Below are 72,089 nucleotides of genomic sequence, written 5' to 3'. Positions count from 1 at the left end.
CCTTATACAGGCAAAGAAAAAAGGAAGAGAGGAATAAGCCATTCTAGTTCCTGTTTTTTCCTGGTGACACAAAGTATAAGTCTATTTCTGACAGCAAAGGAAAATAGTAGGCTTAGGCCCAAAAAAGAGATGGCTCTTAGGATGGCAAGAAAGGGGAGAGCTGCTGTAAATCCAAGGTCTGGAATTAAGACCTTTACAAATAAAATAAAAGCTTATTTGCTGTGTTTATTTCTTTTGTTAGTAAATACAGAACACAGACTATGTTAAAAAAAAAAATACATATATGACCAGGTCTAATGACTTCCAAATTAGACACCGAGGTGCCTCACGTCACAGAGGCTGCACAATAGAGCAAACTGAAGGTGCTCCTTCAACTGGGAAGATCTGGGTCGTAGTCCTTTCTTCAGCACTTATAAAGTGGATAATAATAGCAGATTCCTTTGACACCTCACCTTACCTCTAGCCTTTATACATATGATAAACTACAAGCAAGTTCCTTCCATCTGAACCTTATTCTCTTATCTGTAAAGTGACTATGCAGTACCTGCCCTTGCTGTTCTCCTTTAGGGTTGTCGTGAGTAGAAGTCAATCACAAAATATAAGCAGTGTAAGACTGAAAAATACAGAATGATCTGCTCGCAGGATGCTAATCTGCGTATGAATCTTGCCCATTCCTTTCTGGTCTCTCCACTCTTGGTATGTAAGGAGACTGAGACTGATGCAAACAGACGTGCTAATTACCCTACAGAAGCATTGGCCTTTAAAATTAAAATTCCATCATACCATATAACAACAAAGAAGCCCTTCCCCTACTCAAAGAATTCATAGTTTATTCTCATTATGTCAAAGGTGGACATATAACTCCCTTAAAATAGGGCCCCCTTTGTCTTGCCACAACTGGAATTTACTAATCATCTGTTCGACCAATATCACAGCATAAACAAATAACCTAGTCAGCAAACAGTGGAGCAGATTAGATCTATACATAGGATGTATCATTTTCTGTATTTTCAAGGCAAATGAAATCCCTCATGCTTTATTTTCAATGACTAAGACAAGAAGCTGGCCTGGTGGATAGAGGTCAATTGCAACTGGATAAGGACCTTGGTCTCAAAATACATTAAAGATGGAAGCAGCATAAAAAATAATAGGATGAAGTTTCTTGAGCTTTATAAAAACTTGAGAATGTCAAGTTTCAAGGGACCTTAAACATCAGTTAATCAAACTTTTTCATTTTATGGATGGGAAACTAGAGCAGAATATTGATTAGCTTAAGATGATATGGGTACAATGAGGGGTAAAATCAGGACAAGAGTAAGTGTCAATATGACTGGATTGTTATGATTTTATACAGCATTTAAGTTTCCTTTTACCTTTAGTTACAAACACTGCTCAGTGTACTTAGGGCTCTCCCTAAAGTACCTTTCCCATCTCCTCAGGACACAGAGCTTGCTCTGCGTGTGGGTGATATGTGACGTGCACAAAGCAGGTCCCACCATCTGTCCTACCCATAGGCAGAGAGACAGGAAAGCTGCAATTCTACTTTTATTCATTGTCACTTTCCTCCTCTTATTATTTATTTAATATGAATGGTGTTTGTGCAGCTACAGCCAAGATATCCAGGGCAATATGCAGTAATGTGAAGCTCCCCAGACTTGCCACGCCAATCACTCCTTCCTCTGTTCTTAATCTCTCTGTGCCTCATTTTTTAATTTTGTACAAGACTTGACAAAAGTACCTACCCTATCCAATCCCATGAGGATCACATGAGACGACATATATAAAGCACTGTGAACATGCTGCTGGATGCTAATTATGCTGATGCATAGTAAGTGCTGATAATATAAGCTATTATTACCATTGTAACCCTCATCATTTTCTAAAACCTGTCCTCAGACGGTGCCAGTGAGATGCCAGTTAAGTTATCAAGGCTAGTAGCAGGGAACATGTAAAAATCTGGCCAAATGCCTCAATATAATCATGGAGATTATTCAAAAAATCAGTTTCAGAGCCCATGGAAGATTATTCTTTATAATAAGAAAGGATGGTGTAGAATATAGTAAGTATATGGACAGAACAATATTTTTTTAAGATACAGAATTTAAAATTGGTTGCCAAAAGACAAAGCTGACCAGGAATGTGCCAAAATAATTCCATAAATATGTGAATCTTTCCTATGAGTCTTATTGCACAAGAAGATGAAGTTTGTTATCTTAATTCTATAAGTTTTCAAAGGACTGTCTACTTTTCTGATGATTGCTGGACCCTCTTTCTCATTAATTAGGCTCTCTAGAGGCTACCTTCTTAAATATTAGTTTACATTTAAAGTAGGAATTCAAACTGAGCTTATTTATCCTATAACGGCCTGTGTAATGTTTAAGTGGTTTTACTAAAAACCAACATTCTATCAAATATTATGCTTTAAAATACATACCGAAATTTTAAAAAGGAAACATAGGAGAACCACTGAAATAAATGGAAATACAAAAACAAAAGAAATAGCTTTTTCAACCAATTATTCTGTGAGAAACCAGTGGTTCTCTATTTGTAGTATTTGACAGCGCATCCCCGTAAATAAGAGTACAGGTTATTAGAAAATATTGTTATTAGAAAGATCTTTTCATTTAAATATTTATTAACACTGATGATTACCTTGATCTTCCTTGAAAATAAAGAATTTTTCTTCCACTTTCTATAGAACATGTGGGGCTTCTCATGGATCTTTGGGATTTACTCAGAACCCAATTTCCTTTGAAGCCAGATCACTTTAAGACCATCGGAGCATGTTTCAAAAGGTCCTTAAGGACCCAAGTAACAGCAGTTGAAGGCCATATGTCCACGTTTTCTAGGGAGCCGAACATTATGGAGGAACAGTAGCTTCCTGAAGAAGCTCTGTGTCTTGATTTGAAACAGAGAACATATTGGGAGAATGTTAATAGTCACTCACAGCCTTCGTGAGGTCTTTGGTTTGGCGTAAATATTGTTTTTTGTTCCATAGCCGGCTCTATTGCCTTATTAATTAGATGCCAGCTCCTAAGTATAATAATCATTTGCTGGAAGGAAAATGGTTATCAGAAGTCAGTGTTGCCATGTATCGAGGGAAAAATGTTCTGAGTACTATTTAGAAGCATATAATTTTCTCTGGAATGATATGAGACCCTTGCATGTGTAAGGAGCAGATGTGGCCAAACTGCATGGAGCTCTTCAAGAACTGCTGAAGAGCATCTTCCACTCCGAAAGGGAGATTGCTTTATAATTAGACTTTTTAGATTGTCTGTGCAAGTCATAGTAATTCATTTCATCAACAATATAATTATCTTAAATATTTTAGAATCTCCAGCTGGATTTAATTAACCAAGAGGGTACCCCCATGTTTATACTCACCAAATGATTGCTGATTCCATGTAAATTTTACAAATTACGACATGTTGTGTGTTCTTCTAACGCCCTGAATTAATTTTATTACAAATTATGGTACTATTAAACAAACAAACAAAAAGGCTTCTCTAAAAAGAGAAAAGCAGCAGGAGGTGCTGGGAAAATGAAGACATGAGCTGCGGAGTCAGATAGACTTGGCTTTGAATTTTGACTCTACTTCTTGCTAAATGGAAAACCCTGGATAGGTCTTTTCATCTCTCTGGGATGCAGTTTTCCCCAATAAGATGACATGTGCCACTCAGGGTTGTTGTATAAATTAAAGAGAATGATTCCTGTCCATACCAGGACTCGGACAATTTTGAGTTCCCTTCTGTTGTAGGCACAAAGCTTACTCTGCTGGGATCGTAGTAAGAGGATTGAGCATTATCCAGCCTACCCACCAGCTACAGCTGGAGGGGCTGCTGGTAAAGGAAACTGGATTTTAGCGGGGGCTTTGCTCCTAAAAAAAAAAAAAAGTTTTTCATTTTGTTTTGGTTCACTTTCATTTTGTCCTATGTACTAGAAGGTCCAAAAGGACTTCTGCTTATTTATAAGATTTGCGATTAGGATGCCTTTAGTTAGGGAGTTAGCCTTAAAGTCCAATCTTCTCCTTCCCAAATTATATTTTTCTCATACTTCAATCTCAGAGTTGCCAGCAACAGAGAAGAGATTTGGACAATCTCTGGGTTCCCCCTCTGCAGCGCTTTCATCTGAGCCAACATGGCACCACTGTGTCTTGCTCTGCCCAGAGTTAAGAGAGGATAGTGTAAACTCCACCTGGCATTAGAAGAGTGTCTGCCTCGCAGTGTCACCAACCACATGAGATGAGATAGAGTACCTAGTTTATTTCACTTTAGCCAAGGAATAAGAAATAGAAACCCAAATTCTCAATTTTTAGTGCAACTCTATAGAAATTACTCCTCTGGAATCAAGGAGACATTGCTGCATAGTCACGAACAATAAGATCTTAGAGACCTGGTATTAAATCCCAAATCTGCCACTTTCTCACTTGCAAATCTTCTTTTTTCTTAAGATTGTTGAAAGAGTTAATTTAGGTAATAAAAGAAACTGCCTTAAACACCACTCCAGGCAGGCAGCTGTTATCTCAACAAATAGGCCCCTACAAAGGGCCATTGGCCAGGAGCCTTAGTACTACCAGTAATGCCTTTGACTAAAGCACATTGAGTTTGGTTTTGGTAAAATATCTGGTGTATACATTGGGATGCTCTTGTGTTGATATTTGTGAAGTCTTACTTCGACACTTATTTTTCTTTGGCTATATACCAAAGGGCAGTACCGGTCTTAGTCATATTTAGTATATGTGTTTTCATAAGATTATCTGGGGGCATCCAATGACAGCATAGATAGTTACGTAGGCTCTTGTAACTTAAGCAGGGACTCTACATTTGGGGAGTATTAGTGAAAATTGAGAAAAGATTACATTTGTCATCTTGGTCTATGTGAACAATTAAAAGGAAATGAAGACTCATCAGCCTGATTCTGGTTCTGCACATGGGGTAGGAAAAGGTTTCTTTTATTTCTTCTGCTTTTTTTCCCATTTTCCTTTCCATGGGACTGACTCTACTTCCAACCTGTCTCCAGAGTTCCAACACTGCAGCCCTGTTTTTTTCTGAGAATTGTCATGCTAAAATAAAATGCCATAGCAAGATAGAACAAGGATGTAATTTACATAAAGTTCCCCATCTGGCATCTTCCATCAAAACTATCCCAAGTCCAGCCTAGCACCTGACACAGAGTAGATGTTTTGGAATGTTTGCGGAGCTTATTCTCATTGTTTGATATTGTTTCTATAACTACAAACAGCCCCCAGGAATTTCTCAGCTAATAAAAATTACATTACCAATTTATTTTAAAGGAATTTACCTGGTGTGATTTAGTGAGACTTTAGTATAAACTTTTGAAGGAAACTTTTAAATTTAAGTGAGCTGGACCCGATATTAATGTGAAATTAAATGATTTTATTTGTAGTGCAGGAATAACATACGTATAGGTATGTAGTTGAAAATTGATCTGCTGAGCCAGCAACACAAGTTTCTTATACCTGCTAAAGGAACTCTTTTTTCCTTTGGGCAAAGAAAATCTATTTGGGAATCCAGTTTCAATTTATTTTATACAACAAAATCCTACTCTCATATATTTTCATAAGGGAAGAGTGATGTGCGTCCACATCTTTCAATCTTTTGAAATATTAAAAAATAGTTACTTTATCCAATTAAAGGTTTTTTAGAACTCTCTTTCAAACTAACCAGAGAGCTGTTTAATTTGTTAAATATTTGGATCAAGTAAGACCATAACTGTTGGCACTCAAATTGTATTTTTAAAAATAGACTGAAAATTTTAATATACATATTTTAAAGAATTCAATATAAACTTTTTTTTTTTGCAGTTTTGGCTGGAGTCGGGCTCAAACCCACCACTCCCAGTATATGGGGCCGGCGCCCTACTCCTTGAGCCACAGGTGCCACCCTTTAATGTATATACTTTAAAATAACTTATCTTGGAAACAAGAGTTGATTTTGTTGGACACAAAGGGAAAGGACAATCCTATAATTAGGTTGGAAAACACTGAAATGAGCTCTTAGAGATTCAGTATTCAATGATGGAAATCCTTATATGAGATCATTTGCATTCAGAGATGCTCCAGCAATCTATTGATACTGAGAAACTCAGACCAACAGATTGAGAATTAGGGGACAACTTATGAGTAAAATTTAGAGAAGGTGATAGTTTATGTGTTTCTTAATGTCTTTTCAAATATTAGTGCTATCAGGAAAGCTCTTAGGAAAAAAAGTGAATTATGGAAAATTCAACACTAAGAAAGGTGGGAGGTGTCATACCAAATGTTCATTACCTTTCCCAGTCCAAAATATATTTTTATTGCTTAGAACACTCAGTTAATAATGTGAACAGTGTGCTTGATTCAACTAGTTACTCATGTAAAAGTAACCCAAAACTACTTTAAAATAGTAAAATGCCTTATATAGAGAAGGAACGGCATAAAGAATTGTGTGCATATGATTTTACTTCTTTGGGGGGGCGAGAATTAGGTCCCTCGTTATCCCATTTTATAGACATGGTTTATCTATGTAGCTCTTGGTTTAGACTTTATAATGGATCATAATAGAGATAAGAAGTGGGGCAAAGTTCCTAAAGGAGGGAGGGCAGGAAAACAGCAGAGAAGGACCAGATGAAATGTCCAAAGGCCATCCAGAACATAGGCCTCATTCCTACTGCTGTGTATGCACTTTCTGATTTTGTATAATTTTTTTTTCTTTTCTGTGGTCTCTTCATTTTTAAAATAAAGTTTTCAGATTAGACATCACTAATGTCCAATTATCTGACTCAATCATCTTCCAGGTCTGACCTTTCCTGAACTATCACTACTTCACATCCTTCTAAATGTCCAAAATTAAAGTGAAGCTGTTTTCATAACCAATGTCACACCAAACTCTTCCTCCTTTGAGTAAAACATACATAACCGGGTATACCAACCAAGTCATTAAAAAGGAAAATCAAACCATTGTGAAAGAGTTATGCAAAGAACCTTGTGGTGGCTGAGTTTTCCACTTGGGTATATCTGGTTTCATCTAGACACTATTGAAAAGATGCCAGAAACGCAGACGTTTTCCAGATTCCCTTAAAATCGAACCTGTACCTTCCTTGACATTTCCCTTTATTACATAGTGTGGGTGGTGGAACTGTGTCAGGCAGAGAGCAATTTCCAGAGGGGTCCAGCTGCTTAAACTGTAATAGCTCTTCTCGCGGCAGCACCTTCAGTGGGGAGGTGAGAAACCACTTGGGAATAGTGCTGCATAACGAGGACTCCTACTTACATATTGTATGACCTTCTCCGCTTTCGGTGGAACTTGGAGATGTTAGCTACGGTTATTACCAGAATGGATAGACAACACTAACTCAGTCTTCCTAACAGAATAGCAGGGAAGAATAATTGGATGACTTTTCCTTTATTTGTATGGTGAAAAGTTATTTTACTTCAGGAAACTTCAATTCTTTGTTGTATTAAATTGCAATAGAGTATAGTTTTGTCTAGGGTGAAAAAGAAGAAAGGGAATGGAGCATTTGAGTACCTTGACTCTAGGTCTTAAAACCTAAGGATTGTGGTAGACAAATGAGCCCATCTTACTTACAAGTACTATCTGAGTACCTTGGATCTACCATCCAAGATGGCAGATCACAGATTTTACATACAGTGGGAGAAAGAAAAAGACATTGTGAAACAAAGCAAATAATACACAGTTAAAGAAGCCTCATGGCAATGTTTGAGCATCAAATATTGCTGAGGTTAGATATTGCAACTTTCTTGTAGTCTGTTATTTTACAGTCAGGGGTTTCTTTATTTTGCAGATATTGCAAACTGTAACTATTTTGAGCCACGTTTAAATAATATTACAATGACAATACACATTAAGGAAGGCAAATGCAAAAAGTAAGATAGAATTTGTTATTCTTTTTCCCTGTCAGGGGGAATTTCCAAAGAAGCATACCAGTGATAAGAATTTAAAATGGGAAACTTGAACAGTTTTCTAGAATATCACTGAATGTGTTCTGCCTTTGTTTGTGTTTTGTTGAAAGTTGTTTTTATGAGTGTGTTATGACTATTATTCAATGGCCACTGAGATTCATTTCCCTTTATAGTTTTGTAATTACATTTGTGAAATACATTTTTAACACCTAATCACCATCAGGGCACTCTTAAGAGATGTAATTAGAAAGCCCATCAGACATTCTGTCTTAAATGTATTGCTAATTAGTACTGACTCATTTTTTTTACTGCAACTTGCTATCGGTATCATGAATGAAGCTTTAATTATAGAGAATGGTTCTCACTGAAATGCTATTCCCATTGGAATAAGTGTCTTCTTTTAATTTGTGGGTTATTCCTTGTTGGCAATTGTTGTCAAACTTTAAAAAAAAAGTAGAGTTTCAGTTATGGAAGATTGAAAGCAGGGCCAAGCAGTTAAGGTGAGACAGCGTCTCTTTCCTTCCTCTCTTCTACAGCTTGTCCATTCCATACACAAATCTACCCACAGGGAACATTCTTATCAGTCACCGTCAATAAAACACAGAACAAGAGCAAGGTAGTTCATTTTGTCTCTTTCTTTTTTTCCTCTTCTTTTCCTTTTAGCAAAAGCAATTCCTGTGCATTGAAAAATGCAGACAAGCAAAAAATAAAATAAAATCACTTTTAATCCTACAACCTGGAGAGGTTCCAGTACCATTAGTGTCACTCTGCTTTGGAAATTTGCGTAGTTTTCGTCTGTAAATGTGTGTGTGTTTGTGTGAGTGTGTGTCTGCAATTACTTTCTCCTTCCTGGGAAAACACTTATATATTCCTGATATATTGACTTTAACCTTGACACTGTGACTTGCTTAGGTCAAGGGGGTGTGAGTTGTTGTGTCTTACCGCATCTGAGTAAAGCTTTGCTCCTCTGACATGAAAAACACATGCTCCAAATCAGTGCTGCTCCCTCAGCCATGATCTTGGGAGAAAATCATGCAGGATACCCAGAGAGGGAGCTTCAGCTGCCCCACAGCTACCATGTAACCTGAGCAAAACATCAGTTCTTGTAAACCACTGAGATTCTGAAGCTATTTGTTACACAGCATATCTAACCATAACAGCATTTAGCCTAGCTTCTCTAAGGTTCAGTTTGCATTGCTGTAAAATTACATTAACAGTAACAGTATCTTCGTGGAAAGGCTTAAGTGAGGTAATATGCTAATAATGCCTGCTTCATAGTAAGTACTCAAAATTAATTTTATTACATTCTTCAAGCCTTTTCTCTATGAACATACAAATATACATTTTTAAAATGAGATTATGTTATATATCCCAGTTTTTAGTCCCTTTTAAAAGATATAACATGAACATCTATCCAGGAAATTAAATGTTCCCATACACAATTTTTAATGACTGCAGAGTATTCTACAGTATGGGTATACCAAAGTTAATTTAACTAATCTGTGATTTGGAATATATAGGTTATTCAAATTCTACTACAGTAAAGTTATAATGAATATTTTTCATAATCAAATCTGAGCCAATTTATAATTATATCCAGAGAGAAAAAGAAAATTTTAGTCAAAGGGTCTAGGTGTTTTAAGAATTTTTGCAAAAACCAGAAAATTACTAACAGTTGATAAATTTATGTAGTTAATAAAGCAAAACTTAGCCAGAAGATAGCTACATCTCTCCATTATCATAAGGCCTATATTTAAAATTTCCTATTGCAAAACCCCATCAAGAAATTGTCGTGCACATTGTTGTGCTATCAAATATTGTTCATTCCATCTATCTAGCTATATTTTTGTACCCATTAGCCATCCTCCCTTTACCCTGCTCCTCCCCTGCTACCCTTCCCTGCCTCTGGTAACCACCATTCTACTCTCAAAATACACAGTCCTTTGTGTTGCAGTATTTTTTCTACCTTCATTAAATTATTTTAGCCAAAAAGATATATTCTGACTTGTTCTCAAAACATCTAATGTTTATGTAGATGTGAGGCACAATGTCTTGTGTGAGGAAGATGTTCTCATCCATCTTAAATGGGATGCTGTAGTATGTTGTATCTTTATAGTAATGCACAAGAACAGCTGGTCACATCCTGCCATAAGCTTCAAATACATGACAGTCAAACTCTTTTTATTGCTTCCTATCAAAAAAAAAGCCTTGCATTATTTTATTTTTCAAGAAATACTTTTAATTTTAAAAAAACTTTGAAGACATTTCTGTATGACCGTGACAAATACCTGAGTCTAAAATATAAATCAAGGACATGATTTCTAGGCTGAGTTTCCAAATGTGCTATTAATTGTTTCTTGTTCTAGTAAATATCACCATCACACGGAATCATGTGGCTTCCCTTTCTGTCAAGTGGGTGTATGGGTGTATTGGCAGGTGGCGTGGGTGGCATAATATACTTTACAAGGATATTCATTGCCCTTTTAAAATACTGAATTTGTTGTGTACACACAGCTGCATAAAAACATCTCTGTTTTACAAAGAGAAAGTATAAGAGAACTGCAATTACCATGAACTATGAACCTCAATAGCATTAACAAAGTATTAACTGATGGCAATACAAGGAAATTACTCATGAAAAGAGTTGCCTTTGATATTTGAAAATCTCTTTAAGTTATTTGTTTTAATGGGCTTCTCTCTTTACACCTTTCTAAATTATTTTAACATTTCTCTTGTCAACATGTAATTAATCTGACTCTAAAACAGTAGTTGGGGTAGGTGCGGTGGCTCATACCTGCGATCCCAGCACTTTGGGTGGCCAGAACAAGAAGTTAGCTTGAGGCCAGGAGTTCAGGTCCAGCCAGACCTCCATCTCTACAATTCTTTTTTTAATTATCCAGTATGATAGTGTGTACCTGAGGTCCTAACTACTCACTTTGGAGGCTGAAGTGAGATCACTTGAGCTCAGGAAATGAAGATTACCAGAAACTATGACTGCACCACTGTACTCTAGCCTGTGTGACAGAATGGAACCTCTCTAAATAGTTGATATGGACCAGATGGAAGCATTGTTCTGGCTCTATTTCTCACACTGATTTAGTTCTGATTAAGGTCAGTGTCTAAAAGCATTAGCCTTACCACTTACATGGGAGTGGTTAATAAAATCCTTGATGAACTGTGTTTTCTGGTTTAGATATTCATTATCCTTGGTCTTATTGACTCTGTATTGATTCTGATAAAAGGAGGATAATATAATATTGCATTTTAAAATTAAATATCATGTTGGAATATCAAGGCAATTAGATTAAGCAGAGTTAGTTGTAATCTAGCCCAATGTCCCTTGCTGGCCAATGGTAGAATTGGCCCAATTCCATAGAGAGTAGCTTTAAAACTAACATTGACACATTTGTGAGTAATTGCTTTCAAGAGTTGAGTTAGAAAAAAGTCTAAATAATTTACATCTGTCTAAGCAATAGTTATTCCAAAGTATGATTATCAGTTTATATGCATCTAAATAAAAGTCAATAGGCAATGCAGTTGATTTGGAAAATTAGATTGCCTAATGTTTTTAAAATAAATAGCCATAAATCTCTTAATGCCTTTTAGATTAAATCCTTATTGGAGGTTTTTACCAGTTATAATGGGTTATTAATGAGAGCTAATAATACCCATTGACCCATAATATTTCAACAAAAAATGTTCATGAAGCGACTTTAAAGGAAAGTATTATGTTGTTATTTATTGTAAAAAAAAAAATTGTACAGAAAGGTGAAATTATTATATAAAAATATCAAGTAAAAAATATCTCTTATCAAGTGAAAGGATGAAATACACTCTAACCTATTTAACAGCCTTCAAATAGACATTGTCAATTGAAGTAACAATAAATCTGAAAAAATTTCTGTATTTTTTCCAGAAGAAAAACTTTGCATTATCTTTAGGAAGTAGATAAGTTAAGAAAAATTAGTGACAACTTATTTTCAAATTATTGTTACCTAGTATTTACTTTAAATATGCACATTTGTAGAGTCGGTATGAAATATGGAACGAGAGTAGATTGTAAAGTAGCAATATTTGCAGATTCTATCTCTGACACTTACTGACTTGAGATGTTGGTCACATTACTTCTGTGACCCTTTGTTTCCTTACATAAATATCGAGATAAAGCACATCTGCCTTTAATATGAGGACAATGTAATGTATACACTGCCTGGCTCTTAGGGTGTGTTCAGCCCATTTTAGCACCTCCCTTCCTTCCCACTAGAGCCTCCCTTTCCCATCTGCCCCCAAATGAGTCCATTTTAATATGTTTTAATTTGGCCAAAGACTACCATATATTCTTATGTATCAGTCAATCAGAATAAAGGGTAAAATTCTTGGATAAAAAAAAGAGGTTCCAATTATATCTTTGCATAGTATGTCAGAACTTACCTGGGCTTAAAAGAAACGAAGGGAAGAGCCCTGTTGCTTGTCACCTACCTGGCAGCAGTTAGTTCAGGTCCCAGAAAGACCTGCCAATTAGCAACAGCAAAGACTCTGTGAACTTATGTTAGAGTCAGATTGTACTTGAAGCAGCTATTGCTCCCGTTAGAAAAAGCTGAAGATCCTGTTTAGGCTAACTCTTAGTCACCTCAACTATCCCATTTCAGCTCAGTGACTGTGTAAATTCTAGCTCTTATTTCAACCTTGTCTTTTTTAACTCCTATCAGTGAATGCACAGCACCACTAGCGGGCAGTGAGGAAATACAAGGAAATGTCCTAGGACTATGGATCAGACATTGGAAAAATATGAATGTGATGACCCATGGACCTAAGTTACCTAGATACTCCCAGACACATCCTGAAATAGCCCGAATTTTGACAGTGTATGCTACTTAATTATTATCCCATCAATAGCCCCAACCAAATCACAAAAACATTATTTCTTTACTATTCCACATTAACTCTGTGGTTACTTAAACCTTGATTTTATGGTGAGGCGCAGTGACTCAGGCCTTTAATCTCAGCACTCTTGGGAGGTGGAGGCAGGAAAATCACCTTAGCTCAGGAGTTTAAGACCAGCCTGAGCACATCAAAAGCCCCATCTCTACTAAAAATAGAAAAACTAGCCCAGTATTTCAGTGGGTAAGCACCTGTAGTTCCAGTTACTTAGGAGGCTGAGGAGGGAGGATGGCTTGAGCCCAAGAATCTGAGGGTGCTGTGAGCTATGATGCTACGGCAATCTAGCCTGGGGACACAGAGTGAGACTCTGTCTCAAAAAATAAATAAACAAGTAAACACTGATTTATGCACTATATCATTTTTATATACATAATTTCAAAAAAGGAACTGGCAATTTGATTATTATACACATACACATATATATGCTGTATAATCAAATAATCACATATGTGCAATTACAATGAATCAACTGAAAAAAAGTGAATTGGCAAGGAGAATCCAGCCTATTTGAAATCTTTCGTTTGAACTAGATTCTACCCTACAATCTAGTCATCATTTCCTTCTGTTTTTTAATCAACTCTTCAACTAACACGTCGGCCTCTCTTAATTCATTCTGGATTTTCTCATGAACTCTCTTTTCTCATTCTTTTTCCTCCTTCCTTTTAATAATCTTATGAAAGGTGACTTATTCTCCATTCTGATTCTACTCCTTTTTGCCTTTTTATTTCTCTCTCAAATTGACAGAGCCCCTTCATTCTTCACAGTCTACCTATATTTCCCTCCCCCATTAGGAATTACCATAAAGTGCTTTGTCCAAAGAGTCATGCCTATGAGACACTGATTCACCCAGAGCATTTGCAGGTCAAATTTTCTGACTAGAGGCAGGCTCAGTGCAGCAGAGACCTACTCCAAATTTGGACAGGAGGCATTTGTTAAGTTTAAAAATAACATAAGTCTCTAAAATTATATACTTTCTCAATTCATAGGCAAAAAGAAAGGACTTTGTTTCTTGTCTAAACCCTCTCTGTCATTTCCAGATGTTCACTCTCAGATTCGCCTTCACACTCTTTTTATTCATTTTGGTGGTGGTGCCATTGTAAAAGCAACATCTGAGGCTTTGAAACTGTGGGGCTCTCCCTCTCCTACAGCAAGATGACTGTGCAGCTCCATTCACCTTAAAGGGGACAAACCTCCCCATGCTCTTCATTTCAATGATGCTATTTAGTCAAACTGAGTGGCTTCTACATTTTGAAGTATCAACTGACATCAACTATGACATAGGTAGTACAAGCCAATTAACTGCCTAATGACCACACACTCCCTTCCTAAAGAAGCTGCCTTCTTGCCAGGCTGAAGTCTTGCATGTAGAATTAATGAGCAGGACTTTCATGTTAAGAAGAGAGCTGGCTGCTAATACTGACACCTGCAGTGTTCAATGCATCCTACTTCTCTCAGAGGCTAAAGTGCAGAACTATCATGAGCAGCAGACCTTGAAGGATTTAATGTATGTCTATGATTTCCTTTTAAAAGAGCAGATGTAAAGAAAACTGTGTCAGTTTCACAACTGTGCGTACATTTCAAAAGCTCTGCCTTTCATACCAAGAAATAAGGCTTACCCAGGATACTCAGGAGGTAATATTCTCAATATAAAGGGGGGGGGGGAGCACAAATTAGAAGTCCTGCCTCTACCCACTTTCCTTTCCTCAATTTCTTCCATATCTGTTATTAACCAAGCAAGAAATCTAAGAGGCAGCTTTAATTTCTCCTTTTTTATTTCTCTTCATGATTATATTGGTACTTGTTTCTATAGGAGGGCTTGCATTATATTCCTTGCCAATGGTTTTATACATTTCCTTAAAGTTTGCAGGGAATTGCTGAAGGAGAAGGACAGTCTACTCACTTTCCTATAGCAAATGAGTTAGCGGGATCAAGACATGAGACAGAGAAACTGGTCTAGTTTCCACTTAGAACACCAGGCCTGTTGCCAGGACCCTGGTTAGAAAGATGGTAACCAAACTGCACCAAGTTGAGAAGGGGGTGGACATGTTTAAAAAAACACCAAAATGCAGATGAAATCACAGCATCCTGGAGACTAGATGTGGGAGCTAAAGAAGTGCCTGGGATCAAAGAATGATCCCTAGACTCTCAATAGGACAATTCATGGGTAATTGTGTGAGTCACTGATATGGAAAATGAAAGAAATTGAAGAGGGAAAATAATGCATTCAGATTCGCTAATGTGGTGGCATGGAGAGGATATAGTTGTAAAAAATCATAGAGTTCTGTTCCATTTCATTCATAAATCACAAACCACTATCACTATCAATAGTAATAAGCATGTGTAAGTAATTGTGTGATGTACCAAAGGTATACAGATATTTAAAAAATAATTCCTATCTGAAAAGAGTTTAGCATCAGAGAAGCTTGTTAGGATACACACATATGTAGTTGGAAATACATGAAGGATCTACAAAGTGCCAAAAGGGTAGTTGGGTAATAAATTTCAGAAGCGCCAAAAATATACTTTTCCAGCCTTATTTCTGCTTTTAAAGAGTCTCTATGCTCCAGCTAAATTATTGTGTTCATTATTGTTTAGTTACCCTAAATTTTCTTATCTCCATACCTTGTTTTAATCTGGTTTCTCTGCCTACTAGTCTTTGCTTTGTAAAATCCTCCTCCATTTTCAAATGATATCTGAAAATATAAATCCTTCCTGTCCTATTAATCAAAAAATTATATGGCTCTCTATGAAGTCCTGTATTTTCACAGTTCTATTGAAATTTTTACCCAGTCTGCATTTTACTTATTTTGGCATATCTTGTATCATTCATACCTACTCCCCACACCTAGAGGCTTGGTTTCATATAATGGAGCTTATCTAGTCCAGTTCACCCAAATTTCCATCACTTGCAATGCCACAGTGCTTAATATATGCATGTGCGTGTGTTTAATGTACTGAGTGGACCTGAAGAAAATCTGAAACAGCGAATAGGACAATTCATGGGTAGGATCAATAGGATTAATTAATTAATACAGTAGGATCAATTCAATGATCAGCATATAAGAAAACATTTCAAAATTATACTGTACAATCTCAATTTCCCATAATACCTATCTGTAGATTGATTAGAACTTACTCTTTTGGGAGCAAACATATTAGGCATACATGGCAGGTTGTAATTTATATCTGGCAGAATATGTAAAATCTGTACATGATACAATGCATATGCAGTGTTAAGAGCCAATCATTACCCATTCAGTTACAATCATAACCGCTCACCCCTGGTTAAAATGTAATTTTCACACAGAACCCATGGATGAAAAGAAACACATATGCATTCACATGTTCATCCCTTTATTATCTTTCCTCATCTAAAATTATCTACAGAGCCATGAAAGCCGTTTGTTATTTTCAACACAGCAGCCTGTTCTGACTCTTCCTCTTATGACTGAGAATAGTGCACTGTTAGATGATGTACTCACTCATTGCTGTGGAAGAATTTTATTCTTACTAGCAACTCGAAGCTTGAAGAAATATTTATAGGAAAGGAAAATACTCAAAGCTCCAAATAAGAATGCTCTTAGAGCTGGCTTTAGATTACCTAGAGGGCATAACTGTTAATCTTTCACATATTATAGATGTTATTTGTTCATGTCTAGGAAGTGTCTTGGTAGACATGTCCATTGCAATTTTTAGGAGTTCTGTTGATGACACAAGTTAATTGAAGCCAATGTGGATTTTTCTTGATTCCTTGGGATTTATTTATCTTAGTCCTGATATGCAAAGGTAGCTCTAGAGTTTCTTAGTGTGAGGAACTTAGGAACAACAATATGGGTGACAGCAGGTGCAGTGGAACATGCAGCTGCGTTTGCATCGGAAGCTTCCTCTTCTTACTTACATGTATTTTATCCAGGTTGTCCTGGGATATTGATCCCCTTCCAGTCAAATAGAAATGGAAAGCCTATAGTCTATATTAGCAATATATTAATTGAAGTATGTTACTTTTATATTTTTCTAGGACAAAGATAGATCTTCAAAAATCAAAATGGGGTTCAGATTCACACGTCGACTCCTTACACTGTTCATTCTTCTAAATGTAAGTAACACAAAATTGTTCTAAGCCATGCTAATTAAGAATGCTGAATAAGGAGGAATGTTCTGAGTGTGCTTGAACTGGCATTTTTGCAAGGGCAGGCATGGTGCTCCAGAAGCCAAAACTAAGTTCCTCAAGACCTTTCTTTTTTTTTTAATATTTTGTTGACAAAGCTTAATAATTTCAATAATTTAGTGTTATGGTTTATCCAAAAATGTGAGCTTTGTTTCTTGACAAAGTTTTAGCATGAACTAGAGATATCTTCATATTATCTTAGAAATTAACATAATAGGTTAATAACATTCTCAGATAAAATGGATTTCATGTTTGACATGTATATTTGAATCATATTTTCTGGGCTGTTTAATGGTTTTAAAACATCAAAACTCTTTCCATCAGCCTTGTTATTGATTTCAAATGTATTTTTCATCACAAACTAAGAATCTCGAAGTCTTATATACCGCTGTCACGTTCAAAACTTTCCAGCCTTTCAGATCATGTTCAATTTATGTATTTTATATTGTTTTATTTATTTTATATTGTTTTATTCCTAAAGAAATTAACAAGTATCTGGTAATGTAATCATCTTAGAAAACACTATTCATGCCTATTTATTTATGTCAACATTCTTAACCCACCATCGCATCAGCTTCAACAGCACATGAAAGGGAGAGGAGAAAACTTCACATAAATCATTTTGAAGTTGTCTTGCTCCTTTTCTTACCACACCAGAATTACATTCACCAATGAATCCCAGCTGGCTATAAACATCATACAGTATCTCATACTGTCACACTGACCCCAAGCAAAGCTTATACAGGGTTCCAAGATTTCCATTGATCATGAATATCCAGAGAGAGGCCTACAAGTCTGCCTACACTGTTTCTCTTTACATTATTCAAGAAAATAAGCAAAGCTTATACAGGGTTCCAAGATTTCCATTGATCGTGAATATCCAGAGAGAGGCCTACAAGTCTGCCTACACTGTTTCTCTTTACATTATTCAAGAAAATATAGACTAGTGTTCCATACATGTCATTTAATTTATAAGAACATTTTTATTTTGTAAAGTTACACATCAAAGAAATGATTTTATGGGAATGATTGTCAATGCAACTCTTTCGCACTTATTTAAATAATGAGAATAGTTTATTTTATTATGTCAGACTGTTATGTATTATTTTAACCTGTTAAATATTTCTGTGGATAAATAGTAGTATAATTTTCAAAAAGCAATCTACTATTTTCAAATGTGAGTTACTTCATGCCACTGGAAATATAATAAAAACACACACAAGAAAATTGCAGAATCTTATGGAACATTTTAATTTGTCTGCAAATGACCAGGCTTAATAAGGTCTTTTATAGATGCAGAAATGTTGTCATATATTATTCATGAATTGATATTGTTAATTTTCATAGCTCAAATTAAATCCTACATGACTAGTTCCAAGTAATTTTGTTTCATAAAGCATGTAATTATATTAGACATACTAGAAGAAAACTAGAGGAACCACTAAACACTAACAAAATAGTTTGAATCTATCTAATTACCTTTTTTACTATAAAGACTACAGATAATTTTTGGTATATTGAAGTAGGCCACTTTATTCAAAACATTTATCTAATATATTCTTCAATTTAAATATTGAAAAATTGCATATTTTGCAGGAGCCATCCACAGAAATATTTTACAGTCTATGGGCATCTCTTTATCAGCAAACATAACTAAACAAAGCACTTAAACAGCTTTATGCTCTCTTTTCTATGACAAAAAGAAATATGCTTTTCTGTCTGTATGATATATATTTGATTTGAAGAATTTGTCCATGAAACGAAATTTGATCTATCAATTTCCTTCAAAACATTCACTATGTTCCACATTGATACTCCTCTGTGAAAAAGTAATTTTTTTAATGATACTTTCTTAATTGATCCAAAACATCACTTTTTAGGTGAGACATTACTGTGAAAAAGAAACTCTTTATGGGATTCTACCAACTTGATTTCCACATGGTCTTTAAAGTATCAATTTGGGCCACCATCTTCCATCAGCTTCTTTCCACTAACCAAAATCACCCATTTACTTCCTTGCCTTTCCCAGAAGCAATACATTTGACCTTAGAATAGTGGCTGGTACACAGTAGGCTCTCAGAAATGATAGGAGGAGGGCAATAACAGCAGCAACAACAACAAAGATCAACAGAAAAACTGGGCTCTTCTGAGAGAACCTGTTTACTTAGCTATGATTACTTATTTGCCTTAAATGTGTGATATATGTAGACATTTTATTGTTTATTTATTGCATAAGTAGACAGTGCAAAGAACACCAACCAAGCATCTGATCCTACCTGTAATAACCAGTTCTAATATTTTACTGAAAAACACAAATAATTTTAACACATATATTGTCAATATTAAGGATGGTGGCATGGAAATCATGTTGGTTACATTGAGGGATTCTGGATTCATATTCTTGGTTCTGCCTTTGGCAATCAAGTAAGCTCTCCCTTGAGCCCAATCGCATGGATCCATACATTCAGTGGACTTGAACTATTGCAGAGAGGGCCCATCTCTCAAAGATACAGACAGAACAGCTCCATAACTATTCTATCTCTGTACTTCTAGAAACTACCTGTAACCTCCAAATAAGTTGATTTTCTTACTTCAAAGTAGGAATTGCCTAAACATATGGCCATTTCAAATTGTTCTCTCTGCACTTCATGGTTATTATAGATAAAATCTTCCAGAATGTAAGCTCTATTAGGGCAGGGTTATTGCCAGTCCTATTTACTGATATTTGCCTAGAACCTAGAACATAGCCTTCCATGTGGAAGACACTCAAAGTACATAGTGGCTGAAAGAACCAGAGATGTTTGGCTGCTGACAACTGCTGTTGGTGGCAGCTTGGTAGCCGTATGTGTGGCGCCATTTACTTGAATCTTTAGAAGTGACATCACATGTACGGCAGCTAATCTGCTACACAGAACAACGAAACGGTTATTTGTTTGCTTGTTTTTTGGTTTTTGTTTTTAAGAAATGCCCCAATGTGTATGTTATTTTTAGGAAGAAAGTAATTGAGATATGCATCTACCACTGGGAAAATTTCATCTTGCTTGAATACGAACCTGACCAGGAACTGTTTGGGGATTATTGCAGCACATCTAACAACAGAAGTTCTAATTTCTCATTCCTTCAGTGTTGAAACAATCTCTACTGAACAAGGCTTCAAAGTAATTCACTGGAGTTTGTTTCAATATTGCAGGACTGGTAAGATGAAGCTACAGTCATCGGCATGAACTGTACCTACTGTTACTCAGATAGTCCTGTCTCCATGGTTATTCCTGTTTGAACTGCATTAAACAAAATGAGGATGTAATTTAAAATACAAATGTAAGATTTTCCACTTGATATTGTTGGACCTACCATTTCCCCATGGCCTCCATGAATTTCCAAATACTGCGGGAATATTCATTAGTTGGTTGTCATCCATACAAAAACAGAATTCAGAATGTTACTTGTGGAAAGAAAGTCAACCTTAAGCAAAATAGTTCCTAACATCTAAAATATTTAGTATTATATAAGATAAGATAATATCAGATAAGATTTGTATATGACATCATACTCCATCTTCTAATTAGATTTGAAGATGGTGAGAAAATAGCCTACAAATTAATATGTCAAATGATAATTCTCATGTCTACCGAAGATTGTAAGAACAGAGACACAGATGAAGAATCTAAAATAAATGCACGAACTGAACAATATCTATTGTGAGGGCACCATGACCCTTCCTTGCTTTAATGATTACATGATAATCAGCTGAATTTACAAAACACAAACACACATTCATACAAATGCAGGGTAATGAAATACAAAAAGGAGCTTCAATGTGGACTTTCTTCAAAATCCTTTTTTTTATTAAGTTTCACTAACTATGTTCCAATTTTTAATAAAATACCTGAGAATTTTATGATTGATAATTCTTTATTGTTCACAATTTCTGGTGTCAAGAAAATATTATTTTATAGCATTGGTGTTTCTTGCTAGACTGTAAGCTCCATGAGAGCAGGCTTCACACTTATTTTATTCCGTACTGTAGCCTCAGCATCTTATACAATAGCTCTTTGAGTTTAATAAATATTTGCTGACTGATCTGCAAACAAGTGGGAAAGAGTTGCACGTCAACAAAATTGTGTTCAGCTACATTGGTAAAGGATTTGCACATTTTTAATCACTTCTGTGGGTTCATTAATTTCTCTTCATCATAAATTCAGGAGGCATTACAATTAGAAATAACCTCAATATTTAAAGAGTAATATCAGCTTTATTTACAACAGATGTCCACTTATACTTATAACAGGAATGTTGTGATGGTGATAAATACACACCCTCTTTGCAAGCAATTTCTACTCCGATGTCTTACTGGAGTCTCCAAAAGAAATCCACAAAGAGAACTTGTCTTCTTTCCCCTTTCAATGTTCTTGTTTTCCAAAACCTTCCCTTTTCAGGGAACTACCACTTTTTTTCAGTTATGTAGGGTCCACAGATTACAGTTGTGGACCTCTGATATCTGCCCTGTGTATTTTACTAAAATTCTCCTTTCACAGCCTTCACTGACCAAAAATCTACAAAATATACTTATTTTATTATCATGTTTTAGTAATATTAGCTAAGGTATATTGAGTCTTTCACACTTTCATTTGTTTTCTTGTTTGCTCTCACAACATCCATATAGGATAGATATTATTATTGTTATTATTAATTATTATTACTATAACTAGTACTATTCTCATTTAAACGTAGACCTAGAAAGGTTTCTAACCTGCTCAAAGTGACCAAAGAAGTCTCAGATTTATTTTACTTTGGCAGGTTGCACTTTGGTTCTCAAAGCTCTGTGTTACCTGACGCTTTGTGACCCCATTTATTACCTTGAATGTGTTTCCCTCAGACAGGACAGTTTCCTCACACTGTCTCATGCTGGCCATTTCCAACTTCCAGACTTGTGTGCATTCCTTTCCCTCTTCAAACACTATATTTACTCAAAGTCCAATTCACATTTTCCCTGGTGTCTTACTGCATTTGCTCCATGCGCTCTGCAAGCTCTGAATTTTCATGTATTCTGTGCTATACATCTCAACATCCAGTGATGTGCTATCACCTAGGACATACACAGTGACATGCGCTTGGAAATGGTGAGAACGCACCCTGATCAGCTGAGGTGTGCACGTCACCTTAAAGGGGATGAGTTTTGTTTAGAGACTGGGACACCCAGAAGAGGCCCACACCACTCCTGTCATCAATACACTTGGGACCACTGATAATTATGCAGACCGGAATAGGCCAGATGAAACTGTTTCAGCTGGTGTGGTAGAGAGCAATCAAGCTATATTCCTAACTGAAGAAGAAGGACAGTCCATGCAGGCTTCAGTTGGTAGGTCTTCTCCAAAAAACAACGAGAAAAAAAATCTTTATGCAAAGCAGATATTTTAAAAAAAACAGAAATGAGCACCACTAAAAACACTGGTCATAGCCACAAAAGAAATTAAAGTGTATATAAATACACGTTAGAAAAGACAGTGTGACAGCCAGTGATCTCTTCACACACAAACACAGACACACACACACATCAACTTGGATAAACAGAGACCTGTGAGAGTGATGGTGCTTAGCTGAAACTACACTAAGGTCAACCTGTATCTAAATATATAAATGTGCAGAGAGAAATATGTAAGAATTACATTGATTTTCATCAGCGAAAATTAATTGCCTGTATATGTCATCTGTTAACAAAGCCAATTTAAAGAGATTAAGGTCAATTATCAGAGGCAGAAAACATATTTAATTTGTTCTATGGAATAAACGGGGCAAATTTCTGGTGCTGTATCCAATCCCAGCACAAACAAAATGTAGCTGAAAGAATTCGATAAACAAAGAGAAATGTTGTAGTTTTTTCATAACATAATTTATGATTTTTAGGAGTAGGGCAAAATTGATATTTTTTGGAAATCGAATTATTTACTTTGTTTGCTTCTGAACTTGACCACGTTCATAAAATTAAAACAATACTAGCTGTTAAGGAGGTGTGTGAATGTGTGTGGCTGCTATCCATTTTCAATAGTGAATGAAAACTAATAAAAATATATATGTGTAGGTCGACTTTGCAAGTGAAATATAAACACACTTTTTAGCTATAAAGCAAAAAAAAAAAAAATTTCCTGGGGACCATGAATAAGTATTGCTTATAGAAGGAAAAATAAATATTTTCTAACATTTTGATTTATTTATGTGCTCACCCATCCCTACTCTCCATAAGTAACTGGGTTGTTTTTTTTTTCTTAATGCAGCACCCAACCCCGGTTCTTCCCTCCACTTCGAATGAGACCGAGCCAACAGAAGAGCCTGAGCCGTATCTGTACGCCGTGGGACGGAAGAAGCTGATGGATGCCCAGTACAGATGCTATGAGCGAATGCAGCAGTTGGCTCCATACCAAGAAAAAGGTAAAGAGAAGGAGAGAGATCAGTGGTTCTCAACCTTCCTAATGCCACAGTGTATTTTCATTGTTAAAAAGAGGTCACGACCCCCAGGTCGAGAACCGCTAACAATGAACATACGTTTGAAACATCATTAAATACTTATTTTCTTTCATGAGTCAATACGTGTTGAGTAATTTTGATTTACTATGCCAGCAGTTTTCACACCATGGCATCCATGTTTGTATATTTTATACAGTGAATATGCATTAATTTCTTTGCTCAAGTTCATCTGACTGCTGTTTGACTAACATCTGCCCTCATGACAAAATTCCTGCAATAACTCAGTATTCACACCTGACAGGCTGGAACAATGCAGGACTAAGTGAAGGAGGGGAGAGGAAAATGACAGAAAAGGGAGTTAGAAAACGGTGGGCAGAGAATCTGCCTGAGGTGGAACCTGTCAAAACCCTGTCTTGCTTGGATTAATTAGGCACTATCTTCCCCTCACTGACAATCGGCTGGCAAACCAATGCCGTTCCTTCTTCCTTTCTACCCCAGTTGCCAGGAGAATTAGAAAAGGATATCTTCTCTACAGACTTTGTTTATCTATTATCTTTTCTAGAATGCTTTATGTTGCTGCCCCAATATTTTCAAGGCTAGGCATATTCTATCAGCTGCAGGGGGCCCAGAGGAAACCAAATGGAGGGATATGATGGCCAATCTTAGCAACTTTCATTTAAATTCTCTTCCCTGTCCCCTAAAACATTTGGAAAAAAAAATTCAATGAGAGCTTATACAATGTTATGCTTCCTATGACAAGCCTATTGGTAGGTTAAAAAAAAATGGTTAAATATGCTGCTTCAACACATGCTTTGCTTTCAAATAAAGTTTTAATTTGTAGTTGATCCACATTATTCTTCTATCTGCAGTAGTTTCAGTGTTTCTCAAGAACTAGACAGGCCTGAGTTGCAACTCTTGACCAGATTTCTCTGAAACGAATGAGAAAATAAAAACACAAAACTGATATTTTCAAAGACCCAAGTGAGTGCAGTTTCTTAGACTATACTATTAGGATGTTGAACTTCTGGTCATTACTTTAAAAGAAAATTGAGAATTTCCTTCAAAGCCTGAGACTCATTCTTTTGAAAAACTTTATAGAAGTAAATCTTCATGTTTTAGGGCAGATTTAATTTTTGAAAACAGCAAGAGAACCCTTGAAGCCAATGTTGATGAATACCTAACATGATCAAAACGGCATTATTTTAGTCAGCAACAAAGTGTAATTCTATAGTAATAGCACTGTTTTTCATTAACTCGCTGCAAGTGCATATCTAACAAGAATTTGGAATAATTGCATAACCTTTGGATTAAGGGGTGAAGTATCCAAGTTCACCCCTTTGAAAGTTAATGGTTATTAGAATGATATGTTCTAAAGCCAATACAGGTTTTTGAAGGCAATCTTTTAACCAAAGGTGAAATTGCAAAAACCTTCACAAGCATTCCTCAGTACCATTTCTGAAAAATATGTCAACGGAAAGCTTTTGAAAAAAAAGATTCCAAGCATATGCTGTGTATGTTTTCAAACACAAATGTGGATTCCACTGGTGTCGGTAGAGGTAATACCTTTATTTGGTTACTATTGCCCCTGCTGCTGCTGTTATTTTCAACATTCACATCCAAGTGGAAATTTCCAGAATAAGAGTTACACAATTATCTGTGCACTATTCAATACCACTCAGAATTCCACAATTTTTGTCAACTTTTGATTATATCTTAATTGTCTACTTTACACCTGAACTACCAAATAGAACATTTAGTTAGGAGGACCATACTGCCAAAGGCAAATTCCCCCACAGAAAATTTAGTTCTCTCTTATCAATTCCTGGAGATTTCATTGTTTCCACATAAATAAATAACTTAAAGAAAAGATTGGTTAGGTGCCACAAGCTGATAAACTTGGCGAAATTGATTCTTTGAGAATATACTCATTCTTAAAATTTATCTCAAGATTTTAAAAAATTAATCAGTGTCATGGATTTTGTTCAAGTAAGGCTTTTCTACTCTATACTCTACCCTATAACTGCTCTTCACATCCTTATGCTGATAATTGTGGAAATTTTCACATTTCTTATAAGAACCACAAAGCCTACTAATAGAAATCTGACTTCCTGGTTGGATATTTTAAAGAAAGATAAAATTTCAGAAAGTAAAAACTTGACATGCCTCAAAACTCATTTGATTAACACCCAATCTGAGATATGTTCTCTCTATGATGAGATTTATGTTCTCATTATAAATAAATAAATGGTAAACAGTCTTTGGACTCCTTGCTTTTTGATAAGCTCAATTATCAAAAACCTTGTACAAAGGCCAGAACCCTGCCTGTCATCCATTGAGATAATCAGACCACAGATATGTGAAGGCTATTTGAAACTTTATTTTCAAAATAAATGACTTTGGCTCATTTGAAATGTGGATGATCATGACTGGACTAATAGGTTCAACTACATCGAAGATCAATCTTCTCCTTCAGTTCATCCACATGGCTTTAAAATTAATTTCTCTCTAAATGGCCAGGTCCATACTGCAACCGCACCTGGGACGGATGGCTGTGCTGGGATGACACCCCGGCTGGAGTGATGTCCTATCAGCTGTGCCCTGATTATTTTCCGGACTTTGATCCAACAGGTAGGGTATTTGTTTTCATTTTATGTTTTTGCTATGAAGCTTCTAGCGTTTTGATGGTTCTAGAAAGAAAATCAGATACAAAATGTATCCACTTAATTATACTCCACATTTTAGCACATTCTGAAACATTTCCTTAATTGAAATGTTGTGCAATTGTACAGATACTTCAAGTTATCCTTATTTTTGAACTGGTCATTTGTGCGCATTGGTATTTGTGAATGTTGTGTCACTTCTGGAAAGTCATATTTTGATGACAAAGTGGGGATGTAAATAAAGAAAGGGGTTTGTGTACAGCCTTAACTCAAACCTACATTCCTGGAAACTGTAACTAAATGCCACATGATGCTAATCCTTTAGGCCTTGATTGACTCTTCCCAATAAATGATGCTTCATTAATCTTGATTTGACAAATACATTAGAGGTAACTTGATTGGCATGAAGAGCTGCTCTGCAATTGAGGCTACGAGGCCACTTCCAAAGCAGCAGTGAGCTCTTGCCAAAGCGGCTATAAATATTGACTAAAACACAAAGATTTGATCAGCAAAACAGATTTTCAGGCATTGATCCATCTTTTCAGCCTGATTTTTAGATAGAACCCTCTCAGCTGGGAAATAAATCCACTTTAAAAGCACATCTTAAAAATATCTATATTTGTCAGACTTAAATTACTTAGGATTTTATTACTGACCTAAAGCTACATCTTCATGGTGCACAAAACTCATTAATGAAATGCCAAAAGTTTTCATTTGGGAAAGGTGCTTGGTGAAAAAGAGACCCATAGTGGAAGAATGCAGAACTTCATTGGGATTCAAAAGAGGCTGACGGTGGGAAGGAAAATGCTAGAGTGTAAAAAACAAAATTTAACGAGGGAGAATTTATAGCCCTGCACTTGGAGTCAAATTATTAAAGTTAATGGCACAGGGCCAGGGTAGTCCAAACACAGGTTAAGGTAGTGATTTTCTTGATAACTCTTTGGAATTGGTGAGCTTTTAAAACATGCTGATGTTTGACCCCTCTCCAGATCAATAGAACTTGAATCTCTAGGGTTAAGGCCTGAAACTCTGTAAAAATTCCTCCATGTGAATCCAAAGTGAGAGAAGCATGCTGTATTTTGGGGGGTCAGTCCATACCAAGTGTACTTTATAGAGAAATGTCAATTTTAAAGCACATGCAGAAAGTCTCCAGGCTGTGAGGGGACGACAAGGTGTGTGGAGCAAGTCACCGGGAGTGTTTGGCTTGGAAAGGCAGTACTCAGAGTAAATATAATCCTTTTTTCGAATATTAAAAGATTTGCCTGGTGAAGAAGGACAAATTCTTGATAGCTGCAACAGTTATCAAGAAATGTCTACATCCAGACTTTAATTAAAACAAACCAAAAAATGGTAGTATTTCCTCTACCATTATCTGTTAAATGAAATAGCTTCTTCAGAATGAACACCTCTCTTCTGCATACAGCGTGCGTCCCCATACATGGCTACACAGGGTCGTTAAAACCAAAATATATTCATTTTGATTTTTACAAAATGGTTCTCTGACAATCTAACAAAGATGAAATGTTGCCATTATAAACCACTTTCTGTTTTTTAAATCCCAAGTATGCTTGGTATGGTCGTCATCAACTAAGAGCATTAGCAAACTCATTGACAAATTTTCAGCATCCATTTTTCTGTGCCGATAGTGCTAACCCTTTTCAGACATCGTTTTGTGTTCAATAGTGAAACTCGAAATAGGTTTTGTCAAGTGGCGCTCTCAGCAAATTTAGTTTCAAATTTTTCTATTTAACTTCGTAACAGATTTATGTAAAGCAGCAATGCTTCTAACAGGTTAGTAAAAAAGTCTTTTGCTTGAAACTTTGTTCATCCACTTTAAATGACCAGAAGCACTGTGGAAGTAAGTATACAATCAAATATGTAACTTGCAGTTTAAATCATGTGTTTCAGTCATACAACGAAAAATGAACATCAGTTAAAAACCGACAAAGATAAAAGGATTTTTGCCCTAGTTCTTCACGGATTGACTAACAGTGATAGAAAGTTATTTCCAATATTATCAACTCCCAGTGATATTTCTACTAAGTATTTTTTAATCATAAGTTGTTTTAGTATTTTTTTTAAACAATGGCAGTGTCCTCCAAACATTGGCACATGATTCTAATATCTACATCCTTGTGCTGTATGAAAAAGAAAATAGCTATATACAAAAGGGTTATCCATAAGTACAACTCTTTGTCTTTGTCAACACAAATGTTTTCCCTAGAAATTATCAAAGATCACATTAGATGAGTACTCCTGATATCCGGGTAGAATGTCTTTTCATATTACACCAATCTTTGCACTTTGATCTCCGAGACAATGAACCCATAGCAAAGTGCTTTGGAGAACGAGAGAATACATGAATAACTCAGATTAAATTTGGCAATTGCATTCATTTTAATGTTTACTTACTCATTATCTCTATTTTATTTAATGCAGTATAAGTTTTTCTTCTACTAGCTTGCCCAATTAGGAAGTTAGAATGTAAAACTACCTTGTAGCCAACACATTATTTATAATTCCTTAGATCAGTGGAACAAATTATATTTAACCTCGAACATTTATGGAATGTTACCTTCTGAAGTCCCAGTACCAAATTAAAATATTACAGACCAGTATCATAATAAAGTGAATTTAAATTCTAATGAAAAATCATTTTCAGTTGTTTGCTAACAATAGTCTGGTTTTAAAATGTGTTCCACCTGCTGGAGCCAATATCTTGATAAATATCATCTCACCTTTCTGACTGCTTTTTACTCATCTCCCTCCTTGATATATATTATTGCGATTGTCAAATTTGCTTTTCTCAAACCCATGTGCTTTACCCTAAAGCTCAGGTACATATCCAATTGATGGGTAAGCAAAATAAAAGAAAGAAAATTTTTATCATTTATTTTTAAAAGAGAGCACTTGATGCAGGATCTGGTACATAGGAAGTTATCAAATGTTTTATTTTCATTATCATAGTTGTTATATTTCAGTGGAAATTTCACCAAAGAGATTCTAAGTCATTCTTATGGGAACTTATTATTTCTATCAAGTTTGGGATGTTACTTTATACAGATACATGGGCACTGCCAAAAACATTTAAAATTTAAAAGAACACCAAGGCTCAGTATTAGCACTGACCATCGCGCAAAAAATAATTTTAAAAAATAAGCATGATGGAAACCACTGGGAACCACAAAGCAGGCACTTGGGCAGGTTGTTCCTCGAGACTCAATTCTTTTCCTACAGAAAACTTTGTGTGTAAACAGATCTCTTAAACTCAGTAAGCAAGCCCAGAATCATTGAGCTGCTGGTGAGAGGGACGGTGAGATGCTAGGCTTTTTCTCCACTTTGCTAAGCATCTATCCCAAAAAGAAGGTTGGCCAATCCAGCATTTTCTTTTATTTCAATGCCAAAGCCAACTTCAAGGTGCCATGCCCTTTATCTTATTTTTTCACCTGCACCCATGTCTTAACACTAAGGGTTTGGCTGTTGCATTTTCCTCTGACCACTAAGCACATTTCCATGGGAGTAAGAGGTTCAATATAGTGCTTCCTAGCCCTGCAATAGCGTTGGGCTCAAGTATAGCTATACTTGATGCCTAGCTTGCTATCTGTGGAAGTGAAATTTCTTTAACTTCTCTGAGCCTCAGTTTCCTTACATGTAAAATGAGAAGAATGATACCCACCTCAACGGGTTGAAATTAATGTTAAAGGAGTCTGGCCCCTTACCAAAGGTGCAGAACTTTACTATTCCCATCCAGCTGAGTCAGCAATTTCGCTAGCACCTAAGAGATATTTAAAGGAGTATAGTAAAGGCTAAAGCTGTGAACCTTAATGTATTTTCTGTGTGATGATGAGAGATGATCAAGTGAAATCTTTTTTGGAAGAAAAACAAAATAAAACAGAAAAATGACTCCTTGATAGATCTCTTAGCATTGGACTTCTTTGTTCTCTTGAATTTAAACATTTGAAATTGGGAACATTTTCCCACTTAATCCACAAAAGCTACAATGTTATACAGTCAACCTGATATGAAAATATTGCATGTAAATGAAGAAAGGTATGGTCATGTTGTTCTCTCACAGTGTTCCTCGATAATCCATAGTTTAATGTCTGTTTAAAAAATGTGAGGTTGAGCGTAGGTAGCACTGTGGGGTCTGATACAAACCCAAGTTTTTGGATTTAAATCCTGGCTCAATCCCAGCAGCTTTTCAACCTTCATTTCCCTTCTTACTGTCTGCTTCCTGTTTGTAGACAGGATTTATAGTCACATTCAGTTTTGATAAAGTCATTAACATGGGGAATGGCTTGTAAGCCTTAAATTTATTATTTTTTCTTCTTGAGATTTTAAGGTATTAATAAAATTCCTGTGTTTCACTAACAGAAAAGGTTACAAAATGGTGTGATGAGAAAGGTTTTTGGTTTAGACATCCTGAGAACAACCGAACCTGGTCCAACTACACTCTGTGCAACGCTTTCACTTCTGAGAAACTGCAGGTAGGTTCTATTTTGCTTTTCAGTATGGAGGAAGAACATCATTGTTTGTACGTGGAAATAGATGCATAACTACCACATATCTGCTACAGAGAAACCAACATATTTTATGGAAAGAAATCAGACAATGGCCCATATATTCTAGGAACTATATGAAGTGGATGGCTTTAGAAAAATAAACATTTCAGTTCTTGGTTGGCACTCAGGGTCAGTGGGCATTCCTTGCGCACATGGAATTGGGCCATTTATGGCAGAGGAAAGAGTGCCCATAGAGCCAACCATGGGATTCCAGAAACTGGGAAGCCCTTCAAGGGAATCTTTAGCTTCTCTATTTTCCTAGAGGAGCTACAAAATTACAAATTTTTCTACAAGTCACACAATCCAATTGTTGCCTTCTCTGTGTTGACTATGACCTTAGTTTTACTATCAGGCATTAGAGGAAGCCATAGCAGGGCTTCTCAGCCCACTGATACAAAGATGGCTGTTTAGATTATATTTAGAGGTTAGTCATTAGTAATTGCATCTTACTAGCTGTTAGTTTTTTTAATGTGATCTCTGCTTAGAAACTCTTTTTTAAGTTAAGGGGGTGTGTGCAAAAAAAAGTTACTCTCTCTTCTTCCAACACATCAGAAATCTGAAAGATCACCCCACAGAACTGGGAGAAACAGTTGGTCAACACTCAGCTGTAGAGGACATTTCTGAGCAACCCTGCTAACTGCAACATAAACCTATTATTTCCTTCCAAGATAAGCCAGTATACTAAATAATTACTAAGTTGGATGTTCAAAGCACATCAAAGCTTTCTTCAGAAGCTTTAGTAGTATAGAACACTTTCCTTGTATTAGAAACAAAGCAAATAACAACAAAACAAACAAAGTGAATAGCTAACTTAAAAACTAGTTGAGTCGAAGGACACCTCACCATAAGCAGGGCTCAGGGGACCAAAGCTAATACCTCTTTACAAATTGCTTAGTGAACCCTGAGAGTCACATGCATGTCTACCCTAGTAGAGAGCTTATCTACTTAATAAATATAAGTAAATGGTGTCATTTTAATATTTAATTTCATATTTAAATTCCTTAAGTGAGAAAGGAATATCCTGAGTGTTGATTATGATGTCACAGAACAAATAGATACCAATGCTAACTACATTACTGTAACTGTGCAAGTCCAAATAGGCAATTCTCAGTGATGCCATGTTTGGCCCCCTCACACACTCTGGTCACATCTCAGAAGGAAATAAAAAACTTCAAGAGAAATGCTCTTCTCTAGGCACCTACTATAGTAACTTTCTCCAAAAATTTCCAAATAAAATGGTCCAAAAAATTGGAAAAGAGAAAAAAGAACATAGAATTTATTTAAAAAAAAAAAAAACAGAACTTCTCAGCCTTGAGAATGACACAGGGATTGCAACTAAATTATGAACTGTTGCACATTTAGACAACTCTATTTCAGAAGAAGAAATAGTTTTCCAGAAAAGAAATACACTGAAAGCAACTGAAAGAATAAGAATTAAATTGTATGAAATGTTGTTCACAACAAAGTGTTCAAAGATTAAAGAAAAAATACGAACAGAGGGTGGGGCAATGGATGAATTAAATATGGTATTTTAAGTAGCAAAAGTATTCCATATACTGAACTATTTAGAAGGAAGAACATTTAGAAGATGCCACTCCTGATTTTGTCTAGTGGTAAAGTTAGAAAAATAGCCAGAATATAAAGTCCTAGGAAAATGACAGGAGGTGAGTGTCTTTTTTTTTTTTTTAATTCCTGGCTCCCACCCAGGAAAGCTCTCTGAGGATTTTATCAACTCTAGTTATAAAGCACCCATTTCATCTTTATTATCATGACCCATAAAGAAAAAAAGTGCTGTTAGGAGAGATATCAACAAAGAAAATGCCAAACAGTACGTCAAGCCTGGTCATATGGTACAACAGGCATAATTTAAGAAAGGCTGATTAGTTCATTTCAAAATTCTAAGGCCTAGAAAGAGACTGTTTCTTTCAGGACAGCAATATTGTGTGTGCAGCCAAACAACAGGCTTTGCCCAATTTGAAAGCATTTTAGCAGAATTAGTGCTTCAATCCCAGACGCTTCATAAGGCAATTGACAAGACCTAAAATGTTCAAGGATACATAAATGGCGCATTTATCATCCTCGGAAGTCAAAGAACTTACAGAAATAATTCAACTTTCAACTTTTCCACGCTACATTTCCATTTGTACCAAGACCCAAGAAAGTATAGGACTTAGACCAGAAGTCAAGAGACAAAAATTCTACTTCAAAATAATACGCAAATTATGCTTCATTAAGAAAAAACAGCAACTGAAAATAAAATCCCTATCCCGACAGATTCAAATCTACTTCAATTGCAAATGACAAAATTGACTAAGTAATACTAAATTCCAAAAGCTAGAGTTAAAATAGCATGAGAGAGAAAGAGAGGCAAAGAGAGAGAAAGGAACGGAGGCAGTGATCGAAAGAAAGGAAAGAGAAGATAGAGATGGATGATTGGATCAGTCTCTCCTTTCTATACAGGCAAATTATTTCATTAAAAAAAAAAGGAAAGATATGATGGTTAGGAAGAAGATGTTATGATTTATACATTTTATAGAGGAAGATATTCTTGTGAGTCAAGTAACAGAATACCATGAGAGAAGAAATCAAACCAACTGAGGTTGTGGGGGAAAAATTAACAAATGTCTATCAAGGAGAAAGGTTTGGGCTTCTTCAACCAACTAAATACTAATGATACAGTTTTAATCCTGGGTTAAACAAAGGCCCAGAAACCTACTGCCACACTCTCTGCTACCTCTGCATATTCCTACTGCTGAACGTCAGGACAGTGAGAAAATAGATTACTATTGTGCCAGTTCTTCAAGGTAGACATATCCACTGTCTGTAAAAAGACCCAACTTGTTAAAAAACCCTCCTGGATTGCCTACTGGGCTAGAGATGATAATTTTTAACACATTTAAAATTACTTCTGAATCATGTTTTTGAATGCTATTCTTTTCATCTCAAGGAATCTTTATTCTTTGGAAATAAGTCAATAGGTCAACTTATTTTCATAAAATAATATGAGTAAAGGTGAAAATAATTTCACTCTCTGAAATATTTTTTATAATTTTAGTAGATTTTTTAAAACTGGAAAAAAATTGTTGATTTACACTTATATTTAGAAATGTAAACTATTTTCCCTCTTCTAAATATTTATTCATTTGTTTAACTTCTCCTTTGTTCCAGAATGCGTATGCTCTGTACTACTTGGCTATTGTGGGTCATTCTGTGTCGATTTTCACCTTGGTGATTTCCCTGGGGATTTTTGTGCTTTTCAGGTAAGTACATTTACAACATCTGCTTTTCCCTTTCTCCTTTAAGTGACTGAAATAAATGGCAAATTCTGCAAAAGTGAAGGTAGAAATTCTACAGGTTACAAAAGACATACAAGTTAGGAGTCATAAAGTAGCACAAAAAATGCCATGAGTTAACCTATGCTTTCTAATCCTATCTTTGAGGAGAACAAGATGGATTTACATCATTTTCAAAGCAAATATGCCGCCTTCTCAAAACAGGACAGTCCTGTGAGCCCATAAGTATACTGATAGTGTAATAAATCTTCTATCATGGATAGCTCTCCGTCAAGTATTGACCTGCTTTTATCCCCACTCTAATATTTGGAGGCCATAGCCACAAGTCTAGATGCACCCTGCCTAATTAGGAGCTAAATCACAAATGGATTTTGCTAGAAGAGGAAAGAAATGAGTGAAGGCATGATAGTGGTTGGCCAGAGAAGGAAAGTAAGTCCTGAATGTTTCTCCTGGCCTTGACTCACTCAACCAAAATTAAGGAGAATCTCTGGAAGAAGATGGCCCACTGGGCAGTGTCCATCCTTTGCCCTTACAAACCAAGCAATGTTAATTAACTGCAATTATCTTCTAAGATGCTGAGGCTGTGTCTCTACGCTTGACTGCTCTATCTATGGCAAAATAGGCTGATGTAGACATTCATTTGATAGTAATGGAGCACTTAAAATATTAATTTGATATTTTCAGGAATGACTTCTATTGTACACGAGAAGGTTCCTAAAATTGGTGTCATTTCTTTAAGTTGGAGGTCTGAGGTACTTACTCCATTGTTCTTTCATGAGACTTCTGACCAACTTCTATGCTCTGGCATGGTATCTCCAGCCACTTACGCTTTTCTACTGTCTTCATCCTACAGTTTGGATTTTCTGTTTTGTTAGGAAGAACGCGATTGATTAGGAAATATCTTAGTACTCTATTCACCACGATGTGGCTGAAATAATAAATTTTGAAGACTTGTTAACATGTGTAAAAATAAGAAATAAACAATGCATCAGAGGATGTCTCTGAAAAACCTAATTTAAACATTGCTTGTCTTTAGGGTTTGTGATGCACAACTAGACCAGAAAACAAAATATTAGAAAATTTACAAGAAACAACTTGAATATTTTAAAGTCCCTTATCATCTTTAGATGAATATAGATAATTGTATATTTAAATTAGAAACTATTATACAAGGTGGCCATAAAGTTTGTGTGCAGTTTAAAACTTTATGGCCATCCTGTATATGCCTTCATCACGGCAGATGTTAGTGAAAATAAATCATTCAGACATAGATAGACCTAAACTGGATTCCCAGAGTATACTCCCAAATATACTTCAGAAAATCGTTACTACGACTACTACAATTATTATTATTATTATTTAAGAGTAAGCCATGTGTGTATTCTTTATAGATGCACCACAGTTCAGTAAACATATTAGAAACTGCGATAAATTAGGCAGACATTTGATACCATTATTATTGCCATCATCATAGTTATTATTGGTATTAGCAATATTGATGGTGGTATTAGATAAATAAGAAAGAAAAGTTCTTTTGTAGGCTCAGATGACAAATAATCCTCCACACTTAAAGGATGTTGTACATAATTAAATAGATAGTGGTTCATATATAGAATTAAGGGAAAAAGTAATACAAATGTATTTATTACCACTGAACTACGCACATAACAATGATAAAGATGGTAAATTTTAAATGTGTACTTTAACCCAATAAAAAATAAATTTTAAAAACAGAATAATAGAATCTTAATTTGATTTTTGTTAAACTATTGCCGTGGCTGTGTTAAAGAAAAACCAAGGGGAAAATAATCACCTGCAAAAATACATCTAGGATTATTTTTTCCTTGATCACTTTTTCTTTGTCTATATCTTAGTTGAGATTCTTGTACTGAATAAGCAATATAAGTGAATAGCAAATTTTTAAAACAGTATAGCAAATGATAGCATAAGTAAACAGAAAAAAAAACCCTTCATAAACTGTTTAACAGGAAAAAAAGACTGATAAGCAAAGCAACAAGACAGGAGATATTAACTACTAGAATTAGAAGAGTACTTTCACTTATAATAGCCAGAATACAGCAGAGTGATCATGTTACATGATTAATCTTGGAATATTTATTCATTGTCCAATTGCACTTTCATATCATGGTGATTAAATACAACATCATGGCTCTCATACAACGTTGATTAAGAAGTCTGTCACTAAAAGTCTATTTTTTTGAGTTTTAAAAATATAATCATAAAGAATAATTAACAGAAATAAATCCCTCAAATATATAATCATGCAACTAATTGTAGTCAGGCCCTTAAAGGTTAAAAAGTGTCAAAGGGGCAGTTCCTTATTCCTTCAGTCCCTTAAATAAATGATGAGATGTGGGAGCCAAATCATCAAGAAAATAAGAATGTTCTTTCAGCTGTCCTATCCAGGGTAAATCACTGAAGATTGTTACGCAAAAGTGCAGCAAGTGTGCAAAATAAAATACTGTTCCATTCCAGTTAGTCCCAAAGCAAAACAGTTCTGATCAAACCCTTGAGAGAATGCGTGGCAATTATCTAAGAGAACCTGACTTTGTCCTTCTATAGTAGAACCTCTGCAAGTTGACCCCTCAAGGGACATAACAAACTGGTCAACCCCGGAAGTGGGCAACCTGAGGAACTAGGCCTGCTGTCCTGATAAGGACATGTGACACATGTCTGGTCTATGACAATTAGGTCATAGAACTTAAAGAAGTGGTCAATGTGGGGAGGTGGTCAACTATGGCGTTTCTACTGTATCTCTCAACACTAAGAACCCACCAAACTGTAACTTAAATCTGAGAAAAAAACAACGCTAATTTATATATAATCTGAATTAATTTATAATCTCCCAACCCACCCCTGATGTAACAGACACCACAGGTAACTGTTGGTCACACCATAGCATTCTGTCCATCTATAGAACAATAATAATAGGAAATAAGCAAGACTTTTGATTGAAAGAGAAACTCTTACAGATGAGGATTTTGTGCTAAATTCAAAGGCATTAAAGTCCCCTGTCAAATAGGAAAGATATATAATGTGTCTGAATTTTTCTAGACGTTTTAATGCAACCACTTTCACATCATTTCATCTCTTCACCTCAGTTCATATGTCTGTCATGAACAGTGTATGACTCCTAGGTAAATGAAAATTTAAAGGTGCACTGGAAGATATGGCTTGGACTGGTACCAATTACAAAAATGATTCCTAACTTATATTATCCCAACCGCCAGTACATTCATAATAACTTTCACTTGTGTCATCATATGCTATTTTTCTTGTTTGTTTTGAATATGACTATAACTACACTACCTTAGAGGAGGGAATACTCCTTTTTTCTTATCCTGTGATATTGACTGATTTACATAATCTCCAAAACTCAAAGTAAATATCAAATGCCTTCTACAACAACTAGTTCCCAAATGAAATGACTTTTTGTTTTAGCTTGAGAGATGACTTCTTGAGATTCATACTCAAGGAAATTATTATCTCTTCCTCGTGTTTGAATGACGTCTTGGTTAGGCCAAGACAGAAGTAGATTATGTTGTCTTGTCCTCCCACTATCAAAGAATCTATAGTACTTATGGTTTCCCATCAGTCAAATAACAAGCAATATTCTGTCCGTCAAAATGTCTTGTCTTTAACCAAGAAAATAAAGTACAGCTAATCTCGGGTTTAAGAATTTCTATCTAAGACATTTCAAATCTGACAGAGAAATATTGTCAGCTTCTCTCATATTCATTTAAGCAGCAGGATATTTATAATGATAATTTTTATGTTAAATTCAGTTAATCCTTTTATGTTAGGTTCCATTATAGTTATTACAATAAGAGTAAATAAACAATTATGTAGTATATAAAGTCCCTAGAGGCAGAAACTATTTGTCCATCAATATATTCCTAGCCTTTACCAGAAGGGCTGATTCATAGTGAGTACACAGTAATATGGTGTTGCATTATTGAATGGATTTTGATAAATTTCAAGTACCTTTAACTCATTTCAAGAAAAGGACTGTAAATGTCATCAAGTGGGTGTAATAAAATTTTTAAAACTCAATAAACCAAAATTATATTGAAATTTTCACGATGACAGAAACTCATATACTAGTCATATTTCTCCTTTGGAGCCTACAGTTTATCTAGTTTTAAACCACCATTTTTCCTATGTTCCCAGTGAGAAATGTATACACGTTTTTATATATATACCCACACATACAGGTCTGACAGTTAGGTTTTTGAACTCATCATAGAAAAAGTGCTACACGACCCCGCATTGCTGAATATCACTACGGTCACCTTCCAAGTACTCCCCTGGGGAAGCTCTGCACTGGCACCAGCACCTAGTCACTCTTCAAATCAATTTTAGAACTCTTTTTCTGGAATGTTAGCAGAGCTGTCATCATATGGCGCACAGAAACACCCAACAGTAATAATGGACACCACTCAGTAAAACACCAACACACATTGACACAAACACGGCTGTGAGACACTCATATACCAAGGTTACAAACTCTTACCAAGTTATTTGTACAGTGCTGCCAATGTAAGCGCATGGTGGCAAGTTCACAAACTTAACTTGTCAGACCTCATGTGATGATAGCCGTGATGGCCATTCCAGAAAGAGTTCCAAAGTTGCTTTGGAGCGTGGAGTAGGTCCTGGGCTGGGGTTGGTGCATAGCTTCCCCAGGGAGTATTTCAAAGATAACCATAGCGATATTCAGCAATGATGTATGTCGCACTTTTCCTAAGATGAGTTCAAAAACTTAACTGTCAGACCTCCTATGTATCTTAGCCAGTGTTGCAAAGAGGGTAACGTTCAATTCGTTAGTTAATACCTAGCTTAAGAATTTGGTACATGATTAATATGATGCAAAGCATGTGCTATGAAATCATCTAGCATTTACTGTAATTCTTTGACGTAAAACTTCGTAGCAATCACATCTCAAAGAAGGAATTTTTTCATACATATGTATTTTTAAATTCAAAATGAGTAGTAAACCCTATCGTGTCAGGCACTGTTCTAGGTGCATAAAATAAATTCCTTTAGCACTTCCATTTTAGTGGGAAAAATGCAGAAAATAACAGGTCATAAAATAAGTGATGAGTGTTCAGAAGAAAAATAAGGCAGGGATACAAGGTGCAGAGAGCAAACTGGAGATGGAGAAAGTATATTTTACTCAGAGCGATTTTGTTTACACAGGAGAATGAAATTAATGAAGTCTTTGAAGCTAATGTTGTACATCAGTGGATTATTGAACTCTACCAATCGAAAGAAAACCAAGCATGAGAATAATGGCACCATATGATACAGTCACTCATACTTCTTAATTCTGGATAATGCCAATTATTGTTGGTCTAAGCCTGGCTAAATCCTGTAATGACACCACCGAAATTTACCCCTCAGTGGGAAGAATTATGAAAAGCTATTATCAATGCATGGAGGGCGGCAGGTCACAGCTTCAACGTGCTAACTGCAGCAGTGGAAAAGAGGAAGGGTTTATGCAGTATACGTGGGAATGTATTACAAGAATTTTTATCTTTAATTCAAACAAACTTGAAATCTACTTTAGTGATATTATAAATCAATTATGTTTATTTTATTTACCGGATTTTTATACTGCTAAATAAAGTAGTCCATAGAAGTATGTGTGTTTGTGTCGGGGAGAGCTCTTCTCTGAACCCCATCTTAAGCAGAGACTGCCTCCTGGATAGAAATGCTGCATTTTACCCTTGCTCAACAAGTGGAAATTTAAAAAACATTATTTACTATTTACTCATGTTTATATTTCCTGAAAATTTGAAAAATGTAGCTAGGACAATCAAAATGTGCCCCAACAGATGCCCTCAACCTTATACCGAAATTGGCTTTTTAATACAGATAATTGACAACTCATTTTTCTTTGAGTTGGAAATATCGGAAAGTATTATCAGCAAACCCAGACCATTTTCATATTTCATCTTTCCTCAAAATTTCCTTTGCAGAGTTCCTGGATTCTAACCTTATTCCAGGAAGATTTTCTTAGGAACTTTTATTGTGATGAGACAGTTGTTGGCATGATTAACTGCCCGTTTTAAGCTTTTGCAAGGAGAGTGACATTATACTAGGTTTTTTTTTACTAGATCAAACCTAGTAAATACAAGATTTTCGTTTGTCCAGAATAATCATTCCAGTTTTATGAGAGTCACGATGTAGGCTTTCGCCCTTGCATCAAAAAAAAAAAAAAAAAAAAATTGATAGAACATTCAAACTAACATTTATGTACATGTGAACCCTCACATCATCGTATGTGTACAAGTTTATGAAGTGAAGGAGAAAGGAATAAAAACCCCAATAGCTGTCTTAGTCCCCAAAAGGTAGGATACGACTATGCTAAGAAACAGCAGCCCTGGAATAGGTCTCATTAGAGGCAAACCACGACTTGCCTCCTGGCGAGAGCTCATTTGAGCCTAGTTAGAACTGTTTCCCTGTGTCTGAGCTCCACCATCAGGAGGGTGTGGAGAAGAACCGCAATGATAATTCCAGTTGAAATATGAGATCTAAGAAGACGTTAACAAAATAATGGAAGAATAATGATGGGATGTGTATGTAACGGTTCAAGGACATAGATTCAATACCTTGCCACCGGCGGCCTTGATGCTGACTTCGCACTCTGTGACCCTGCTGGCCACATATTTTCTGCCAGGATGCAACAATGAACGGGAGACTTTTCATTAGAAGCACATTCCAAACCCTAATGGCTCTCTTCTGAGAGCCCTTCTCGTAATTAATTCTATAGCATTCATTATAATGTAAAATGATTTTATCACTCACGCTTTCGGTTATCATGTAAAGTTACCCTGAGGACCAAAAACTGTGAGCTGCCATGACAAGAAAACTGTTTTTAAAGCTGTTTTGAAAAATCAGGCAGGAAAGTCATAATCAGTCTGAAAGACAGAACTAGCCTCACTTAGTTCTGTAGGTTTCTGTTACTAAAAACAAACAAACATGGAAAATGATGACCAAAGTTTTTTTTTTTCCAAATGTATTTCAACATTTTGGCAGTAGTTAATGCTTCGTGTTATTTTTTTTTTCCAGGAGTCTTGGCTGCCAAAGGGTAACTCTGCACAAGCATATGTTTCTGACTTACATTCTAAATTCTATGATTATCATTGTCCACCTGGTTGAAGTTGTGCCCGATGGAGATCTTGTGCGCAGGGACCCGGTAAGCACAGCATGGTTTGATTTTTTACTCTTATTTTGAAGGATATAGTACCTATAAATGTAGTGTTACTATTTAAGTAGCTAACTAATTAAGCAGTTAATGACTTAAGCAGCTGTTTAGATGTATAATCATATTTAATCCCATAGCTGAGTTTTGCAGTAAGCAGGCATATCATTCCTGTGTAGTTCTTGGAAATAATTGTTATATACTGTGTATAGGCCTTGAAATAATCAAATCTTAAGAATCATACAACACATCATGACTTTTTATGACTAATCAATAATTTATTAACATCTATGGCAAATATACTGTGCATGTCTTAAGATGTAGACAATACCAGGGGCACTCAGGCAGTGCTCCCCAGTGACCCTAGTGTGCCACTCATGGTTACAGCTGTGCCCAGATAATGATCCCCTCATCATTCTGGTATCAGGCTAGGTTTGGCCCAGTCATCTCAGCTACAAGCAGCTATGCACTAATGAGCCATATAAATATTCTCATGTTCTCCATCCCCATGTTTTGAACAAAGTTTCTACTGAAATGAGGGAATGCAAAATTGGGGGGAGATGAGAACAACAGGACATCCGTGAAACTCATGCCCACATGCACTCAAGCAAATGCAATGAGTGTCCTACTTTTATTTGCATAGTATAGAGAATGGAAGAGCTGAAATCATTTAGCTCTCTTACTAAGAACCTTTCTGGATTTATTCTACCAGAATTGCCCTGAGATTTGTTCAGAATAACTCACACTACCTTCAACCTTCTCTCATTATTTCCAAGACAGTATTTTTCACAGTGGTTTCCAACACGGACCATACTTGAAAATCAGCTGGGGAAATTGTGTAAATATGAGATAGCTACTTGTCCACACGATGCCAGAGTTTCAGTAGGTATCAGGTGGAGCTGAAGAACATGCCTCTGTGCTGCCAGCTTTCAAAATCACTGGCCAACTTCTGGGTGAAGCAAACAAGCTGGCAAAGGAGGGCAGAGGAGAAGCCCTCGAAGGCTTTCCTGCTTCACTGATATCGGCCCCAATATTACTATTACTATTACAAATTAACAAAAATCAGAACCGAAGGGGACGTTGGAGCTTATTTATTTCTTACTCCTCAGTTTACAGATGGAATTAGGTACCTGGATGGAGAGGAGAACAAGGACTCAAATCGGGTCTCCTCACCCTCAGAATGTGGTTTTCTCATTGCACCCCGTGCTGTATCTCTAGTAATAAACCTGTGAGAGATTAGCAACCCCAGATTTGTTGACTGGGTGTCCAAACCTATCTGATTGATTTTTCAAAAATCAGTTCCCTTTGGTGCTTTGATACCAAGTAACCCCTTACAGGAGTTTTATGTATCAACCCAGTGTTTAAATAATTTATAATCACAGTTTCTATCAATCGTTATTTTTCCCTAAGTATTTCCCTGCCATCTCCTTTTCAAACCTGCCTTCCTTAATTTTAACAAGCATTTTGCCCATTCATTAGTGGACTGTACTTTAATAAGATGATTCAAAGCAGTTTAACAATGCAATTATTTATTAGATCAAATATAAAATCATCAATATTTGATCACTGTTGTTCTGCTAAATTGATTGAATCTATACGTCTCATCCCAGTATAAATGTATGGCCAATACACTGGGGCTTGTAAGAATGGGGACTATCAACACCCTAGGCCTGAATGAACAAGTGGAAAGAAGATGTAGGAACCTAAAGAGAGAGAAAGGTGGTATGGTGAAGACTGACCTTCAGAAACTCAGGACTTCTACCTTGGGACACAGCTAGCGTGCAGCAATCACACAAAAAGAAGTAGGGAAATAAATATCTCTCCCTCCCTCACTCTCATCTCCTAAACTCTGCCTATGGTCCCCATTAACTGAGCTCAACTGGAAACCAGAGGGCAAGGAAACCCTGATGGAGATGTTCACATCTATTCTGTGGACCCAGGGCACTGGGAGCATGGCAGAAAGTGCATCTGGAATCACAGACAGAAGCTGTCTCGCTCACAGCGAATGGCCAAGGGAGATTTTCATTTGTTTCTCTGCTTGACTGCGTTATGCAAGCATCTGTAGATAGCCTCATCTTTCAAAACTGGCATTTGACGGTTCTGCCAACCCAATAACAAAAATGCGTGAAATCTGCCCACAGCATGCATCCTGCATGACAGTGGCATGGCATGGGAAAGCAGCTTAATTTGGCTCCTAATGGGTCCACGGTGTTAATAATTTTTGCAGCCTGAATATATCCAGAAAAGCACTGTGATCCATTTTTTTAAAACCGTGGCATCTATTACTGAAGACAAAGTCCTGTCTTACTCACCTGCAAAATAATGTGACCAAATGGGTTTAGTTTGATGAATTTTATTTTTAATGTCAGCTGATTTAAATAAAATTAATCTCGTTTAATTTAATTCCCTCAATATCCCAGTGAAAGGTGGCTATTATCTCCATTTTTAAAGCTGAGGAAACTGAGGCTCAGTGAAGGCAAGTGTCATTCATTCACACTGTAAATACTTAGAGATGAGATTCAAACACAGGAGCCACTCGCTCTTCTTAACCGCTTTGTATTCTTGAGTGTCTTCATTTACTTAGGCAAATGTGTTCTTAAAGAAACAGGCTCAGTCATTCCAAAGAAACAACTGTCCAAAATTGGACATTCCCAATTAGAGAAGCTGACCCCCCACTGAGTTTAAAATAGATGGAAAAGCAATTAACAAAGCATCTCTCTGCACATGATAGTCAAAAAGAATAGTCAAATTGTTGGCTTTCCACCACCCATTAAAGGTAGAAATCCTGAAAAAAAACAGTGTGTAGGGAGCAGGCTTGGAAAGGGCACTTCTCTTTTTTTAATAAGCAGTCACATTGACCTTGGAGCACACTCAGTCAAGTTATGAAGTATTGTGAATTCTTGAATAGACTCTTTCTCATCTCTCTCTGGGGGGTCTTCTGCCCCAGCCCCCCAGCTGGTAGTATAAAGAGGGCTTCTCATCTATTGTCGAGATCTTGCTAAATCTGTTATCTTCCTGAAATAGCCTAAATTCAGGCTTTTTCTGAGTTTGCTACTGAATTATAGAAGCCATTTAACCTTGCCCATCCAATGAGAATAACAAAAACACCCTGCTTACTTCCAAGGGGTTGTCCTGGAGTCCCAAGGAAGCCTAAAGCTTTTAAAAGCTCCCAAGAGCATAATACTGCCAGTGATTGCTCACAAGGGTTGCTGTCACTCCTTGCCTTGTGGCTAACTCCCTAGGTCCCCGTACTTGGGCTTTTCCAACAAATCTGTTAGTCTATTCATTGCTCTTAACAATCTCATTCATTATCACCGCTGTATGTTTCCACTTTCATGGGAGGTGGACATGCCCAGACACTGCCAGCCCCAGCAAACAGGCTGCCCCCAGCCACCACCAAGTCGGGCCAGATCTGCTTTGCAGCTCCACTATTGCCTAGAAACCTGAAATAAATGCTGTCAGCAGTTGTCCAGGGACATGGCTCTGCCATGATGCACCTGATTTCCTGGGAGGATGTGAATGTGAGCTTCAGAGGCCCAAAGAAATTAACAGGAAGCTTTCTTCTAGGTGTGGAGTAGTGAGGCTGATTCTGCCACACACATTGGGCATTCTTAATGTAAGTTTGAAAATAAGGAAGGAAGCTTATCTTTACACCATGACTAGCACCTAGTTCTTCAAATCGATATTTTTTTTACCTAACAGACTAGATGTTTTTAGCTATATGAGAATAACTTCCTAGGGAAAAACTATAAAAAACTTGAAAGATAAACTCTCACCCAATCAATGAAGTATTTATTGACAACTCAAAATTCAAATTCTAGTCCTCAGGCTGAACTGAATTCATACTGTCATGGAAAAGTATCTATTTACAACATTTTCTTCTTAGTCCCCAGCAATGAGCCCAGCCTCCCCTGGAAACAGCTTCCTGGGTCTTCCAATCACATATGGGGTCTAGTCAATTTTTACCTATTTCAAAGTGTGAGGTTTTGTGTTTTTTAGTTTTCATGGAAACAAAAAGCAAAAACATCAGAATACTTTTCTCTGTGTGCCTGTCAGAGGAGCTTTCTTTTCTCTGAGGTTAGACAAAATAAAACAAGCCATGAATAACAAGCCACTTACAGAGGTAAACAAGGCGATGTCATAATGTTAGAACTCAGTGTGGCCACTTTCACAACTTCAGATGTCTGGAAACACATGCCTCTCACCAAATACATGTAAGCTGTATAGATTCAAACCAAATAACTAAAATGACAGAAAGTAATTCGTGTTTGTAAATTGTGAAGCAGACACTTCACCCAGAAGTGTAAGAAACTAGGGGTGGGGGGGTTGTTTTAGTATTTTCTTTATTTGAACTTAGTTATTGTTTTCTAGTGAAGTATTTTTTAAATCTCTTATTTAATCCTCCAAATACAACAACATTGGGCTGCTCTTTCTAAGAAAGAAAAATTAGTTCAAGAAAGGGCAGGAAAGAACTCTCAAGTAAACATGTCTTAGACGTTATTCATCCTTGTAAATGCTATGTACTGTCACCGAGAGAGACACACGTGGCTAAATTTCTATTGTGTCTCACCTTGAAAGTGCATATTCTGTCATAAATGTATTCACGGAAGCCCAATTTCTTGAGTGCCTTTTTCCATTCAAAAGATCATTAACGTGGATCATAGCTGAAACTTTAAATTTGGGTATTAAGAAAGAAGAAAGTTCCCCTGTTGTAATACACTTAAATACAGAAGGAATAAACAGAACTAAGAAAGGTTTAACTTCTGTTTTTAAGCTCCATCTTTCCAAAAGGCAGAGTTCTCCACTTCGAAAAAGACTGGCAAAATAGTATCCAAAGGCTGAGAAATGTGCCATCAGCACCAATTAGTCACACACAGAATCATATATTTATGGTTATTTTAGATGGGTTATTTGAAATACTGAATTTTTATTGAAAAACTGACATCTCAGGGCGGTGCCTGTGGCTCAAAGGAGTAAGCGCCGGCCCCATATGCCGGAGGTGGTGGGTTCAAACCCAGCCCTGGACAAACACTACAAAAAAAACAAAAACAAAAACAAAAACAAAAACCTGATATCCCAGGAAACACTAGATTAAGGTAGTTTCTAGGCAAGAAAAATAGATACAAGAAAGAAGAGACAAAGAAAAACATCAGAAATTTTTAGAAAAAAAGAAGTTATCGAACATTGTCAATCTATAAATATTTATTGAAATTGCAGCTAACATGTAAGGGATAACCACAATTATAAATTAAAGAACAGCATATCCATCAGCCTTTCATCTATTGGTGATTTGGGCATATGTTTTCTTTAATAAAAAAAGAAATGCATAATTTTTAAACACAGGTTTTTTTCTTAAGCAAACTAAAGACAGAGGTGTGGCTAGTTTTTTTTTTCATTTTGACCCATTTCTTAGGTCACTGAATCAGCAGGTAAGAGGCAAAAAGATTTCCTTCCCAGTGCTCATGGGAGTATATTAAACATAAAAAGTTATTTCTTAAAGAAGAAGGCTGCCTCATCCCAAATGTTACTGCACTCTTTCTATAAGAGTCTTTTGTTAAGGGGGGGGAAAAACATAGCATCCTCACCCTTCAGTAGAGAACCCCCGGGGTTTGTGGTCACTTTTCCATCTTCCTGGGGTAGTTTCTGGTTAGTCATATTCTAACCTGTATAGCCAAGGGTGGGAATTTCATTCCTCCACATTCATTTTTTTTAAAAGTTAAACTCAGAATAACTCATGGCATAAATAAGGGCTGAATACATCCTCAGTTTATTGAGTGATGTGAAAATTGCCCATTGTCATCCGTGTCATTTGAGCATTTCATTTCCATAATATCTAAAATTTTATTTTATTTTTTTTTTGTTCTATCTGCTCATTTCATGATCTTCATGTAGAGACTCAGGAGGCAGAATTAAAAGCATTGTTCTTGCTGCATCTAAAGCAGGCTGGCAGGATACTTGTCATCTTTCAGAAGTCAATTTCTCTCTAAACTTCTTATCTGGGTCTGAGAGGGACAATACCGGGAGATTAGTTTTTCCTGGGAACCTGGGCGCTTTGCACCTCAAAAGCTGAAACAATCAAATCCCATTTTCTATAGCTTCTTATGTAAGTAAAGTCAAATGAGTCCCAAGTTCCGGAAAACAACACGAATTTCTCCTCACCTTCATTTGTTCAGGACAATCAAGCCACCGGGCTGTCAGAGCTTCCCCCTGGGTAGGCACGAGAAGATCAGCTTGGAATGTGCTCAGAACTGAGGCAGCAGGGGTGACAAAGCCCGGGGGAAGCAGGACTCCTGCCCAGCCCAGGAGGCTGGTGCAAGGAAAAACATAGAAATGCGAGGCAACAAACAGACAGCAGAGTGTTTGAGATGAGGGCTCAGTGACTGAGAAAACTATACTGGAATTATCTCTTTCAGCAGCCTATAGAAAAAATAGATTAAGGACGAAAGTGTACTATGAGCTTAGCGCAGTGGCAGTATCGTAGCCAATGAGGTTTATCGAGGCACGATTATTGCTAATTGAAAGTGTACTATGGGTTGGAGGAGTGATGCAGAGAGAGTAACGCCAAGATGTAATAACGGAATGAGGCCTTCTACCCTGTCATGTACCCCACTTCACTTTACTTACGTGTCAAAACCAGTAAATGATCTTTTAACTAAGTTCCTATGGTGCAGAGAAGTATAGTGGATTTCTTTATTCCTTTTTACAGTTATTATTTATAGTTGATAACTTTCCCGTGGGGATTTAAAGGAAAATGTAGTCCTTAACTGGATAGAAACATCAGCCCAACTCCCAGTTTCTCTCATCTGGCTGATCTGGGTGGAGCCTCTAAACACGAAATCAGTAACTGAGACGTGGTATCCTGTGACCTGGCAAGTCTTCAGCTCAACCTTTGCAGCTAGCTTTCCTGGGTTCCAGAAGGCTGGCGTGAGTTTGGGGCAGAACTTGTTATAGACTTGTCTCATTCTCAAAGAGCTTCCAGTGGAGATGCTAAAAGTCTTGGGTGCTTGTTTAGGGTGTGACAGTTCACCCTTCATCTCACATGTGCTGTTCTTAAATGGATCGCTCCAAGTCCTACAGCCTAGATCTTGCCCAACTAGAGGATCTCAAATCCTCACTTTTCTGCTCAAAAATGAATATGAAATCTTGAGCAAGTTACTTAACCTCACTGCGCCTCACTTTCCTGGTGTGTAAAATGGAGATAACGATAGTACCTTTCCTGATGAGTTGTTCGTGAAAAACCAATATAGCTAAAATCCAAAAAAACCAACATCTGGCACATAACAACTCTCGAACGTTACCTGCCATTGTATTCCAGCTGTTAGCGTTACCATTAGGCCTTAGCACTTGTCCGTCTCCAATTGAGGCACCTTGTCCATTGCTGTGTGCCAGAGCAGAGATGTGCAAACTGAGAGCATCTATAAAACACTGCTTAAATCTAAAAATGACTAAGTGTAAACGCAGAGCACGCATATTTAGAGGTTTGTAAATCACAAATGACCAAAGGGGTCTGAAAATAGAACACAACTTTCTAAAATGAAATTCATCATGACTTGAGAATCCGAGTGAGTGATTGAATGCCCTTGCCATACCATGTAGAAAAAGACCGCTGAGAATAATAAGTGCTTAACTTTTATTCCTTTGCCACATTCCTAACAAGTTTTTCTTAAAACTCAGTTGGAATTGTGCGTACCCCAATCTACTGCTTGCTCTGGCATTGTTTTCTTAACACTTCCAAAGTGCTTCCTTTGCCAATATCCGGATCATCTTCCGATGTATTTATCTCAGGTGAGACTTATGTTTTTCCTCTGCTGTTGTGTTTTGTTCTGCTTTGCTCTGTTTGTTTTTGTTTTCGCTTTTGTTTTCTACCCGCACACAGGCACAACCCCACAGTTCCACAGATTGAAACTCATTTTCTCTGAGACATTAGCAGAAATCCTATCGGGATTGCAAGACACGCATGGTGTTTAGTTAAAATACTACAAACTTAAAATTCCTCTGGAGGAAGACTACTGTCCTTTCCTGCAAAGTTAATGCTGACTTGCTAACGGGAGGATTTTTCTCCTTCCTCCAGCTAGCTTTAAAGACTGTTTTCAAGCTGAGATGAGGGCTTTTTTGCCCCCTTAGTTTTTCATCTGCACTAGCATCTTGAAAAACGGTCTGTAATTCTATTTTGCGAGGTTTTCAAGTTCATGTGGATCAAAGCATGTTTCTCATTGCATTGTGAGTTTACTGGACCGGGAAACTCGTGTTTTTTGATTGTTAGGATTAACATCAATGGAAGGCCACCAAGTAACCAAACTAAGTGGCAGGTACTTAGAAAACTCTCTGTCCTGAACCATCCCAAGTGTGGTTTGCAGCAGCAGCATCTGAGCTCTTAGGAATGCAGACTCTCAGGCCCTGCTGCTGATTCACCATCTGAATCAGAATCGCTAAGCTGCCCCAGTCATTCTGATGCACGCTAAAATTTTAGAAGCACTGGTAGAGCCTCTTCAATTATTTACATTTGACCTGGATCTAGTTGGAGGAAGTCATCACTGCTTTTAAGAACTCATACTCCTGGCTCAGCGCCTGTAGCTCAAGCGGCTAAGGCACCAGCCACATACACCGGAGCTGGCGGGGTTTGAATCCAGCCTGGGCCTGCCAAACAGCAATGACAACTACAACCAAAAATAAAAAAGGCTGGGCATTATGGCAGGTGCCCGTAGTCCCAGCTACTTGGGAGGCTGAGGCAAGAGAATCACTTAAGCCCAGGAGTAGTTGGAGGTTGCAGTGAGCTGAGATGCCACAGCACTCTACCCAGGGTGACAGCTTGAGGCTCTGTCTCAAAAAAAAAAAAAACCCTCATAAATAAGCCACACTCACTCCCACTAGTTTTAATGTCAGAGGGTACAGCAAAGGACATTTCAAACTTGTAGGACGTCTATAGGGAGAGATAATAAAAAGTAACCCACATGTCCTTTCTGTTTTTCCCACATATCAAAATGTCCTTCTCACTTTGAGATAGGTCTGGAAAAAATGCCAAGCTAATTGCATATAAGTCTTATTTGATCCATTCTCCCTTGCAGGAATACAAAAATAATTTGTCTCCACAGGATCGCCCACTGTAGTCCCAAATACCTCCAGGAAGAGAATGGAGATGTGACCCACCTCCATTTCCCAAAAGTTTGCACACATATGAGGCAAAGTAACACAAGCACCATTGAAATGCAAGAGGCAGAACAACCTGTAGACACAATCCTGGCTGGTCATTATCAAGGTGTCTTACATGTTGTTGGCCAGCTCTCCCCAGAACATTTACAGATGAGCAAAGATGTGATTGTTCCAGAGTTTTGTCAGATACCAACAAAACCACTAGGAGATCACATTCCTTTTCGCTTTGGCTTTCATTAACTATCTCTGGCCTGCCTATTGACGCCTCTTTGGCATTATTAACCTACCTCGCTCCCACAAGCATTTCCTTTTCCACACTTTCAGCAATCACTGGCCTTCCCATCTCCCACTTCTGAATGGTTTCAGGGACAAATATTCTGACAGAATAGCCTGTTTCTCCCTTCAGCCATGTACTTTAGGGCTTCAGCCATGTCCTAATCTAGCCAGTTATTCAGAGGAGACTGTGCCCCCTGAGGCCTGACTCTTTCCCCAAAAGAAAGACTCACACTCACTCTGAAGTAAATGATATCTCTTTAGCCCTTCCCAGTGGTTCTTGATACATACAATGCACTGAGACAGCCTGAAACATTTCTCCGGAATAGCACTATTGTACATCCCCCCAAAAGTTCTGAAGACAAGTTGCCCTGAAAAAAAAATCAAGAATTACCCCCTAGAACAATAAAGAGAACTTGAGTGCTTACAAATATAATTTAGAAATAAAAATGATTAAGGAATAAAAGGCGCCCTATGTTGTCTGGAGCAAGGTAGTCTGGTCCTGGTCTGAAAAACACATATATTATAAGCAGGAAAAACCTAGTCTGAGCTATGATCTGATCTGTGTTACCTTTGAAATAAATATATCGCATTCTAGAGAATTTTTGTGTCTCCCCATACACTCTCCACATTTGGAATGTAGTTTCAGTGGCTTTCACTGAAACAGATGGCTTTCCCGAAAGCATAGAATAATCAAATTCTTAATGCAGAAAAAAATGTGAAGACTATTAAGTTTGCTTGAAAATTAATAAGTTATTCTCCTTGAAAGTAAAGGTCTAAAGGGAGAAGCAATATCGTGGAGTTGTATCATGTAGAGGTGTTGGGTATTCATATTAACATATAAGAATAAAATCTTCATATAATCAAAATTACCCTCCGAAATTTCATCCATCAAGTACAATGGACATCTTTGTAGAGAAATTCTTATGCACACTAAATTTTGACCATACTTTGGGTTATTTTCTGGGCATCTTTCTCTGCTGGAAACACTGAGTTCCTTGTTTTAAGTAGCCTCTAGAATGAATGATAAGAGACCACTTAGAAGAGGAAGGAAATGGCGATAATGAATAAGATTTTCTTTTTTTGCTAAGTCGTTTGGAAACTTTGTAAAAGTGGTATTGTTTTAGGAGTATAGGAAAGCAACAAAAAGATGACAAACGAAGAGGATTTGACTCTATGAAATATGACATAATTCACCTTTCTTTGATTACAAACCAAAAAATACTCAGGCATCTCATTCTCCATGACATATTTCAAGACATAATTTACAATTTCAAATAACTAAGTAAGGGAAAGAAAAGTCTTCTTAACATCTCCCACCCCATCAGATCTAGTAGCTCCTATTTGTCAAAAACTGGATTCAACGATGTTTATAATGAATGGGAAACACACACTGCCAGTTATGTCTCAAAGAATGGAAACACTTGTAGGTTCTTTTCATATGAAATACAAACTAATTTGAAAACACTTCTCCAAAAATTATACTTTGAAACGATTTTGAAATCAGAACTTTTTCTCCTGTGTAAGGACAGGCTGGTAAAGGATGAGACTTAACAGTCAACCCTATGCAGCAGGACCCTTTCCAGTCGTTTTTAAGTATATTTCTCTGTAATTTTTTTTTCCTTTTTCTGAGAAATGCACTATAGGATGGCGGAGTGAGGAGAAGGGACTCTGCATACATTTGATTCAGCTGAAAACTTGTTTTCTTTTCATTGAAATGATAAGAGGCACAGGAAAGAAAACAAAAACACTTTTGAACATACCTCACGTAAAGGTGGCCATTGTAGAAAAATGTTCCAATCAGCTTCATAAATAGTACTTCAGTGAAGAACATCCATCTCAGTTCCACATGTAATTAAATTCAGCTGATAAATAAGCTTTACATCTCTTCTTTATGAGAAAAAAGTGATTATGGGTTTTACATGTAATCATTTCAAGGGCCTTGAAAAATTCTGGATAATTCCCATGCAGTGTAAATAATTGAAAAATGTGAACCCTCGTTACAAAGTGAAAACAAGTGTATTATCAAAATTTAACTATGTTTACAGAAAACATATTTTTAAATATCTTATTTGAACATTAGCTCAAGACCAGAAAGGTATTACAATAAATGGCAAATCATGAAAACAGGAAGTGTTCTAAAATAAACATTATAACTAAACAGGTAAACTGAAGGGGAGGAGAAGGTTATTCTGGATATAGATAAACAATTTTTAAGCCAGCTTTGGCTGACTCCATGGTCATAGGTATGAAAGGGACTCTGTGAGCACAGCTAAGTCTAAAAATCACTGAACCAAGGTTGAAGGCACTACTATCCCAGGGAATTTGCACACTGGATTAGGTCAAATGAAGTGCCTACTAAAACAAACAAAAATCAGAAAACTTTAAAAGAATCCAGGATTTACAAAGTAATATTTGTAATATACAGAACTCAATCTAAAATAATCAGACATAAAATAAATTAGGAAATAGGGCATATTCATAAAATAAATTAGGAAATAGGGCATATTTTTAAGAGAAAACACAATTGAAAGAGACCCTGAGATGATCTAGACATTAATATTAGTGGCCAAATATTTTAAAGGAGTTTTTATAACTATGCTTAAGTGAATGAATGAATAAAAAAGAGAAAAAGCTCAGCCAAAAGCAGTAGAACTTTTTGTAAAAAAAAAAAAAAAAAAAAACTACCTGGAAATTCTAAAACTTAAAAACAGAGCAGCAGAAGTTAAATATATATATGCATATATTTATTTACATAAATAAATATATATATGTGCTTATATATATAAGACGAGCTCAATAACAGGGTCAAGATGACAAAGAAAAGAGTCAACTTGACGATAACTTTATAGGAACTGAAGAACAGAGAAAAATATACTGGGAGGAAAAATGAACAGTCTCGGGGACTCATGAGACGATATCTAGAAGTCTAAAATGCATATACATTTTGAATCCCAGGAAAGACAGTTAAAAAAAAAATGAGCCTGAAAAAAATTTTGAAGAAATAAAGGCTGAAAATGTCCCAAAGTTGATGAAATCCATAAACTGATCTATTTTGTTCCCATCAGACTTCCTTCCTCTCAAGAGCTTGACACTTGGAAGCTGTTTTACACTTGAGTAATGAACCATAGTAAAATCTGTTACAGGTGAGGAGTGTGCTTTTATGTTGCAAAGCGAAAGGAGAGACGGAAAAGAACGGCCTAAAGAACACTAGAAAATTGTGCAAATGGTCACTGATTATTCACATGCCCCTAGGACAATCTTTGCAGACAGCTGGTGGTGCATACACATGCCCAGTGTGAAGTACAAAGGCAAAGTCTTGTTCTGCCAGGGCTACAGGGGATCATGCTAGAGCGTAGCTGACTTTAGGGGCTGCCACCTTCTAAAGAATCCCTGCTCAAAGACTCAAGACAGCCCCCTAGGGACACAGTGCACAGACGGCCCCCTAGAGACACAGTAAGTTTGCTGTCCATGTCAGCAGCCTGACCCCTTCAAATAAATATACACTGATCTTTGCAGACATTTGCAAGAACCATAGTGCTGTTAGGTGAAAAGGACCCTGGCATTTAATTTGCCACAGATTAGACGCTCTTGTTTGGATACTTGATCAATAATATTGAATTAGGAGTTAAAACATTTTCATGGAACAATACTATAAACACTACCTACAGCCATATTCCTTTCGATGTAGTAAGCAACTGCTGCTCACCTGCTATATATAAATATGATCGGGTTTAAGTCCTGAGTGTGAAGATGGAAGAGGAAGCAGAGACATAAAGATAAATCAGGTAGACACATATTTAACAGAAATGACATGTTCACTCAGTGTATAAACTGAAAATGTATTCAATCAAATTCAATTTTTTAAAAACCTAGCAAAATGAACCAAATTAGACCACAATTCTTTATTATCAGGGTCTTTAAAAATCTTTTCCTTCTAGTAACATGTTTAGAAATTGATTTGATTCTTTCCTTGCTCAATAAACATAACGTCACACTCCTCTTTCTGTACAAAAGTGAACTGATGATAAAATCTTTCTTAGAAGCTTCAGGGACATGTAAATAATTATGCTTAATCACTAGAGATTGCTCTGAACAATGAAGTTTAGTTCTGTTTTAAAACAAGACTTGGCAGAAACAAAATTGATGGCTTTGATTCAGTGCGAATTATTACAGAGTTAATACTTTTTAGACCATTTCAAGTTAATTTTTCAATATTTTGAACGAAGGATGATGTTTTAACTGTTTGCCATAAGTCTTCCCACCTACGTATTTGGTCCCTCAATATCTAAAGAGACAGGAGAAGATGCTCTGTGCAGGCTCTTCATTTTGCTTCAATATTCTCTATGTGAATTTGAAAGTCAATTGATAGTCAACCACCTCTTTTATTATAAATTAGCTGGTATTACAGCCAACTTAAAATGCAAAAGCTGGAAGAGGAGCAGAATGTTTGGCGATGCTCCTTAATATGATCAACCTTGGCAGAATCTGCTAATCCATTCATTCTTAATTATCACACAAACGAGTGGATTATTTAATGTCAATAACACAAACGCCACTGGTTTGATTCATTTCTTTTCTTCTGACTTAGGTTCCGGAATTTGCTATGTACCTAAGAAAAGAATTTTTTAACATTCTTAAAGTTGGCTAGAAAAATTACCTTTTTTAGAAGTCATAGTGCATGGTGGCACTTATTTTTTTCTATATATGTCTCCCCACCAGAAGGCGACTTCCTTAATTGCAGGCATTGAACTTAATCTTTGCAACCCTAGGACCTAGCCCAAGCTTGAACCCAAAAATGCTAGCACAGTTACTACATGAAACTTAGCCACCATTTTGAAAAATCAAAAGATGTTAAATAAAGCATGCCTTTTAATCAAACTCTGGCAGAATAGATCCTTTGAGAAATACATGGCTGTTATTGTTAATCTTTCGCCGAATTTGTTTTAAAGCAAAACAAAACTAAAACATCACACACATTTTTCCTTAGTGTGTTACAATATCTAACTATAAGAAATTAGTGTAGAAACTGAACCTGCTACTCCAGTTTTACCAATGAGAGAGAGAGAAATTCCAAGTATTTGTCTGTGTGTGTGAAAGTTAAAAATTTTGGTCACATTAAAGGTGTCATGAGAATGAAGTCAACTCTGAGAGTGATACATGCAAGGGCTTGGCCCTGGTCAAAGTGTTCCAGTGGAGAAAGCTTGCTTTCGACAATACTTCCCTAGGCCCTCCTTTTGTGAACCTCTTAAGGACTGTTTTGTTAGGGGCTCTTGGACCATTTTGAATCCTCTAGCCTACTGCTTGTCTCCAGCACAAGCTAATAAGTGTTTATTAAACCATATTCCAAATCTGCATTTTCTGTGATCCCTTCTCTTCACTGTTTTCAATTCTTCTACTCTGAGGTTTCTATTAATATGAAGGATAGGGTTAAATGTGTGATTTCTCCCTGCGGTGTTTTAGTTAGAAAAATGGCCATAAGCTAAAGACGTGAAATCCTAGGGCATTTCAGGCATCATGAAAATGACAGAACACATTCTGGGAGGTGAGATGCAATTCCTCAGCTCCCTTTCACACTTCGTAACAGGGCTGTAGGGCACGCGGTGCCAAAAATGGTGGCTCGTCAGTGCTTTGAAAGTAAGACATAGGCCATGGTCCACTGTTGCCACCCTTGCTTCCACAGAGCAGTTCTGATTTCCTTCCTAATTCTCATCCTGAAGCCCTTCTACTCCCAGCACAATTAACACTTCAAAACATTGACTACCTATTCTGAAGTTAGTTTTTTCCTAAACAAACAACAAAAATTCCAAAGCAGTTTACATTTGGAGGCACTCTTTCTCCCCATAGATGGTTTTAATTTTTTAATTTTTTTAATTTCAGAATATTATGGGGGGTACATGCTTTGGGTTCCATAATTTGCTTTTGTACAGATTGAGTCAAAGTTTTCAGTGTGCCTTTCACCCCGACGGTGTGCATCGTACTTGTTAGGTGTGAATTCACCCATCTCCTCCTATTCCCTGCTACCTGCTTGGTTTTTGTTGAGTTTTACTTCCATATGTGTACATAAGTGTTGATCGATTAATTCCAGTTTAGTACTGAGTACATGTGAAATGGAAAAACAGTAAATGGTTTTTAACACATTTATTGACACACAAGATTCCTATATTATCCAGATCAGAGGGATTTTCTTATGGGTGGTTGAAAGATAATGGGAAACTGATCCAATATTTAGCATCAATTGTCTACATAATTTTGAGGTTAATGACTTACCAGACTGAAGAAAACCTCAGTTATATCATTCCTATTCCATTTTTAATCAAATAATTATAAAAACTCTGGCACATTTAGCGGAAAAGATACATTTATCTAAATAGTGTGCTTAATCAAGAAAACTGCAGGATCCTTTCTTGAAAACGACATTACCACTCAGCAAATTTTGTGTTTTACTGAAATATCTGATAATGAAGGCACCGAATGCTGATATAACTCATCAAATCCAGACACGTGGGGGAAACTGCCTTGCAGATACTTGGGCTCCTTTTCACATCTGCCGTCTGTTCACTGCCTGATCTCTACCCATGTCTTCCCCTGAGTGTCTTCTCTCCTGTCTGACAGGTGAGCTGCAAGATTCTGCATTTCTTCCACCAATACATGATGTCCTGCAACTATTTCTGGATGCTCTGCGAGGGGATCTATCTTCATACTCTGATTGTGGTGTCTGTGTTCACCGAGGGGCAGCGCCTGCTGTGGTATTATCTCTTGGGCTGGGGTATGTATTTTCTCCAGCTGAATTTTGAACCATGTTTTCATTCTTCTTCCAGTCTTGGTTTCAGAGGACAGAGTTAGGCGCCCAGGTCCTTCCAGGAATGATAGAATACAGCTACTGGCTGATTAAATGCCTTCTAATATAAAACCCCCAAATAACACTCCATCCTAAATTTTGCCCCCCCATCCTAAATTTTGCCCCCCCCCACATATTCTATTTCTATCAGATCTATTTTACTTATTTCCTTTGAAATAAAATCAATGGCATGCTTCTTGCACCAGTTTTGACTAATCAAAAACATCTATTTGTGCGCTCAGAAAATTTCTCACGAAAAAAAGGAGCTATAAATTTATTCTTGCCTGCAACATTCAGCAGAAAAGAAGGCACCCTGGCAGGAACAATTTATACTGCTCTTCTATACTGATGTGTTGAGAATTAATTATAAAACTTTTTGGCATCATCGTAGATGGCTCCATGAAGATATCACCTTTACACACATAAACAATTCACAGGAAAAAAGAAACAAGCTGTTCAGCTGTATCAAAAAGACGGCAATGATAATAAGTGAAATATTTATATGGTAACTTAAGCTTCCTTCATCAGCGAATATTTAAAACTTCATGAGAGGGACCCAAGAAGAATCTTGAGCACAGAAGGTAGATTTGCTAATCAGTTGCTAAGAATGCAAGATAAATAAATTCTACACATATGCTGTACCTGTGGTGCCTATAGTTATGACACTGGGGTATGTATTAAACACTTAAAAATCAGGTCAGAGAGATCTCCTGTTAAGTGTTCTTACCACACTCAAATAAAAACAAATTAAAACATTAGAGAGATTTGCACTTCTATCGACTTTTAGAAAGACAGATTGTTAACAGATTTGTTTTAAAATGGAATTTTTTTAGCATGCCAGAGCTCAGTCTGTCTTTCTCCATCCCTAGACATGTGTGCACACATGCGCGCACACACACACCACATACACACCCTAACGTCTTACCATTAAGAAATCCCAGTGCCACATCTGAACTCTGAGAACAAAACTGAGAGTACAATGACATATTTGAAAGCAACAGCCCTCTTAGAACTTCAGGGAAGCATTGTTTTAGGATGAGAGGAAGACAAGTAAAATCACCACCTAATAATGTCTCAAGAAAAAACAGTTGCACAGAAACGTTACAGAATTTAATGGAACAGAGAAAAAAATCCCTATTAAATAATATTTTTGTTGTCCTTTTGAAATTCTTTTCATGCTAAGACAGTATGATTGGTTCTAAGTTATACAATGCCAGGAAAGAAAAAAAAAAAAAAAAGCATAACCCAGATGCTTTGAAAAGAATCTTGACAGTTGAACCGCAGAATATTTGACCCAGAAAAGGCCAAATCCTAATTTATTTATGGCTAATGTAAAGTCCAAGAATTTAGCTCAGCTGTAAATACCGTTACCAACACAGGGATTTGAAAGCAATCTCGTAGAAGTTCGAGAGACTTTATAAACATTACCCTCCGGGTGAACAGGTCTCTGGTGGCGAGACTCACCGGAGGAGAAGGAAGGAACGCTTCTTGCAGTGGTCATTCCCTTCCAAGTCTGCACCGCACCACTTAGTGGTCGATTCTTCTCAAACTGAAGCAACTTCCAATACTGAAGTTTAGTTCTCAGAAAGATCATTTATTTGTCAACACTCTTCAAATTGATTCTTCACCTTGCTGGTTCCCCCTTGTTAGAAATCAAAGGAAGGAAAAATCTCCCCCCACCCATGGACTTTTACATTGAACAAATAGAATTTATCTAATCCCCTTAAAAACAGAATCCTACAGAGAGAGGATTACTCTCACCCTTGCCATCTTCGATGGGAGGAACGTGTTGTGAAGGATCTTCAAGCCTGGGGCCAGAAGAGGAAAGAAAAAACAAACTGCATACAAAACCAAACTGTCTAGCTAAAGAAAGGGGTGTGTGCTCCTCCATATAAAGTAGAAAACACTGGGTGAGATGAGACTGAGATTTTCATATGCCTCTCTTTCTAATTCTAAAATCTGTATTTCAGAATAAATCAGAGACTGGGTTTCTGTTTCTGAACTCAGGTGGGGAAATTTTACGTTAGAACTGCTGTGAAAAATACACTCAGTTTTTATGCAAATAGCCAAAGTCAAAATTATTTGAAGCCAAACATTAAATCGCTGGTCCTATTGAATTATATGGTTCATGGGTTTAGAAGCTGAGGCTATTCTTGGGTCAAAATTCAATATTTTGAGGCCTTCTCTTTTTGCATCTAATTCACAGAAAGTAAAAATCTGTAGATTTCATTCTCTCCTGCGACACATTTCTTAATCTGATAGTAATAACAAAACCTCTTTCTACAGATGCCTCAATCAAATCTAACAATATTCTATTGTTTATAGGTACACTGGAGCAAAAAGAGAATCTTTTTTAATGATAATCACAGCTTTATTCTAGATTACATTTATAGAATGAAATTGATTTTAAAAAAGATGTAACCTGGCGGGATGCATTGCCAGTAACTATCTCCATTGTTCCACTTATGAATTCAAAGTTCTTTTTTTACGGCACTTTGAGTTCAGCCAGGGAAGCAGTTACTGAGCTGTCTTCATAAAGGTTCTAAAGCCAGAACTTACAGACAGTAGGGAATACACTGGCGTCTCTGAAGTGCTCATATTCAAGGAAGTAGGATCAATGCACATGGTATAAACAGAAAAACAAAAGGCTAGAAGAAATAATATGAACATCAGCTAAGATTTTAAAAGTAGACTATTGCTTCCATAAACTATCAAGTGCCTTGACCAAAGATTATTTCTGTAAAATGCCAGGGGGATATCTTGACAGACACAGTGAATTTGCCAGTATTTTTGCAAGTATCCTGCCATTTTCCATGCGATGCGACTGTAGCTGCGTCTTATGACCAAGTGTAACTTGTACTTTTCACATCTGCAGGGTTCCCACTGTTGCCAACCATTATCCATGCCATTACTCGGACCCTGTACTTCAATGACAAGTAAGTATTATGGCAGTCTTTTTTAACAGATTCATAAATAAAATCAATACATTTGTATTCACGTGCTCGCCTTTTTTTTTTTCAGCTGCTGGCTGAGTGTGGACACCCATTTGCTTTACATAATCCATGGCCCTGTGATGGCAGCGTTGGTGGTAAGAATTGCCTTTTAAGTCTATTATTAAGAGTGTTATATCTTTGATTCTATATGGCCTATGTATAATAACTTCAAAGTGAATCTAATTTAATGATATTGAATAGTAAGAAAAATAATTGGACTTTAAAGGCTTCCAAAAAGGGCCACTGATTTATATAACATGGGGGAGTCACATGAGATTACTTTCATACGCACTATAACAGCAATGTAGCTTTTTTAAAAAACTTCTGTAACTACATACTCTTAGGTAAAGGTGAAAGTCAAGGGGCTATAGGAATGATGATAAGGTGTTGCCTGGTAAAGAAAATGAGATTCCACTTACCATAGACAATGTCATCCCTCTTCCTTTTCCCTGGGCCTGACATGCATAATCACTAACTACCCTTACAGGGGCCCACTTAAGGTACGTCTTGAACCTTTACAACACACCGTGATGATTCCATTACCAATGATTTCTTTTCTTTCTTGAAATTTTGGGGGCAGTCCACTTATTTTTGTTTTTCTATTCCAGGTAGAAAAATCATTCTAACTATTTTAAAATAGGTTATCAATTAACTTCTAAAAATAATTTTGGTTTCAAAACTAACCTTCATGGCCAAAAATAGTTTGTGACCCAGAAGATGTAGATTTCTTATATATTTTAAAATTTATACTTGATGATCTTTTGCCATTGTGTCCATTGGTATGGGAGAGATCATGTTTATATCAAAATAAGATTAGAAAATTAGATGTACCTTTCAATTTCCCTAGATACTTGATCTTATGTTTTATGAACCAAGCCATATAAAATGGATTAAATATTTCAATTTTAATTTTACCTTTTGGTATTGTATAAATGGTCTCTAGCTGGTACCATGTCTGTTCTAGATGGACGATTTGATGTTTCTGAAAAAATAATGCTTAACATCATTGTTAGGCAGATAAATTTGTCATGTCACATTTATTCTTTCGTCTTCCTGCTTAGGGGAAGTTTGTGTTAGGAACACCTAAAGTCTTTGAGAAATTTTTGTGCATTTATTAAATCCTCTTCAATACTCCACAGTTCTAAAATCTTTGGTTCTGTGAACTTGAGGTCCAGAAATTCAATTATCCAAGGCAAGCTCAGTTAGTGAATTAATAATAAATAGTGGACTCACAGCCAAATGTCAAATTCTTAGTGTAGACACTGTTGTTCTTAATTACTTAGAATTCAGTAGACTGGGTTCCATCTCCCAACATTATTGTCTATAAACTCTAAAACTTAGATAATTCAAGTATCCTCAAAATGTTTCTTCATTTTTATAATGAAGGAATTTGATTAAATATTTTTTCAGGTACATTTTAGAGATAATCTATGATATGCTAACTCATCAAAAAGTACTCAGTGGGTACCAATGCACATTATTCAAGTGATGGATACACTAAAAGCCCTGACTTGGCCCATAGTAGTAGAAAGCAGTGGTTGTTTGAGATGGGAGGGGAGAGCGGTATTGATTACAAAAGGTCAGGAGGGACCTTTCTAGGTGATGGAAATGTGCTTTATCTTCTTTGGAGTGGATAGTCCACAGGTGCAAATATTTGTCTAAACTCCTCAAATGTATACACTTAAAGTCTGCATTTTATTGAATGTAAATCATCAATGAATATGTTTTCTTTTTAAAGTATTAGTTTTTAAAAGAAAGCTATGTTATTTGTTTCCCTTACATAAACTTTACAAATGAATTTTTTAATCCTCATTTCTTTTCCAGTCAAGTAGTCCTGGCTAGGGGGAAATCTTGCTAACAAAAACAGGAAGGCAAGATCTAAAAGTGGTGTTTTCCACTCCCCTTTGTAAAAGTTATAAAGTCAAAATGAAGAATAGATACCTTCATGAGAGTTGGACCTAATGTATTTACATGAACTGGGAAAATATTTTCCTATTTAGGAAAAACAAAAAGAATATGAATACAGGTCTGGAAAGGTCCTTTGGTTATGCTGATGGTTAGAGCCCCAGGAAAGCTGAGCAAATCACAGCACCTCTGAGGCAGACTCTCCTGTTCTGTGTAGGTGATCTCTGTTCCCCACACTGGATAAACAAGAATGGAGAGCTGTGGGTAGCATTCAATGGTACTCAGCTGAATGATTTGCTCATAACATCATCTCTTTGCAGATCAACTTCTTCTTCCTGCTGAACATCGTCCGGGTGCTGGTGACCAAAATGAGGGAGACCCATGAGGCAGAATCGTACCTGTACCTGAAGGCTGTGAAGGCTACCTTGATCCTGGTGCCCCTGCTGGGAATCCAATTTGTGGTCTTTCCCTGGAGGCCTTCCAACAAGGTGCTTGGGAAGATATACGATTACCTCATGCATTCTCTGATCCACTTCCAGGTAAGGAAGGCAACAGTGTATTTATTCATCCACTACACTTATTCAGAAGTCGATCTAAATCTAAAGCTGTGATCTTAAATATTATAAACACTTGTGTTTGTAAAATATTTCTCTGCCCAACTCTATAAGACAGTGGTTCTCAACCTTCCTAATCCCGTAGCCCTTTGATACAGTTCCTGTGGGTCGCGACCCACAGTTTGAGAACCGCTGCTATAAAATCTCATTTTTTGGTCAAATGCACTGCAATTTTCATGTCCTGCTGTAAATGTCCATGTTAAAAGGAGAAGTATGGTAAACAGATTTACTAGAGGTGTCCTTTGGCCAAACAATAAGACCCTAATGGGAAAATACATTTATTTCTAATGGAATATCTTGTAGAGCAGCACTGAATGTGAGTGGTAGGTAATTCCTTTTCTTGCCTTTTGGCCTCATGGAGCCTTGACTTGCTTTTGCAATAGTGAAACGTTCCTCTCCAGGCAGTTTATTTACAATCATTACTAAACAATGTAATGTACACAAAAATACCTTCAACTCTATTTTTTCTTCTGTTTTTAGGGATTCTTCGTGGCGACTATCTACTGCTTCTGCAACAACCAGGTAAGCATGCACTTCACATAACACTGTTTATAAAAAGCCAGAATTTTACGGTTTCCAAAGGACCCTCATACATATTTCATCTTATTTCTACAGTTGACTCTATAGGGTTTTGTGACTACCAGCATAGTTTTTTCCGCCATTGCTCCAAGCTAAATCTTATCTACAGACCTATGGTACAATTGCAGATACTATCTCAACAGGCGACCACATTATCATTTCTTTGGGCTGCATCTTGAACAAGTCAGCACCCCAACAGTAACAGTAAAAGCTATTCTGAATTCCCTTAGAAAGAGAAATTATATGCCTTTGGAAGAGCCAAGGTGTCACTAGGCCAGAACCAGTATCCATCCACCTTGTACTTGGTTCCTGCCTTTTCCCAGCATCGTACCACTTTTTCAACATTTTGAAAATCACTCTGAAGATAAGGCTCAAAAGGATTCTCAAATAAATAATATATTATCTAAATATGTATCTAGATCAATAGAATCTTGAGGTTCACACAGCCAGTGTACTTAGGATTTTTATTTTTAGCCAGAATCCCTTTTTTTCCAACAAAATTTTGTCTGGGAGCTCAATTTGTAAAACATAAAAGTGGAATTTTGACTGCCACAGTTCTTTCAAAGAACTTCCATGGTTTTTAGGGGATATAATTCAAAAGATCCCTGAGAAATCTAAGTTCCAAAAAGATCATGTGACTTGCCTAATGGTGAAAACACAGTTGGAGTTATATAACCAGGACTGGAATACAAATTTTCTGATTCTCAGTTAAATTAACTGAATCCCAATTAAATTATCTATATCTATAATTTCTCCCTGGAACTCTGTTAGCATGCTTTCTTTAGTACATTAAAAGTACAACTTTCAATGCAAAAGTATTTTTGAATATTTTCAATCAATTCCTCTTAAGAATAAGTCTATGCAAAACAAATCACATTTTGTGAAGACATCAACGTTTATTTTCCTGTTAGTGATTAGAAATGTTCTCTAACCCTCATGAGTTAATATTTAGTTTATTCTCTGTTCTTTATTTCTTAAATATTTAGTGAGCTGTTAAAGTATTTTGCTGCCCTGTGGTCTCTTTGTATCCATCTCCAGTTTGGACATGGCAAGGTTTCTTACCTAGTTCTTACATTTTATTCTTGCTTTTGTTCATCCATCAACAAATTCCTTCATTCAACATATTGCCCATTCATTATTGCTAAGGGGCTACACTAGGGGTCTAGAATAGAAATAAAAATAAAACCTTTCTGTTGCCACCTGTTAAAGTGTCCCCTTTTTGTTGAGAATAGTTAAAAATTAATAAATGAGTAGGGCATAAGTCACCTGGTGTTCCTATCAATTTGTGTGAATACATATTTATGCCTTTTGAGTTCTTTCAGGTGGCATGCAAAATAAATTTTTTCATCTGAAATAATATCAAAATAAAACTAATATAAGAATCAGACCCAGGAGGGGCATGCCTTGAAAAACACCTAAAGACTTTGTGCATTTGTAAAAGTGCAATAATCTCTATTGTGTCTTAACTATGATGCCGTCACTGGAAGTATCATACATAGAAAGCAAATCCACAGGCACTCCTAAGGATTCAATGTCTCAAGCTCATTTGAGTATGTTACCTCTGTTTTTTGAAGTAAAGAAACCATTTTCATTTTCATTAAGATCCCATCACAGAGGGATGGCACAAGTATGACACTTCTAATAATATAGAAATTATGTACTGTGCCAAATATAATATCACAGCCCCATGGATTTTAAGTATCTGAGTCTCAGCTGGGCATTCTGTGAAGGCATCACCTAAACAACATTGAACACAAGCAGGGCACTCACACATTCAGGAAGTTATTTCCAGCTGCATCGGAGACAGGGATGTAATGGGACCCTGCCTAGCAGAATATCAAGTTTTAGCAGAGAGCTAGGGGAATAATATGTCAGTTGTAAATGGTGAAATGGAGACTTTAATTTTGATTTATTTTCAGTATGTTATCAATGATTCCTATTATGAAAATGGATCATGGAGAGGGTCAGTGGTAGATTAGAAGCAGGGAAGGAACTTGAAGAATTAAAGTAATAGGAATCGGGAAGGATGACCATGAGAGCACACTTAAGTATCTCCTATGACATCTCTTCCAAGTGTACAGACATTGACTATTCACATATAACTATAAATTATTAGGTATCTTATAGATGCCCAATTTCTTTCCAATAAGTAGCTTAGAATTGAGAGTACTGACACCACATTGGATTTTCTCCCAGAATTTTATGTTTCTTGCACTTAACTATGTGCTGTGGATAAATAGTTTGTAGATCAAAGTAACATGAAGGATCTCAATTTAACGGTCACAAATTGCACTGAGCAAAAACTAAAACTTTGTTCATTTTTGATAGTCCATCTTGCTTTCAAGAGCCCATTCCACCAGCCTCTAATGGTTTACAATAGTCTCTTTGTGGAAACTATCCAACCAACTCAAAAGCTGTTGTCCAAAGGAGTAGCTGGTTGCCAAATATGAATGCCGACACCTACTGTTTGAGTCTATGGCTACTTCTGAGGACCCTAGAGGTCCTTTCACTCTGTAGCCTCCTTGATAAAGCCACAGCCCTACTCTGATTCACCAGTTCCGTCCTCTAAGCTACTTCAGGAGGCCGGGAACTTCAGCTCCTTTTTGACACTGTGTAGCACTACCACAGGAAGTTAGCCAATGGTTGGAAATTAGAAAGCCCTGAGCATATAATTATCAAGTACCCAATTGCCGCAAATTATAGAACATAAAAATACTATCAGATAACACCAGAGACCAGTAGAGATATTGCTGATATGTCCTCCAGAAGAATGGAAAGAGTATCAGTAACAACTTTGTAAATAATATTCACAAGTATCCCTTAGCATCTAATTAATAGGGTTTAATAGGGATCCAGCTTCTTGGAGTCATATAAAACCATTTAAATTGTGCAATTACTTTTTAACTTCCAAGTGAATTCAAAGAGTTTTTAAAATCATGATTTTTTAATCTTAAATGAAGACCGCAGCAGCTCTGTTGGATTTTGGTGGCACAAAGTGAAGTAGACCTTGAAATCTTTTCATTCATTGGAGCAAAACTCCTGGGGTAACCCCACCTTCCATTCATCAATACCTAATTGCAGGTATTTACAGTGGACTTAGAAAAAGAAAGGCAAAAGACAAAAACTTTCAAATCAGCCAAGAAGATTCCAACTTTATTTTCCTTTTTTTCAAATGTAGGAACAGAGTCCCATCTATACCAACCTTACATGGATTGTTAATAACAGGGCCAGGCATAATACTTATACCTCAACCCATAAGACCAGCACTCTGTTTTTTTTGAAGCTGATAATAAATAAATTGCTATAATCAGGGGAAAAAGTAAAGTCATTTGGGTTCATTGCTTTTTTACTGAGTGATCAATTTACATAATTCAAAACTTTGTGTGTTTGACTCAGCCCATTGACAACATCTCACATTTCTGTTACATTTCAGGAGCAACAAAATTCGGTTTTGTTTTGTTTTTTTCAAATAGATTCAATCCCCCTTTTCTTTTCATCAAAGCAGCATCGGGCTTGACCTGTGGTATTGTAGGAGATAATTGCTCTTATTAAGCTATAATTATTGAAGTGTCTTTGACATGCTGTTAAGGGTCTATTCTTATGTGTGTGGTTTACAAATTAAAGTGGATTGCTATCTCCACACAAAAAGATGATTATAATTTTGGAATGCAATTAGAAAAGGCTATAAACCTTTCTGTAATAATAACTTTAAAAATTAAAATAGATTTCAAACCTTTTGGCCTCATGCTGAGCTTAGTACTTCATGAATATACATACTCTGATGAGGGTTATTTTAAAAGAACAGGTGAAATAAAGATAAAAACTTATTTTCTTTATGCGGGGCACTTTAGCAAACTCACTCCAAATTTATAAATTTATGAGGACTGGGAACTTCAGCTCCTTTCTTCACACTTTATAGCGCCAGTGTAGGGAAATTAACAAATGGAAAGAAATTAGAAAGTCCTGACCTTGGATACTTCTAAATATCTGTGTAAGTTTTAGCTATAAGGATTATCTTTGTATTTAAGAGATGCTGAATCCCTGGAAGCTATCAGCTTCCTTTCGCTGAGAACCTTGCTTTTCCAAAAACACACTGAACCAGTGTATTTCCAAGTTCCTCAACAGACCACTTGATGTTTCCTAGATTTTAAACTTGGCCTTTAAGGCCCTATATTTAATAGACAGTACAATCCAAATAAAGCCAGGCTCTACCACATTCCAGCTATCTGTTTATAGACATAGTACATAACTTTAGCTACCCCATCTGTTAAATGGAAATATAGTGCTGTCCTTTTTATAGTGCTGTTGTGAGGATTAAATATGTTAATATCAAGTTCTTATAAAATGGCACATAGTAAGACTCAATAACTAGCATCTGAAACTTTTTCTTTCATCCTTTATTCCCATCGGTGGCTTTTCTCAAAGCAAAACTCATGCATGATGGACCTAACTCTTTAACACATAAAAATTAGCTCTTTGTTTATTTTAAATCAAAGTAGATAAAAAGTACTTTGCATCCAAGCCCTCATCACCTCCTCCCCCCCCAAAAAAGAAAGAAAATAGAGAAAACAGGACTTGCTGGCTCAGTAACTTGAAAACTCTACTATTCAAATTAACAGCCTGCTAAATTATTCTGATTGCCATTCATGGGTTTGAACCTCACAGTTGCTCTGCTGTGTGGAGATGAACTTCTCTAGCTACAAGTTCCTGACTCTCTTGACTTGCTTTTCAGTGAATCATTTGGCTTTGTCTTCTTCTGAATAACATCTTTAAAATTGTGTGACAAGTATTAGTAATTGTCAGGAGAGATTATTACTCTATTATATACAAAAAGAAAATCATTTGCCATAGAAGTATTCAGCCTTATGTTATACATACAGTTTGTATAGTATTAATAGGCTTTGCAGCCATTTTTTTTTTTAATCTTCTTTTGGACTTATACAAATGTAAAGTAGATAAAATGGCTCTCCGTGATCAAGGAGTTACAGGATTTCTCTCCTGTTATATTTCTTCCAGATTCTCTCATGTGTTTAGCTGCCGTATTTGAGTCTGGTGGCCAAGTGAACTAAAAATGTATTAATAAATTGATGCAGCTATCTTGCATGTAAGCTTTCCTTATGTCCTGAGCAAGAGAAACCCTCAGAAATACAGAAGAAATTCTGCTGGAATGATCTTTTACTTTTTCGTTTTGTTCAGCTTGAGACAAAAGCCAGAAGTTTGGAGATGAGGAAGGATGAACTTAGTGTATTCGGTTCTATGAAAAGCAGAGCTAGGCAAGCAAACTCACTGCCTGTGTTAATATTTTCCCTTGTGGTTATTGTAGTTTTCGTAGTTAGAGCTTCCTGACTTTAGCACCTTCTCTACCTCTTGTGTTCACTCTGTAGTTTACCAAACTTATAAAACACGAGACAAGTCTGTTTACATACGCGAAGGCTTTCAGTAGAGAATGAAATCTTATTCTTGAAAGGTTGTCAGCACATTAACTAGAGTTTTATCTGGCATGCTCCATCTCCAGCCATGTTGGATAAGAGGAAATACACACTGTGACGCCCTTATCATAAAACCCAGAATTGTGCGATAGTTGACATATAAATTTGGGGGGAACCAATAATATCTGGATTTAGATAAAAGTTTCTGCCTTATCAAAAGTGGTAGCATTAAAAAAGTTTTAAACCTATCTATTACGACCTGTACGCTACATTGACTGTGAAACCAAGTCAACTTTTATTCCTTGGGTATAGAAGAAACTTTTGCCCCCAAATAGCAAATACACTTGCCAGCGGTAATCTAAGCAGTAATTTAGTTCTTCAGTTTGCAAATGCCACGGCTACAGCATATATAGCACAGTTCTGTAGATCAGAATCACAATTCAACCTTTTAGCTCTAATAAACTCTAAGAATTGTGCTCGTAAACTAGCGTGGGTCATTTCTGACTATTCTCTGAAAACGAGGTCCCTTTTCCCTTCCAGGTTCAGACCACTCTGAAGCGCCAGTGGGCGCAGTTTAAGATCCAGTGGCTCCACCGCGGGGGGCGCCGCCGCGCCCCCAGACGCTCCGCTGCTCGTATGGCAGCGGCAGCGGCTGTTGAGGTTGAAGAGATCCCAGTTTACATCTGCCATCAGGAGCCGAGGAATCCGCCCATCAACAACCTGGGCGACGAGGACGACGGTGCTGAGATCATCCCTTTGAACGTCATTGAGCAAGAGACATCCGCTTGAATGTGAAGCTAACCCGCATCGTGATCACTGAGCCTTCATTTCCTGGGGGAAAGATAGATTATGCTTTTTAAGTGATTCCCATCCCCCCAGGCGCTGAGCATATCATTTGTGAAGAATTATTAAGTGAATTTGTCCATTGTAAATCTGGAGAAAGTTATTCTTGGTACTATTGCTTTGGGAGACAGTCTAGGAATGGAGTCTCCCACTGCAACTTGTGAACTCCATCATTCATCCACCACTGAGATGCAGTTAGCATAGTGATGCAAGCAAGGTATCCAAGAAAAACATTAAATTAAATTGACCTAGTTCAGATACCGGGTGCTCCTTGTTAATCTTGAGCCATTTATACCTTTGAAAAATTCAAATCACGTATCGATACTTTTTTCTTTTTAACTCTAGATTTTGAATTAGAATATTTCTGTATTTACCTAAGGATCTGATTTTTTATTTTTTTTAATTTCACTCAATTCTGATGTTACTCATATATTTTAGCATCCATATGATGTAAACTGCACAAATTACATGACCTCTGCAGAAAAAGTGGCTAACAGAAACATGAAGGGGGTATGCCGGGGGAAAGGCCTGCATTTAGCAGGAAGATGCAATGCTTTGAATGAAAAAGAAATTTAGAGTCTATTTTCTGGAAATGTTATATGTTCAGCGTGATTTTGGATAATCCTGTCCACTGGGCAGGCCTCAACTGCTGTAAGGAATTGGACTTAATGTTGAATGTGCTTTGGTGGCTGATATTTATAAATTGGGAGGTCACAAACAATCCATCACTAAATTTTTCACAAAACTGCCAAAAACATAATTCTTAATGGAAGAGAATACTCTCTTTAAAGAGAGTTTTCCACCTTCTAAAATCCTAGATTTATAAAGCAATCCACTCCAAGGTTTATAAAGCAGATTACCTCGTGCCCTTGGGTGCTATCTAGCAGTAAAAGATAAATTTGTTGAAGACTGGTAATTAAAAGACTCCACATAAGTCCATTAACTGCCTTTCACCCAGCTTCAAAGCTTAACAAGATCTCGGTCTTTTCCAGGAAGATTCAGTAGGGCTAATTAGAAATCAGTTTGTAGTTGACCTCTTGTTTGCTGCTATTAGAAAAACAGGAAAAAAAAAGTTACTACTACAAGTTTAATCATGTTTTAATTCATGTTAAAATAAAACTACAATTTCTCATTAAAACATAATATTATATCCCCACATTTCTCTTTACGTCCCAATATAAGATCTTCAAAAATCCTTGAATAAACCAGTATCATTACTGGCACCTGAAGTTAATTTATGAGTTTGCAACCTAATCTAAGTTACCAGTATTTAATTTGTCTGATGTTAAAAGAAGATATACATTGAAACCCTCCAAATCCAAGTCTCATCTATGTCATCTTAAATTTAATTGCGGAAAGACAATAAATTGATTTATTCTGATTACATATTTAGCGCACCCAGAAAAAAATTATATTTCTCAAATGAAAATTTATTTTGGATACTAAAGTAGATTAAGTCTCCTTTACTTGACTGTAAGGGAGGAGTTGAAAGAGAGTATTTTTCCAATCACAGTGTTATGTAGTAACATTCCTATTTTTGTTTACAAACATGGAAAACAGAGTATTTCTGGCAGCTCTCGTACAAATGTGATAATATATTGCTACAATATTTTAGATGTAATTTGCTAATATAGTATGGGCTGATGACAACAAATTGCTTCTAATAGAATTGCATATAGTTTTGCTAAAATTATGTGAAATGCTTATGCTATGTATATCTATAAATTAATACAGAGTATGTTAAAAGCAAAAAGGTGTATATTTGTGTATTTTTCTAAAGAAATATATTCATTTTTCATTCATTCATCTGGTCTCCTGATCATTCCATGATGTCTTTTTCATTTCAGCCATGGTCTGCTAGCATTCCATCTTGCTGTACTATAGAAGAGGGAAAGCTAATGTAACAGTATAGTTTAGAAACTATGTGCAAAAATATTGGGATTATTCTATTTACCAGCATCACCATCTTCAAGCTTCACTTTGACTATAAAACTCAGTGACACAGTTCTCATACCCTTGATAATGCAAAACCACACCCAATTGTTCGTCTATACTGCATAAGTTTGGGAAGCACAGCAAAGAAATCTAGGGCAAGAAAGTACCATATTGTTTTATCGCTCATGTTTTTATTATTATAGGACCCAACTTGATCTGTCCAACATCACATCAGATCATTAGAATTGTTACAATCATTGTTCTTTAATATAGTTTGGGAGAGCAACTAAGGCTA

At 36.6% G+C, this 72,089-nt stretch overlaps 1 protein-coding gene and 1 pseudogene across 1 annotated transcript; both read left to right on the top strand.

Moving 5' to 3' along the window:
- Positions 1–16,873: 16,873 nt before the first annotated feature.
- Positions 16,874–70,034, top strand: CALCR (calcitonin receptor). Its single transcript, XM_003782672.2, has 12 exons — positions 16,874–16,958; positions 23,303–23,456; positions 26,010–26,120; positions 30,527–30,639; positions 33,883–33,974; positions 41,100–41,226; positions 57,271–57,424; positions 60,372–60,432; positions 60,518–60,584; positions 62,715–62,933; positions 63,489–63,530; positions 69,557–70,034. The coding sequence occupies exons 1-12, from the start codon at positions 16,908–16,910 to the stop codon at positions 69,803–69,805; spliced, it is 1,440 nt and encodes a 479-aa protein (XP_003782720.1). The 5' UTR covers positions 16,874–16,907; the 3' UTR covers positions 69,806–70,034.
- On the top strand, positions 47,688–47,766 carry LOC111722045 (annotated as a pseudogene).
- Positions 70,035–72,089: the final 2,055 nt, after the last annotated feature.

Source organism: Otolemur garnettii, unplaced genomic scaffold, assembly GCF_000181295.1.
Source record: "Otolemur garnettii isolate 467f Iridium unplaced genomic scaffold, OtoGar3 scaffold00005, whole genome shotgun sequence".
Lineage (NCBI taxonomy): Eukaryota > Metazoa > Chordata > Mammalia > Primates > Galagidae > Otolemur > Otolemur garnettii.
The sequence above is the reverse complement of the archived record's forward strand: the minus strand, read 5'-3'. Positions and strand labels throughout refer to the sequence as shown.

Coding starts and splice junctions, on each gene's coding strand:
- CALCR (XM_003782672.2), top strand. CDS start 16,908: ATGGGGTTCAGATTCACACGTCGACTCCTTACACTGTTCATTCTTCTA. Junction 23,457..26,009: donor GGCTCCATACCAAGAAAAAG/GTAAAGAGAAGG, acceptor CTAAATGGCCAG/GTCCATACTGCAACCGCACC. Junction 60,585..62,714: donor CTGTGATGGCAGCGTTGGTG/GTAAGAATTGCC, acceptor ATCTCTTTGCAG/ATCAACTTCTTCTTCCTGCT.